Genomic DNA, 72,089 nt, shown 5'->3' with positions numbered 1-72,089 from the left:
CTGTATCCTTGACTTCGATGGGTTTTGGGTTCTTCATCAACCTGTTTGGCTGGGAAAAGACACATTGAAGTGGTCCGTGTTCATCGTAACAGAGTACAAGAATCTCCATGTTGGTCGAATAGCAGTGATTCTCTCTTGAGTACTATTATGCCCTTTAGTTAAGAGCTGATGTTCTCCCTGTGCGAATGTATTTGTAGCAAATGGAGACAATCTATAATTTCTTGTTTTCTCTGAATTCTAGAATAGACATCATAAGAAGTAACTTTAGTTTAGTTGAAATGGAAATTTCATGTTCACCAATATCGTAAACATGTAACAGCATTTAGCTGCCATTATTGCCAAGAATCGCTGATGTTATTGAAAAGTGTAACCGGGCTAGTCATGTAGCCAGGATGAAAGATAATAGATGAAGAGAGAGAGAGAGAGAAGATTCTCTACTAGAAATAGGGAATTATCTGGATCAGGATGGCTCGTAAAAGAGATCGATTTGGGAGAGGCAAAAAATTCTTCACTCAGCAGTGAAATTCCGCAGGACGATATAATCGTGATATCATGAAATGAGGATTTTATAGATAATATAAGTTAAATTTATTAATTTCAAATACTGCGTGTTAACTCGAATTACTTCTATAAAGATTGTCGTGAACTTCTTATTGCTATCAATGGAAGGTAAATTTATTGAATCCAAGAATCCACCCATTTCTCATCCGTTCAAGAGAGGTGTTGAGCCCCCCTGATTAGGGGATTTTAGTATTCTTAGGAGGGATACGTTTAAGTTTCGACAGGTACCTTCTTTCATTCCAAAACAAACAAAAAAAAAGGAAAACCTTCATTAGCTCAAAATTATTACTCGCCATAGACAATAATTTAAAACATTATTCCTTTTAGTTGTTATGCTTTAGTAAATCTTGCACTTTAAAACAGCCCAACTATATACAAACTACGATTATCTTAACAGTAATACAAAAATTTTGTTAGAATTCATTTTTATTTGAAAAAATGTTCTACTTATTGAACATAATGAGAACCTCGTTCTTTTTCTAGATTTTTCCCCTCATAAATCATATACCTTTCCCTTAATATATAAGGCTTAATTGCTTATCATCCAGTTAACTCGCTTCGTATAAACTTAAGTAATGCTATGATAGGAATATTAATCCTGCCTATTTGTATGTCTGTCAATGCGTATATTCCCTTCCGGATGTTTGATTTTGATAAACAACAGGGAGGTTGGATCATATCTCGGTTCAGACTAAGATCTTTCCAGTCATCGATATATATATATATATATATATATATATATATTGAACGTAGCAGTAGGCCATTGTGAATCCACTGCTGGATGAAGGCCTTTCCAAAACTGTCTGTCCATAGTCTCCTTTCCTAATCACTCTTGCAAATCTGATATCATCAATCCACCGTTATTTAGGTCAGTGGGTGGTCGTTTTTCCTCTCGTGGAATCCAATCCAGTACTTCTTTTGTCCATCGTTGATCTTGTCTTCGAGCAATATAACCAGCCCATTGCCACTTCTGATGTTTCACTCTTCCTATGATGTCAGAGACTTTGGTTTGATTTCTTATCCACGTATTCCTTTTGTGATTCAGTCTTGTGATACCAAGCATACTTCTTTCCATACTAAATTGTGTTGTTCTAAATTTTTGAATTTCCTTTGCATTTAGTGTACATGTTTTACAGGCATATGTCAATATAGGAAGAATCCACTGGTTAAAAACTTTTCTCTTCAGGCATAATGGTAGTTGGCTTTTGAATATTGAATGTAATTTTCCAAATGTTTTCCACCCAAGCATCGTGCGTCTTTTAATTACATCCATGATATTTTGTTCCATTGATATCTGTTGTCCTAAGTATATGTAATGATCTACTTGTTTAATTTCTTCATTATTCAGTTTTATTATTTCTGGTTGTACATGGCTATTGAAATAACTTGGGTCTTATTTAGGTTGATCTTTAGTCCAGCTTTTTTGCTAGCAATTTGGAGTTCATGGATACGAGTCCGTAATTCATGTGCAGTTAAAGGAAATATAATTATATCATCTGTAAAGCGTAAATGGCTTAAATACCTTTTATTTATCTTCAGACCTTTCCCTTCCCAATCATGAAGTTTGAATATTTCTTCTAGGCACGCTGTGAATAATTTTGGAGATATTGTGTCACCCTGTCTTATACCTCTCTGTATTTCCACAGTAGAGATGTTTCGTTGAAATGAATTGCTGCTGTGGCATTCGTGTTTGCTAATTTGATGGTTCTGATGTAAGGCTCCTCCACTTGTTGGTTTTGCAATGCTTTAAGTATTGCACAAGTTTTAAGTGAATCAAAAGCTTTCTCATAGTCAATAAAACCAAGACATAGTGATAACTGATATTCATTACACTGTTCGATAATCTGTTGCAGAACTTGAATATGATCCATTGTACTAAAGTCACTTCGAAAGCTTGCTTCGTTTGGTTGTGCTAGGTCTAGAGTCGTACAAAGTCTATGAGCTAAGACTTTTGTAAACACTTTGCAGAACACTGATAGGTCGGTAGTTCGTCAAGTTTCTACCTCAACTTTTTTATGTATCAGAAGTAGGGCAGCCTTCTTCCATGTTCTTGGTATTTTATTTTTCTTCAGACAAGGTAAATAGTTTTGCTAAGATTTTGTAGATCATTTCTCCACCTGTTTTTAGAAAGTTCAGCTATAATTCCATCCTCACCTGCAGCTTTTCCATTTTGCAAGTTTTGGATGCTCCACATAACTTCTTCTGGTAGAATCTGTGGTATTTCAGCTATTTCGTAGTTGTTTTCTTCTTCTTCATTTAATTCATCATCCTGATATAATACTGAGTAAAATTCTTCAATTCCTTTTGCTATAGCATATTTATCTCTGGTTATGGTCTCATTTTGTAGTTTGATTGCAATCATCTGTTTGTTGCTGTTTGGCATTTTTGAGACTACAGTTGTTTTCAATTGTTTGTTGTATGAATTTACAATCGAATTTTTCTTATTTCTTCCTTGATACGTTTTTTGATTGTTTTGCACAATTCAGTATATTGAATTTTAATCTGTATATTATAGGTTATTTGATTGTTTCATTTCTCTAAAATTTCTCTCTTTCTCTCTCTCTCTCTCTTTCTCCACACACACACACACACACACACACACACACACACACACACACACACACACACACACACACACACACACACACAAACGCACGCACGCACGCACACGCACAGTATATTTCTATATATATACATTCTGCATTTCTATAGATAATATTTATATAGCTGAAACCTTTCGTGTGTGAATGTGATTAAAAAAACAAACAAGCTGAAATGCCAACTGGGTAAATGATCCTCGCTGATAGTAAAACGTTTAAGTGTCTTTTTTTATTCGTATCGAATCTCACGTGGTACTAAAAGCTGCAAGGCACGATTACCTGTTTATTGCCGTTCGGTGTAATTACTGATGCAGGAAAAGCCGATTCATGTAGTCATTGCCTTTTATTATAACTATTGATGTGTACAGTGATGTATTTAAAGCTAAAACAAACGAGAAAAATGGGTGAAAAGTTAATTAATAAACAAGGTAATTTATTTGTATTGTATAATGAACATTAAGGTTAAGTAGAAATTGAGTTCTGATGATATTTTCTATGACTTAAAAATATCAGAAAGATGAGCAATTTTTTGAAAGAATATTTTACATAAAATTTTGCTTGTCTGCAAATATTTGATGTAAAAATATTTGAAGAGTATCATAAATATCTAGAAAATTAAACGAAATAAAAAAAAATTAAAATTACATTTAAATTACTAAAATGATTAAACAGCCTTCAGAGAATGTCTTATGTTGAAAAGTATGATATTTGGCTCTTCGATATAATCTATATTCTTCCTTATTAGTGCTGCTTTTTCAACAACCTTTTTTATGTTGATGTGTTTACCGCTTCGGTACAAAAAAAGAAAAAGTGTTTCCACGAAGTGGTTATTTCACTTTGGGAACAGATCGAAGTCTGGAGAACTTGTGTCAGAAACTGTACCTGAGGAGTGAGACACTTGCAGTCTTACATTTTCATATGTGTCCTCTCAGTGTTATGCAAAATACTCTTTATTCAATTATCCAATTCAGTTCAGATTCCTCTTCAGTCCTAGTTCGCTGAACAAGGAGAACCCATCAGAAACAGACACGTTTTTACTTAGAATCCGGCTGATAATTAACGTAAAATTTAAGCGTGTTGCATTATCCCGGTGAGTACGCATGCACCGTAGAGAACTTTCAAGATAACCCTTCTTGGAGTTGTATATATAATCAATAATCAACATAACAGTTTTGATTTCTTCCTTAGTCCTTATAAGGACTGGCTTAAAGGGGCGAAGCAAGAATGCTTTTCATCTTCCCCGTTATCTGTAGAGGACAGTGTATGGATAAGGTGTTATTGAGCAATTAAAGCTCTGATCATGGCAGGAGGGTAACAGCAATAGCCGAGCCTCAGTTAGAACTTCATTGGCTACAGCATTGCCATCCATTACCCTCCAAGGGTATTGGATTGAATGAATCAATCACCGCATCTCACGGTCGATTATTCACAATCCCATAATTCTTTTTATTAAGTTCTTAAAGTTCTTAAAAGAACTGGGCGATGGATTAAGTCCTTGACTCTTTATCCCGTCATCTGAATGAAGAAAATCTGTGTGGATGGGGTGTTACTGAGCTAAAAAGCTCTAGTCATGACTAGGTAACGGCAATAGCGGAGCCTCAGTTAAAACTTCATTAGCAACAGCATTGCCATTTGTTACCCTGGAAGTCCTAAAAAGGACTCTTCCTCTATTCTTTTTATTTCTTCATCAAGTTAAATTTAATGAGGAAATTAAACAAATAAGAAAATGGTGTGTTTTGCATTGACATTTTTCTACAGTGATATTTCGCTTTCATAATCATTACTGTAGTTTATCTTGTTATATCATTTTTTAAATTTAATTTTGCTACTAAATTTTTCAATTAAAATTGAGAGTTAAATGGCACAATAAACTTTATTAGATTTAAATATCAAATGTTATTAGATTCCATCCAGCCAAACTGCGCTTCAAGTACTCAATTTTTATTAAATCACACTTGTCCAGAGCTACATATTTTGCAAAATACAACTAAAATGGGGAAAATGAAATTATAAAATAAAATAAATATTACTAATAAATATAAAATAAAAATATACGAGCTTCAGAGTACCGTAATACAGCATTTTGTCTCAAGTTTTTATTATTATAACAATATCTATTTAAGCTATTTATTTCTATTATATTTATAAATGTTAAGAGTTAGTATTTATAAATATAATAGATGTTTATGTTCGGACCACTGATGGAAAGAATGTTAAAGAGAAGGAAGAAATTGATTAATGATAGATAGAAGATATGCAAATTATACTATAGGATATATGACAAGAGGATGTTTTAAAAGATATCAGAGAGGAAATAAATAAAGGAGAAAAATTTGACAAATTTGTTTTTACGAATTTAGAAGAGAATGGTGGAATTATCGATACGTTTGAGATGAACAGTGAATGGAGGTATGTAGAAAATACGAATAACATAAACTGAGTGTGAAAGTGAACGTAGTGAGTTGCTAATGGTTGTCATCAATAAATCTTTTGCTCTCTTCGTTATTGAGTCAAGTATTTTTATAGAACCATCTAAAATATGAGTACAATGGAGAATGAACATAAGATTTATACATAGTGTTAAGAATTTGTTCGGATGGAAAATAATGCTGCAGAGAAAAAAGAAAAACGATTTCTTCGATGTTTAGGAGGAGATACTGTGATATGTTTATTCAATAAAGATTTGAGGTTATAACTATCCCAAGAAGAGAAAAATCATATCTAGAAATTAGGAAGTTGTTAGAAATAAAACTAGAAGACGGATTTCATTTTTGTGAGAAGTAAGACAAGCATCAAGTTTGGTGGATTGAATGTAATCAGACTGTTAGCACCCCATTGAAAAATAGTTTGAAAATCATAATTGAGACTTTTCGAAATTGATATTATGAACGTATGGTATATGTGTAGAATCATGTTTGTCAAATGAGAAGTAGGAGTACATTGTACTCTTATTAGGAACACTGTGGATTGGATTTACAATCCAGTGGATTGTAAATCCAGCGGAATCAGAGAGTATAAAACGAGTTATGAGGGTTTTGCTTTAGAGGTAACCATGGAGCAAAACTTTCAGAATAACTGAAGATATACCATGAGGACCAGGACATTTTTGGCATTTATACTGGAGAATAATCTTCTGGTTTATTTCTTGCGAAAAAAAAAAGGAGATAGTGAATGTTTACGTTTTTCATATTGTAGGTACCGAGATCGCTAATGCTAGAATTCTAGAAATGTAAAACGTTAACGATCCAAAATAGATGGAAGCAGGGCTAGACAAATACTGCAGTCAAAAAGATTTGGCAAGGAACCAGAAAGCATGATTGTCATTCATTTGGATACAATGTGTTGCCTGGTTTTAGTTCTTACAAAATTGCTTTGGGAGTGTTGATCAATTGCTTGAAACTGCTTTATTATAAGCAGAAAGGTACACATACCGATCCTTTTCTATTCCCTGCACATAATTCGGTGAGATATGGGTTGGAAACATTAAATTCATTAAATTCCATTCATTAAATGCTTCGATCAAATGCTAAACACAGGAAGTTCTGTTTGTCCGTACAAGTCTTCTCACACGAAGGCGAACTCGTTCCTGACAGACCGTCTTAGGACCACAGTTGCGCCTCTTAGACAAGCAATCGATGTTATATTTCCACTGATTAAACACAGGGATCGCTGACTGGGTGTCTCAAAACTAGTCAGCTCTGCTGTTTTCAGAATTGTGGCTCCATCCCGACGGGTCCCCACAATAAACCTTTTATTGTACTCCAAAAGATCCTTTGTTTTTTTTTCCCCATTTTGATCAATATTGTTATTGACGATTACTGATCAGTAATATTCATAAACAGTTTGCTAGAGCACTTGGTGATGCACGCGTTCTAGCATAATAAAAAAATTGAAATTAAAATGAAATTTATTCTGATCTTGATCATACTAAAGTATATTAAATATATATTTCTTCAGATACTGATTGTGTTCCTCAGTGAATTAAAAAAATCAAAAAGAAAACTTCATCTAGGTTGGTCGTACTAGATAGCAGATAGTAAAAAAAAAGTTAAATTTGACAAATGAATTGATGATAAATAAGAAATGATTCTTACTTTCCCTCTTAACCTACTGCCAATACTGGTGTGACGAACAACAATATTTTGAAAATGTAATGGGAGATGTTTACAAATGAATTACAAATACTTTTATTTAATTAATTTATTTTATTATTTTTTAGTGTATATATATATATATATATATATTTATATATTTATATATATATTTTTTTTTTGGTGTATATAAGCATAAGCACAGTAGAATGGGCATGGTTCCCCTTTCCTTCCCACAATTCTTTATCTCAGTATTTAAGTATCACTGTTAAAGAAGAAAGTACAGTAATTTGACTCTGTTGGTCCCATTGAAGTTGTCACTGCATCCTTACATTTTTTTATATATTACATTTATAGAAAAATAAAAGGTGTATTATTTAATCATTTTTTGAAAAAAAACAGTTACCATCTTTAGAGAATAAAAATGTAATAATATAAAAATATTTAGTTTTTATTTTATATTTCATAAATAAAACATTTTTCTTAATAGCATTTATTGTAAAACTAACAGACAGAGACCACAAAAAACAGCCAAAGAAATATCGACAAAGAGACAAATGATAAAAGAATAAGGCATAGGCCATGATACACACCCATATATACACATTATCCAGTGTTGTAGGCAAACGCCGTACAATCTCCACTAAGCAATGCTATAATCCATTTACCCTACCGTCAGTGAACTTAGAAAGCATTGTACGATAGCCGGATGCGAAGATAACTCGATTACCGTACATTAATATAGCATACCTTCAGCGACGATGTAAACCTATCTCCATCTCCGCCACGAGCTTTCAAATTAGTTTACAGCTACCCGCGTGCACGGAATTGGGTAGATGGAATTAGAGGGGGTGCTAGAGAAGCTTCTCACTGAGTGGTTTAAACAAATTTCCAACAGTACAATGACTGTGCAATAACGGTATTAACAGTCGATTTCCATCTCCACTTGCAAATTGTTCCGACAGAGGTCGCTTCAGTAGAGATCTTTATTTTATAGTCTTATTAGGAGGTGTTCAAGCAATTTACTCCCTGTAAAAGGATAAAGAACTCTAACAAATTGAGAATGTACGGTGGATAGGTAGGATAAGGAAACGGAAAGCCACATATAGAGGTCGCTGCTTTCTTAGATTTCACTACTGACTTTTAAATATAAAGTATATGATGACTGATAAAATGTACATTTAAAAATCTACCTTTTTATTGTTTGTTTTTATTTCGGAAAGGAAAAAGTCTATGGATATTCTGAATTTATTGTCGGAACTGCTTCTTTGCATTCCATTCCATTCTGGTCCTTTTGATAATAGGCAACATCAGATTTAAATTGGTTCTTGCTCGATGGAATATCACAAAGAAACTGAAGACATCAAGAAAAAAATGTGATTTATATAATATTCAACCAAACGTCTTTAAAGAAACTTGAGCTATTGAATGGCATATTATTCTTAGATTTAAAATCAATAAGGGGATGTTAAAATCGCAAGAGAAAATAGTATGTGATATTCAAGTTTTTTTTAAATTAATAATTTAATAATCCAAAATAAAATTCCCTTTCTAACAACAACAGAAAAAAAAAAGCCAAGACTAAGATTGACTCCGATGTTTGCTGTGTGTGTGTGTGTGTGTGTGTGTGTGTGTGCACGCCATTTCTAGAAATTTCGGTATCCCTAAGCAAGCCTGAACACAGATTTAACTTCCCCCCCCATAAATATGGGAAAGGACTGTTTTCTATTCAATTTTTGTATTTTTTTTTCCAAGATTTTTTTTTCGAAAATAATTATCTTTGCAGATCACTACTGATCCCAGTTTTAAAGGCATCTTGCTTTTACTTATATAACCTAGCGATAACCAAGCTTCATATAATTAATTTTTGCTTTATCATTTGTATACGATGTTTGGACATCGTATTTCATCACGCAGTCATCACTAAAGTGGAATAAATTACTTCGAAATATACTTTCAACAGTACACGAAGAACTATGAAACAGTATTCCCAATCACTTCTATAGGATTTAATTATTAACTTCGTATTTTATAAATAAATAAATAAATATAAATAATAGATAATAAATTTAAAATAATTTTCTTTTATATAAATTCATAATTAATAGAATTATTTTACAAAAACACCTATGCTGTATTTACTTTCAAAGAATTTTAAATAATTCAAACTAATTCAAAAGTTAAACTGCACATATTTGCATACATTCCTTAGAAAATTGTTTCTACTGTGTTTATTGCTACTAAGCACTGCCACAACCCATGTTAGAGCTTTCCCCTAATCGTTTTATTGACTGCTAGCAATCCTCGGAGTTTTACTGACTTCTGAAACCTATGGTGTCTTCGAGCAAGTTAGTGCAGTCATCGGTTATCGATAGTGTGCAATATATCCTAGATCGAAATCGCGTAAAATGATGAGTCTAGTTTGAAACAACACTGTCTAGCTGACAAGCTTGCATTGTTTGTCACATTTTCCCTTCAATACTATTAATAGAGAGTATTGTGTGCGACAGATATTGAATTCCAATATACTCCTGGATCGCAAAACAGTTGTAGCTTGGAATAAAAGGATTAACTAAATTAGAAACTTATCTACTGATTTCAGATAGAATGCATTATGCATGTTATCTTAATAGGATTAAAACTTTACGGGCATTTATACCTGCAAAATATCGATGACATCACAATACAATCTATCATTTCAGTAACCCAAGATTTTCCATTTTAATTAATTTTTTTTTTAAAATAATATTTACAAAAAAGTCAAATACTTGTGAATTAATTAATTTTAGAAAAGTTTAATTTATTTATATTTGATTTCTAATTTTATTTATTTACTTTTAAATTTTAATTGTAATTAATTGTTTTTTAAAATTATGTTTATGAGGAATTGATATATTTTCTTTAAATAAATGATTGCGTGATACACCAATTTTTAAAATACATAAGCAATGATTAAAATAATTATATATTGATTTGAATTTTTATTTGGAGAGGATTCGTTCAATCCAATACCCTTGGAGGGTAATGGATGGCAATGCTGTAGCCAATGAAGTTATGACTGAGGCTCGGCTATTGCTGTTACCCTTCTGCCATGATCAGAGCTTTAATTGCTCAATAACACCTTATCCCTACACTGTCCTCTACAGATAACGGGGAATATGAAAAGCATTCTTGCTTCGCCCCTTTAAGCCAGTCCTTATAAGGACTTGAATTTTTATTTTCATTTATTTTTATTTTTGATGTGCAAAAGTCATTCAATATTCAATATTTGCAAGAATGGCCAATTTTGCTTAAATGTTTTAATTAAAGTTTACGAATTTTAATTTAAATAAATTAGAAAATTACTAACAAAGCTTGTCAATAGTAGTTATTGTAGTTTAGATTAACAGTGTTTTTGCATCGGTTAAAAGAGTACAATTGTTACTCTTTTTAAATAGAGTAACAATTGTACTTTAATCTGTGGCATTCTCTGCGATTTAAAATGCACGTTAACAACCAATAAATTCGAATATCGGGAAATTATGCGTTATGGTTTTGACGAAAGGGACGTCTAAATACGACAAACTCAGCCAGCAGGCATCGTATATTTACAGAATGACCGGGGTAGTTGCGGGGTGGGGTAGGGAAATTTGTGTGCTTTAGACAGATTTGTAACTCAATGCTTCCATATCATCTGTATTATGTGTACTGTTCACGGTTCTTGTTTGCATTGATCCTTTCTTTCCACACATACCGCTGCTATACGTTATAAAGTAGAATGCAAAACTAAGGCTGAAATTATCATTTTTCCCGAAGTTCTCGCTTCTGCTTCGAAAATGGTGCTTGGATTTTGGCTGCTTTTGCTCTTCCATCGAAAGAAAAATGTGACAGGATGATTCGCCAGCAGAATCCGAGGCCCAGAAAGATTTAGCCCAGTCACTGCAATCAAGTGGTGGGCTGCCTGTCTGGCACTGTTCCAAATTTTAAGACATATTGCTGATGTTTCTTCTGTTCCCTGGTGCAAAGGTAACTTCCTGCCAACGGTAATGTTGTATCAGTACTGCATTCCATTGTGTGGTGTGCGAGTGTGTGTGTCCAGATAAATATCTGACGTGTATTTTGTCTGAAGCAATCTGTGTTCAGATATAGAACTTGTTTAAGAATTCCACTAAGGATAAACTAGCTTTGTTATTGCTGTAGGTGATTTTATCCAGTGGTAACATTGCTACTAATGAAAACCAATCTTGATTGAAAGATTTATGGGGAAAGCAATTGAAACTGATCAGTAGGTTTTACAAGATTTACTAGTTTCCCCTTTACGAAATCTACAGATGTTGAATATTTCGTGTAATGCGATAATTTAAGATTTTTTTTTCACATACTTAATGACCTGCACGCACACTGCTTTCGAGATTTAACAAAAATGTGTTATTAACGCGAGTTTTTTATGACCAGGCGCATAGCGTGTCTGCTACCGTGACCTCTCAAGTGTACTAACTACTGATGGTGTCACGGTGGAATCGCTGCACGTGATGTTGCATGAACGGACAGCTAAATCGTGTCACTAAGAAAGTGACTCTAGTAACCCACTTCTTATATTTCAGCTAACTGAAGAATTTAGAGTTTTTCCATAGTTATGTGAAACATAATTTCATGTTTGTATTCTAAAAGTTGTCTGAGACTTCTTTAAGTTTATTTCTTTCGCATCTATTATTTTTTTTCGACCTTATGTCGAGTTACTTGGATATATTAATGATGAAGTGATAGTTCATGTTAATAAATGTGTATACAATAATTTTCTGTTTTTATTAATTTTTATTTTACGTGGAACTTTTTCAAGCCTTCAAGAAAGAGGGCGGTGGTCTGGTGATGAAAATCTCCGTAGCTCAGTCAGTATAGACGAAGCCCTTTGGTCGCAAAGACCTGGGTTCGATTCCCGTTCATGAGGTGAGGAACCTTTATCTCTGGTCTCTTTCGACTGAAGGTGAGTTAGCCAGTCTTATACGGAGATAGAGGGTTTTTTCTTCCGGAAACGCGGGTTTTTCGTTCCTCAAAACAGACAAATCGACCATTAGAACACACACACACACACAATTTGCAAGTTAACTTGCAAATTAAGGAAACTTGGAAGGCCGTGGCCGCTTAAGTGCCCGTTAAAAGCCACTGATGGTATGGTGAAGAAATTCAACTCCCACCTAAGACAACCACAAACATCCATGCTCACGGACGGGATTGGAGAGCGGATACGCTAACCTCTCGGCCAACCAGGCAGAAATAATGAAGATTCCCCCACCCCTCTTCGAACCATTTTTAAGGGCTGGGAAATGTGTTGTGTGACTGGGAATGGAGGATATATCTAGAACGAAGCAATGTTAGAAGAAAATAAACAGACATTATTTGCTTTAAACATATTACTATATTAATTTTAGAATTATACACTGAATTTATTGCAGATTTTTAAAGGAAAAGAGTCATATTTGCATAAATAACACCTTTTTGGAAACAGACACTATTTGATACGGTAAAGCAGGTGTAAATACCTGTGTGAGAGAAGTGGAAAGAAGACCGAAACAAAAATCATGACAACATTAACGAATAGCCCATGGCGCAAATGGTATTTCCATTTCAGCATCACCAACACATTTAAACATTTGTCAGCGAGTCCATAAGTTATCTTAAAAGCTTTTTTTTTTCTATCTTGAGATTTTATGTATAAGCAGTGAGAGAAAAATAACTCGGTAGATTCCTGAGAATAAATTGATAAACACAGACAGATAGTGGAATAAGCAGCATGAGAGAGAGAGAGAGAGACGCCAGTTTCGATCCATTTCTGTGAGAACAATAACCACCTGTTTAGAAGCTGTTTAAATTGCGTGCTTTCTCACTGTCCTACTCCATCTTCCATAAAGCTCTCTCTCTCTCTCTCGTTCATTACCTTCTAACTTCCAGCGATAAAGCTGTTTGATGGTACAGTACACGAATATCACTCCAGTTTTAAAACTATGCACATTAAATAATAAGTACTCACAGCGAAGAAATCTTTTTTTGTAGAGCAAAAGAAACTTTCTTTATTCATAAGAGAAACTGAGCAATTTCGTACCATTTGCAATATTGAACAGCAATAGCGAACGATATAGCTCAAATACGGTTGAGATATTCATTGCAAAATATTAAAGAACACATGCTTTGCTTTGAGGAAGAACTTTTCCATCCTTACTAGATGAATAAAAGGAATTTGAAGCTCAAGCAATTTGCTTACTTTTAAGCTTACCGTTACGGTTCGCCCTTATATTTTGCGGACATAAGACCGAACCGTGGAGATTTCCTGCAGCATAAAATATTAGAGGATTATTCTTAGGAAATGCTTGAGACTTTCCATAAACATTGAGTTTGTTTATGGCTACATTTCAATGCCTTTTATGGGTTTCGGCGGAGATTATACTCGCGTATGTTCACTTTGGTTTAGTTTCCTTGGGAAAGAGTGACAAATAGGCAAAAATGGCTTATTTTAGCATATAGAAGCTCTTCTATTGGAAAGCATAAACATTCTCTTGATTGTTTGAAAACTATTTCCTTCCGTTGACATAAGTGATCTGTCATCTTGTCTGTTTCCTTTAATGCTGTGTATCAAATACAGAAATAATGATTTATTATCACTCCTATCTTTTGATGGTACATTGGATTATTTCATTCCATTATATATTCCATTATATTCTGTCCTATTTCCTGCCTTGAATTCTGTTTCATGTTCAATTCTGTTTATTATCTTTTATTGTATTTTATCTCCAGCACCTATTTGGAAATATTGTTTGTTATTACTTATCATACGTAGTTTATATTTCTTATTTTTCAAGTTTAGTGCTCCAGCTACAATACGTTATTCTTATGTGTGTGCGCGCGCTTAGTTTCCTCCACTCACCCACTGGAATTATTATTAAATGGAAAACTCTCTTTCAGAAAAAAATCAAATTCTGAAAATTATTTTTCCCGAATGATAGTTTTCTAGTGAAGAATAAAATTTCTCCAATTTTAAATCGTCCAATATTGAAATTTTAAAGCAAAATATTTGAAATATATTTCCTCTTTTTCCTACTTTTTTTTCGCAATTTCGAAACTATATTTGCCAACGTTTTTTGCACTTTAAAATGGATAGTGAAGATCATTGTTCCTTATGACAGGAACTACCCAAATACAATTCTTTGTTCCAGACAGTATTCATGGCTGAATGAATAAGAGGAATGAAAAAGGTAAAAATCGAAATGGGAAGCTCGAGATAGACATGCAGATAAGAGAGGATAAATGAATACGCGGATAGAAAGTGAAAGACAGCTTGGGAGAGAGAATGCAAAAGGAGATGAGAAAAGATGAGATGGAAGGCAGAGAATTATAATATTTATACAAGCACATTTATTATGCAGAATTCATAGTTGAGTGGCCTCCTTTTCGATGAATTGTATGACCTAACAAGAATATTGTCCATTTATATCTACTGTATAAGTAGCTAAAAATTGTAGAACATTCTGAATGCGAATAGCCAGTAGCAGTATGGCTGTTAATAGCAAAGGAAGGAAAAGCAGAACTATTAATATCACATGTATACATAAATTAATATATACAATATTTAACCTTTTTGTCTTTTATTGTATTGTATACATTTTACTTGCTTAACTTTGGATAAATAAGTTTGATTAGTCTTCTTTACCTTTATAGAAAAATAGAAAAAGGAAGTGAATCTGCTGAGCCTCAGTTAGGACTTCATTGGCTACAGCATTGCCATCCATTACCCTTCAAGGGTATTAATCACCGCATCTCGCGGTCGATTCAGTTACCCACAAGTTGAATTTATTTATTTATACTTTATTTTCAGTATTTATATATAAAAATAAAAATGGTGTTTTATCAATTCTAATTAAATTTTGAATCCATGCAATAGCAATATATTTAAGTATAAGCTTTTGTTCGTGATCATCAACAGAATGAATAAAATTCAGACCTGATTATTAATTTCGTATGGTTTCTTAATTGTAATTGTTTTAATCCTATCAATTCTGGAAGTGACCTTTGTTCTAGTAGTACTCGTATACTGCAGATGTGAAAACTTTTTTCAGTGGTAAAGTTTAGAACATTTATTAAACTCAGTGAAAATAGTAATTAACAATAGTTTGTTAATAAACAAATAATGCTCCGAATTCTCGAATTCTTGAAATTAAGTTGATATTTAACAAAAAAAGAAAAAAAAGTATAATTTTTCATTAAACTATGCCTTTTGCCATATTCAGAAGTACAATATTGAAGAATTTGAAATGGAAAATATGAATTGTATTTCAAATAAAGAATATTTGCCTCAAGCGTAATGAACTATACTTATACTTAGCGCCATCTACTATTTACTCTAGTAACAGATATTTACTAGGAAATTATTTCTTGGATACTTTTTATTATTATTATTTTTATTATTTTTTAATGAATGCATGATATATTCGTTAAGCTACGATTATATAAATGATATAGGAATGAAAACGCATCCAATACAATTAGGAAAAGTGGATCTTATCAGTCCAGATGTGAGCATTTATGCACCTGTAGTAGTAACAGTAAAATGTACTGTACTTGGCGATATTTTTAAGCCATAAAACTCCGGAAATAAGACGATAGTGTTAGCCAATGCCAAATAAATACATCCAATAAATAAAATAAAAACTTACCTGCTTCTGGAAACGGACTCTTCAACATTCATCGCATGACCTTGTAAATCTTCAGGGGAAGTTTATTAATAGTGAAAAAAAATCACTAGTGAATAACTCCCCTCAACAGGAATAATTCTCACTTCATTTATATCACCACCCACCTGGTGGTAAATGTCTACAGCACAACTTACGATGTTCCACGAAGTTTTCGGTCTCTAGTCAACAGTAAAAACGAATGGGAACGACTTGAGAAATCACAAAAGAACTATAAGAATGAGCACAAAAGATTCCTTTTTTTTATGGTCGAAATAATCGGACGTTAAACGCTGTCAGTCACATCCCCGGCTTATTCAGGAAGCCGTAGCCATAGTACAGCCAAACAAGGCTACAATTCTGACGCTCTTCTACGCGTCTTTGCGGGTATACGAAACTCTGCCCAACTTTTCAGAGAAGGGCCGAAGGAACTGCAGGAGGTTGTCGGTGAATGAAAACAACCCAGCACACAGCACATGGGCAAACGGTGTTCTGAATAAAACGGATTGCTGGCACGCATCTGCGGCGTGTCTCTTCGTCAGTCCGCAGAGCGCAGCAGCTACAGAAGCATCCACTATGATTCGGGGGGGTTGTGGGGGGGATCAAGTAGGAGTGGGTGGGTGATGTGACGGACTAGCGGTAACGATCTCGACTCCTCGTGAGAAATCCGACCGGGGGGGGGATTAGAACACTAAAGGACTTTATGATGTGTGCTAACTACTCACTGGTCCCTAAACTAGAAGAATTCGATGGTTGTTTTGCGAATGCTGCAACTTAATTGTCTGACATTCGATCTTTGTAGTAATTCAATATGAATTCAGTTATTATACTAGTGATAATTTCATTCGATTTAATTTGTATCATGTTATTATTATTTTTTTTACTTCAAACAAAATCTAGAGGGCGCTTTATGCTAATCACAGTATTCCTGTTAGTCTAAAGCTATGTGAGTCATTTGACAATTCACTCTCTCTCTCTCTCTCTCTCTCTCTCTCTCTCTCTCTCTCTCTCTCTATCTATCTATCTATCTGAGTTAAATAAACTGTTAAGAATATTTATTCATTCTATTTTTACGCATTTTAACAATTTATTGCCTTGAGAGACTACTATTTCTTCAAGAGGACGCTATCATCTATCCGAAGGAGCAAGGGATAAAATGGTAATTGATGGAGATTTATAGGCGATAAAAAATGATCGCTGGAGATTTTTCTTTTTTGTAAATTCGAATAATATAAAATCAGAATTTTGGTTGATCGTTAGAATAAACTATCTGATGAAAAATTAATACGTATAATTAATACATAATACATTATACCCATTTGGCAACTCTGATTAAATCAGTGTTGACAAATTCAAGGATGAAGGAAAACAAGTTATGCCGAAATGTAGGTCATCTTTAAAGTTAAACGAGCAGTAAAATAAATAATAAAAAAATCGAACCAATAGCCTTGAAGTATGAGTATAATGTAAAAGAACTCGAAGATAAGTCTAGACGTAGTGGAGAAGCGAAAAGTAGATCAGGAGAAGCGAAAAGGAGAGAGAAAGAGAGAAATATACTGAGAGTGCAATAAGAATGAAAGAAGGTGAAAAATGATACGAGTGTGAGAAAGAGATTCCGTCCTTGGATTTATCTTTTTGTTTATGTCTTTATTTATTATACTCGGACACTACTTTTCTCTTAGACTTCTCACTACAAGTATAGTGCGAAGGAAAATCAAGAAATAAAAAAAGAAAGGCAATTTGTTAGAATAATACAGGATGTCAAAATGCATTCTTAAGCTCATCATATTTACGATATAGTTATATAACTGTAACCAGTTCTCACCAATTGCCTCTGCCCACAGCATATCTTATATTCAAGGGGCAAACATTTCAGTTGTTCGTTCCTATTGTGAATAACACTCTGAACAGGATATTTGAGATGAAAAAGGACCAATACCTCCCGAGATTTCCATAAAAATGTTACAGAATAGAAAAAATAATATTAATGTAAAAACGTACACTCGAATGAGGAAAAATATTACAAAGTGACATAACTTGTTCTGTTGCTTTGAATCTTTGCGCACATTCATATCCTTTTCTTATATTTATATCCTTTACCCAAATACCTTTTAAAAGTAGAGAAGTAAATTAAAAATTAATACTAAAAGTTTGAACATTTTTACCTTTCCTTTAAATCTACGAAGTCATCTACGAAGACATATAAAAGTACTTTTTGTACTTTTATGTTTTCGTAAATGGCTTTTTTGCCTAATTCTTTTTCAACGAATTGCCTCGAAGCTGATTCAAATCTTGTCTTTAAGGAGAGAAATATTTAGACTTTTTTTTCAAGCTTGATAAAATTATTCAGCCTCAGATAGAGGTGAAAGGGATTTTCCTTCAGACAATTCAGGTTTTCCACTAGAGAAGAAGAAAATAGTACGACTAAAACCCTTTTTTTTCCTTTGTTTAGAGGCTCACACAAAAATGTCCGTGTACATGCTCAGTTTAATATTTGATAATTCAAATATCAAATAATATTTGATGAGTCAAATTGTTAGCTATTCGTTTTCGATTTAGAATGATAATAATTTATATAAAAATGGTTGTTTTCCGTTTGATAACGAATTCTGATCATCAAAATATCCATAACTAGGAGAAACAATCGATGCCTTCATTTTAATAAAACTCAATCCTGGTTTTCCTTTCTAAAGAAAACTTATTTAAATTGTATTTAAAATTCTTGAATCTTCCCTTGATACGTATTTAAATGTAAAATTAAAATTCTAGGTTTAGAATAATATTTAATCTTTGTTTGAACGTACATATTCACTTTCCTCAACTGTTCAACAAATAAAGTGTTTAAAATTCCTGACATGTATCTTCAAGGAGTGTGCGGGATATGATAGTACTACATGAAAAAACTTACATCGTCACTAACTTCCTATATACAAATTTCCTCCAAATTAATTTGTTATCTGGCAAGACTGCATTATCAGATCTTAGATTTCTGTCTTCTAAGATACGTTTCACTGTATCAATCCACCTACATGTCTTCCTGAGGGTCTTTTTCCTGCCAACCTGGCAGAGAACATTTGTTTTGCTAATCTTTCCTCTCCCATTCTGTTTAAGTGACCATACCACCTGAGATTAGTTCTGCTAACACATTCCTTGATGCTAACAATGTCAAGTTCTTTCCTAATATCCTCTTTTTTAATATGATATTGCCATTGATGCCATCTGTTCACGCCTCAAATCTTTCTCAGGACTCTCATATCTGCGGTCTCTAGTCTTTTGTCAAGTGTTTTACTTCTGACTCAGCTCTCATATCTCAGACCACAATAAAATGATGGCGCAACATGACAGAATTTCAGATATTTTGAATTTATAAATTTATTAAATTATGAATTCAAATCGCTCACATGTTATTACTGTTAGTATGAAAGTATTGTCATCAATATAATTTCTTCTGTCTCCCTAGATCATCCAAAAGGTTTAAATTTTCATCTAGCATAACATGCAAAGTAGTCGAACACACACACACACACACACACACACACACACACACACACACACACACACACACACACACACACACACACACACACACACACACACACACACACACACACACACACACACACAGTTATCAAATGTAATATATAATATGCATGACCAATGCTTATTTTGCTTAGGAAAACCAAAAAATAAAATTTCCATATTTTTCTCTCTCTCAGTTTTTTTTTTTTTATCTTCAGAAAACCTCCTCAATTTTATATCTGGAAAACAAATAACCAGTTCTTCCTATCAAAACTGACATTAATAATTTCATTACTTTCTTTTGAAACTAGTTAGAACACGTGAAACAACTAGCAGAGTCCATGAGTGTCTCAGCACAAGAATTTCTCTACCTTCATTTATCCTTGTACTTTTTTTCTAATAAAGTTCTTTCTTTCGCATTGTAGGATGAAAGTTTCAAAAATCAAAACTTAGTCATCAATAAATACATAGAAAAGAAACGAAAAACAAGAGAAACCTTTCGATTGTTTTGTTGGTTTAGTTAGATTACTCAAAACTTAATGCCGTGAAATGAGTGTATTATATCTGCGTGTTGTGAATATTCTCAGCTGAATTATATATTGTATAAGATGAAAAATCCAAGATTCAGGTGAAAACTCATTCGCCTTTGTGTGAGACTAACGAACTCCTATTTAATTATAAATAACTTCTTATGAAGCTTTTTCTAGTAAGACGGAAATCGAAATCCGAGTATTTACGAAGGACATCATCCACACCGACTGTGAGAAACATGTAAATAGAGTAAAATGAATAAGAAAAGAATATAAAGAAACGAGAGAGAGAGAGAGAGAGAGAGAGAGAAGAAAAGATAAAGTTAAAGGAGAGAGAGAGATGCGAGGAAAGCGATAAATGGCAACAAGAAAGAAAAGCAGTGCGTGTGCGAGCGTGCGCGCGCGATCTCTCTAAGACATGACATACTGTATATTGTACATCCAAACTTTCCGTCCGTGGTTCACTTTAAGTTCTGCTAAACGTGTCAGATGACTCCGCCAGTCAGAAAACCCAGTGCAGGTGTGCTGCTAGTTTGAGGACAACACGCAAACACAACTGCGGAGTAAATGTTTGCCGAAGACCTCTTTCTCGACGTTTGCTAATAGGGCATCTTAAACGCGTGCATGGTGAGATGGCGTGAATAAGTAATTCCGACTGCAGGATGAATGTGGGTGTTCTGTAAGGCAAAACTCTGACACAATTTACGCACCAGGGAAAAGAGCGGGCAAGTTGTGAAGATGTCTGGGAATGGCCCCACGTGATGCGTTTTCCTACAGAGAGCACTAGAAATATATAATTAATATCCAGCGTGGAAGCGCGTCATTTATAGAACGGAAAACACGCATTCGTCCTGGAGCACAGACCGCGTGACTCGCAGTAACAATAAGAGAAGTCTTGAACATCAACTTTGCTGGAAAATTTACGTTTCATTCTTGATCCGTATTGTCTTTCGTGTACTGAAATAAGTGCATTTTTCTAATATTTTCTCTCTCTGTCTCTTTTTCTTGTTAGTGGTGTTTATGTCACTTATTCTTTCGTTTCCGTTTTATTTCCTTATTTATTTCTGTGAGCTCATTTAGCTGCGAAACACGTTAATGTAAAACGAACAGAAACACAAATAACTTGTTTCAAAATTGATTCACATTTGAGACCAAGTGAGACCATGTTTATTCATCATCATCATCTATTTAATATCTTATTTTGACAAGCTGTAAGAATAGAAAACGCTGAAGTAATTGTCTTTAGGTGGGAGATGCATTTCATTGCCCGGTGTAAGACCACCTCCTCGCTTAATGGACGAAACGCCTGAAGTGGCTTCAAAAAGTTCAATATGGTGCAGATGACTTTTATCTTGTGTTTGAATAAATAGTGAATACCAACCATTTACACAAAGAAAATAGGCATAAACATTGAATATATTGTCTGCTTGGTATGCTCAACGACTGTTTGGATATCTTTTCCCAATATGTGTTAACAAAGAAAGTTCTGCTGATTAAAATGGTAGATAGTTTGAAGGTACAAGTAATATTACTGCCCATTCAACGTTCTATTCTTTATGCAGCATGCTGAAGATTTATAAACACTGATCAATACTGCACATACGTGGTGTGTGTGTGTGTGTGTGTGTGGCTCTTGCCGGAAGTCAGTTCCAGCCGATAGGACAGATATTATACTTTGCATAATCTGCTTATATGATATCAATCCCAGCAATCGTTGTACTAATTTCGTGAACACGTTTTACATCAATGTTTTGTCGTTCTCTATTTTTATCTAAACACTACACCTGTCACAATTACAAATGTCCGTGTAATATGTCTGATGCAATATGTTTTGCTGCGTCTACATCCCAGAGAATCTTGGATTGTTATTAATCACTAAACAGTCAATTTTGTTTTCTTTGAAGATTTTCTTTGTCTTCGTATATACATGGGCGATATTTTTAAAGCATATTCTTTCAGAAGCGAAGGCCCTGCACTCTTAGTATTTTAATTTTTGGCAGAGAAATAGGAAATATCACATAGCATGAAGGTCAATTGGCTCTCTCTCTCTCTCTCTCTCTCTCTCTCTTATTTATTTTGGTGGTAAAGTTTATTTCTAAAACTTTGAATGCTACGAAAAAGAAATTGGATGCAGGTGAAAGTAAATGTTTTAGTTGCTATGAGAAGAACAAAATGAACATAGCATTCCCGTCTGTACAATGAGATCACGTTCTGTAATAATTCTACTTCTATAAATGGCCTCTAATGAGAATTATTTAATTTTTATAAACCATTTTAAGTTAAAAAGAATTTCCCCTTTTTTTCTATTCTTTGTACATATGTTTACAGGCAAGAGTAAAAAAAAATACACAGAATCAAATGTCTTGTTTGCTCTAAGTTTATGTTCTATAGTGGAAGAAGGCAAGCCTACTCTCTTGTCCATCCATTCAATGAGGAAAAACATATGCGCTTTTAAAACAATTATATGATATATTTTATACCGACCAAAACGCAAATATTATGAACGCGATAAAGAACAAAGCAAAACTGATTACGGTGAACAAATATCTATATTTGCTTGCTTGTTTTTTTTTTTGAAACTGTATGCATCTATCCCCAGACATTCAATCGACAAATTTATTTTCCACAAAAATATAGAAATTCTCAAAAGTTCTGTCCGGAAGTCATAAGAAGATCGTGTCATTCAATATAATGTATTTTTTCCCATAGGAGGGATTTTAGAAATTTAAGTGATCTATTTCCAGAGATCCACCGGACCGATTTTCTTCGTCTATGCTTTAAATGGGAGTTTAAGTAGTGCTGATTTGCAGAAAGTTATTCAGTCTGCAACTGGAAATCTCCTTTGGGTCATTCCTTTATTTCTTTTATATCGTCTTTCTTTTTTTTAAATTTATTTCTCATTCATTTCAATTGCGAGTTCTCCAAAAGATTCATCCGATAGAGAAAGCTCGCAAATGTGTAGCACTAGTTAGTGCGGCTTAGAAATAACAGTGCAAGAGATACTTCAAGATACGGGTATTTTGAACAATTTTCAAATAAAAGGAAGTCCAAGATTATATACTAATTATTTTAATTTTCTACAGGATTCAGTTGGTTTGTTGGCTTTGTTTTAATATTAACAAATGAGTAAGGATCACAACTATGCTCGCTAGAAGGTTCCATGTCCGTTTAAATCTTGTATATATATGTACATTGATCTTATCGGAGATCCTATATATGAAATATTAACACATCGATATTAAAAAAAAACTGTGACTGCTCTCCGAGTTATTTCTTTACCCTTTTTTATTTTTTTATTTCTTTATTCCTCGTTTATTTCCAGTTATAAAATTTTAAATGCTATCATGTCTTCTCGAATACTTTTATTTTTGAATTTTGTATTATTATTATTTTTAATATTGATTTTTATAGGAAACTTTTTATGCGAATCCGAGAGCTTCTTGTGAATAACGGGAGGGTTGGAGTCTCTGCGAGTACTTTGGCGTCTATCCCTTCCCATATATTATCACCCTAATTTCACTTTTGTTAAACAAAGTGATGAAACGCAGCTAATATCATCCAGTAGACCGTTAGTTCAAAAAATCAGTTAATTTTGATCAACAAATATTTATCTTGTTGAAAATAAATTAGATATTCGCTGCTGAGAAAAACCGTAGGTTTACTATTATAAGCTGAAAACAATATTTTATTCCTAAAATAAACTAAATTATATTTAAAATTATAGATAAATCTTTTTAGTTTAACAAGAAGAAATTAAAAGAAATAGTACTTTAAAATTTCTCAGTGAAAAAGTATACTTGATAAATATACCATTATATTTATTGAATACATTCGAATGGTACTTTGAAACAATAACATGTTGAACATAACTACCCATGTGGTGGCTGGGATAAGAATAGTCCCAATAGCTCATGCATGTCGTACGAGGCGACTAAAATGGGTACCCTGGGAGAGTGATGGATGACAATGCTGTAGCCAATTTAGTTCTAACTGAGGCTCGGCTATTGCTGTTACCCTCCTGCCATGGTCAAAGCTTTATATAGCTCATTAACACCTTATCCTTACCCTGTCCTCTACAGATAACGGGGAATATGAAAAGCATTCTTGCTTTTCATATTCCCCGTTTAAGCCAGTCCTTATAAGGATGTTGAACATAATGACGACTTTGTGGTTGTTTATTACATGTTATTACAAATTACGTGTATTACAAATAAGAATGAAGTTATACTTCTAATTATAATATGATATGAATACATGATAATTATATATTATAGTAATGAATATGTGATAATTATGTTATAATAATAAAGCAATGACAAAATACTTAATTACTAGACGAATAAGAGAAAAACACACCTATCTATAGGCAACGAAACAGTGCTAAAGACACCAAGCGTGATCTGTTCAACAGAGTTTCATTTATGGAAGGCCTGTAACTTTTTCAAGCCATTGGCTTCTAACCACATTCACAAAGAACATTTAAATGATAGACACTGCTTTTAAATATATAACTTAATTGCCTTTGGAGTTTAACACCACATCTGAAACAAAAACGTTTCAAAACATGTTACTGAAGATTTCATCAAAAGCTGAAAACCAGGTTCTAATATCAACTAATTTAAAAGCACCCCACATATTCGTATCATCACAACAGTATATTCTTTTATTAGAAATTTTCAGCGCTAAGTCCCTTTCATGAACTTTGAGTTCACATTTGATCTCAGTTGTGTCGAAAGATCGGTGTGATATCTAATCTCTGTCCACAGGCAGCTTAGGACCTCCGAGAAAGAAGGGCAAAGCATCATATGCGATGTATTTGAGAGAGTTCTCAGACATCAAAATATTTAATTACACCATGTTTTGAAGATTTGAATACACATAAATTGCATAGTTTAACGCTAATAATATCGTCATGGATGGGGAAAAGATCTGAAGGAAGCAACCAGCGCCTTTCTTTTTGTTCTCTTTTGTTTAGATCTGGCTGTATGCATTCGTGTTCTTTATAGATCGTTCATCCATAATCAGTACATTATAGTCTACCAGAGTGACGTCATAGGTTGGTGTGTGCGTAAACATATGAAATAACAAAAAAAAAAGTAGACTTGAGTTAACACTTTTTAAAGAATCCTTTAACGCCATGAAAAAAGTGGATGTTTTTATGATATATGTCAATACGATATACTGGTGAGCTATATAATATCCAGGTTTAGATTTCTGGGAAGATAATCAGCATGGTAGGCAGTTTCACTACTGTTTCTCCGAAGGAAACAGTGGACTTTTTGTAACTGAGAGTAAGCGGATACTAAGGTTACACGTCTAAGTAGCCGGGGGCGTAACAATCAAGCTAGCCCGTCTCGGTTCACAGGAGTACAGAACATCACAAGAGACTAGGCCTAAGGACGTTACTTTTTTTTTTTTGTGAGGAAAATATACCAGAATTTCGCTGGGGAGATAAGAGATAAGAACTAGATAGTACAGGAGCACGATATCTGTGCGTAGTTCATTAAATGGAAAAGCAAAAAGGAAACACGGTTGCTAATTCATTCTCTTAAAACTCTTGTTATCATACCAAAAAGACGAATCGTTTTCGTGGATTATGTTGTAATCTATTCATGGATTAAGGCAGTAATTAAATAGTTTGTCTCTTTGACGTTCATACTGGGTACAGTTCTAAAAGTAGAAAGTAATTTTAGTCGACCGTGACTCTCTCCGATGGACTAGACGTTATCAATTAAAATGAGATGTCTAGTCTGCTAATTACGTGTTCCGAGGAACTTTACAGATGCTGTGCAATTTAATACACTGCTAAATTACGATTAACTATTTCTCTAGATCGAAGATAATAATCAGAAACATCTTGATGAAACCTGTTGTCTTATTTTATTATGTTAAAACTTTGTATCTCGTAGCTCGCAAACCCGTAGAATGAGCCGAAAATGTCCTTGTGTATTTATTGCTACAGCCTATATAATATCTTTTACATTGCAATTATAACTTTCCTCTTTTACTGCGCATCTCATTGACGTCATATAATGCATTTTTTAAAATTCAATGTCTCACTGAATTAAAATAATTTGGCACTGACAAGACAAGGATGTTTTTTTTTACAATCTTTTGCTGTGTAACCCGCTGGAACCTCATGGTTACTTTTGTTATATCCGTAGTGCTATTTTTTGTTTTCCAAATAATGTTGGCGAGTATAGTAATGAAATATCTTCTCTTTTGTAACGTCATTTATTTGCAATATATACACAATACTCTGTCATCTAGTGTATATAAGTAGAACTTATCATACTATTTTCGTAGAGACATTGAATCAAAATGTCACAATTATCTTAGTCTGGTGATATCAGTAATATGCACTGGTTCTTCCGCCACCTGGTAGTATACGTAAGCAAAAGTTATTGTTACCATAGAAACGTGGAAGCAAAAAGTCACATCCATGATAGTCAAACAAGCAAAATGATTTTATTATGTAGAGATACACGCGTGCCTGTTCTTGGTTCTCTTTTTGTCTGATTATACGATTAGTAGCTTCCTACAGTTCAACATTGGTGTGATCTTTCGTATTTTACTTGCGTATTCCATACAGTGATTTATGGGAAATTCAGAACTTCTGAAATCCATCGAATACATTTTCAACTTGCTGAATTGTCTTCCATGATATACTGAGTACAAATGCACATAGCATTGCATTTGTACTCAGTAATGATATTTATTTCTGATAATATTATTTCAATATATTATATTTCAATTTTAGTTATAATAACTTAATGTTTTATAAAAAATATATAGTTATATAAAATTGTAAGAATTTAAAAGTTCAAAATTATGAAAAAATGAATACGTTTTACAAATACACCTTTCATTTATATCAATGTAATACTTCTTAATATGGTCATGCTTCTCAAATGTACTGTTTTTTTTATCTTATCGAAACCTGAGGTTTTCTCTATGCCTTAAAATAATTATTGAAATTCGTACCTTCCTGTTTTTATGATCAAAAACTAGTTATTAGTAATATTAGAAAGCTGTTAAAATTATAAGTGTCCTACTAGGAAGGATCTTTTTAGAAGAACGGTACTAGGAAAGACTTCCGAATACTTCAAAATTGGAGATGTCTGTTACACGCATTTTTTTATCTGTCCTTTTGTTGATAAAATTTGGATAAAATTATGTAATGTGAACCGTGAACTCCTCCAATAACACCAGAAATAGTACTCTTCTGGCAATCCCACTATCAACAGTAAGTAAAGGGAATAAAATCATGATATTGATAATCAACGATTATCACTGAAGAATTAACGAAGTATCATATTTGAAAAATAAAAAATATATACATTTGACAACTGGAAATCTGTACATTACAGCAATGTATAACATATTCGTATGAAAATTCTATTTTTCTGTGAGTAGATTTATTTATTTAGAGTGAGAAATATTATGAGGCATTAAATTCCAGTTGAAGTAGTGTACCCCCCCCCCCAAGTGGTATTACATCAATTCCATTTTACAAAAGTTAAAAACAAAACCATTTTTTTATGTCCAATGTCATGTAATCAACCTAAAGGATGGCTAAACAACAAACCTAGACAGCTAAGGTCAACGAGTGTGTTGGTCTACAAAGGATAAATCACCTGGACCACTCGGGATTTCAGTCTTTTTCTAGGAGTAAACAAGAAAACTAAGGAAACAGAAAGTGAAAATAGTCTCTGATAATAGAATGAATACAAAATACAGGTTTTATTCTTTCTCTCCTCCTATTTCTCTATTCCTTTTGGGCTCTTTGGCCCAAAAGTTTAAGAGTAAATATAAAGAAATTACAGTATTTTGTACAGCATTACACCAATTGCACCATCTATTGGCGTAATATTGTACAGTATATGGTCTGCTCCAGTTGCTCTCCTCACAGAAGATGAAAGAAAGCCATGCAACTTTTAAAACATTATATGATTTTAAATGGTCATCAGTGTCATAGTAGTACCGAGTGATTTAAAAATGGTCAAAGTATTCAGCAAGAGCGACAAATGAAAAGGATCCATATTTTATAACGGCACACCAGACAAAATCGTGTCAATAAATTCTTGATCCACGAACTTCATTGAATATCGATTCTAGTAAAGAACAGCAGGGAACACCGTCTCGTTACCATAGAAACTCATGAAAAAATTTGTGAAAAGAGGAGGTGTAGAAGCTTGGAAGTGGGGAGGTAAATTTTTACTCTCTTTTCTTTGCGAAGGCTATATAGTAATTGTACGGTGTTTTCTATAGCAATTCTCCAAGAGGTTTGCGAGGAAAAGATAAATGGACTGGCGTGAACACCAAACACGGAATCATTTTCTGTATTGAACTGTATAGCAGAACTGTCTAGTGTGAGAAGGGAAAAGGCAGAGAAAGAGAAAAGAAAACAGTGATAAATGCACTATAACAAAGCTCGCAATAACAAAAGGCATATTCTTTGATATTGCTAATGGGAAAATAATGACACTTGAATTATAAGTTTCGTTAAGCTAGAAAACGAACTGTTCGAACGATTTTATTTCAAATGAAATCCTCCGGACATTTAGATGATTTTAGTCATGAAATCGTTAAGACTAATGAAAATCTTCGTTTGCCCAAAATCAATTATCTTTCTTTTGTGTACCTCATCGTTCTAGGTCAAAGCATTCCTATTGTACGCCGGAAAGGATAAAGGAACTGTTCGGATGAGTTAAATATGAATATATTACTCGAAGGACCAAGCGGGGAAATCACCTGCTAGATTTTCCTTCTAGGTTAAAAATAAAGCAAATCTGAGGAAAAAAAATAAAAAGAATTAAATAATATTTGATTCATAAATTAGAATTTGGTAGAAAGTTATAGAAATATTCTTTAATATCATGTATGCAGTTCTCTTTTAGCTTTAACATTTTGGAGATCAGTAATCAACAATCTTTATCTTTCAATCATTACTTTATAAGTTAATAAATGTTTTAACAGTTAAGTGCATTTCTAACGAGTGCTGGACAAAAGACAATTTTCCTAATCATAATTAGCATTTCTTTGTATGTCCTCTCGTAAGTATTCTAGCATCGATTGTACTAAGTTCCGGAGTTAAAAACCCTTACTTCCTTTTTTAGATTAAAAAAAAAACGCACTTACCCACACCAAAGATCTCGTAGCTAGGGGATCTGTTGAAAGAGATCTAAATATATTCATTTGATTTCGGTTATATTTAATATTTTAACAGTTTAATAATCATTTTAATACTTTACCATTTGATATTTTAATATTTATAACAATCTTACTAATATTTTAAAGACCAATTCTTTCAAATATTTAAATTAGTATATGAATTAACATGACATGATCTTTATTAATTAATATAAAATTGTTTTGATATTAATATTATATTCATACTAATATCATATTTTTTAACAAATATTAATAACTTTTATAGTGCCGTTGCACTTAATAGAGAAGAATGAACGTCATAGCCTGACAGGACACGACAAAAATGAGAACAACCAGACATAAAATGGTCTGCGAATTTCATTGTAAATCCCAAAAACCAAAACTCAACAAATGTAGGTATTCGTTAATAATATTCACACCGTTGAGCTAGATGGCGCTGTAAGCGTCATTCCTACCTAAGTTGAAACGTGATAAAACGTTGCATCGAATGCATGCGAATTTCCACTTACCTACCTAAATACTCTGTTTTAATCCCTTACAGAGTTTTATGCAATGAGTTGCAAGATTGAGGGAGGTCACTTTTTTCTCCTTCTTCTTCTCCAATTGGAAATAACTCCCTTGAGGACATTTTTGTTACCACCTAATGGTTGTATTTCTTGCTCATATGTATGGAAATAGGCAATTACTGTAAACAGTTCAGTAAAAAAAAAAAGAAACGAATAAGAAAAAAAAACCTGTTTGAGAGAATCATTCCAACTTCTAAATATTCATTAGATTAAATATTCAAATCTTGTCGCCACTTCAACTTATTTAACTCGTGGTAATAAAGAACGTATCTTCATTTCCGTGTAAGGAAAAGTCAGAAACGAAAACAAAATATCAAAAATAAAGACAATTCAATGCAATTTTAAAACCTTGTATTAAAATAAAAACAAGATAATTGAATAGAAAAAATATTTTTTGTATGAGTATAATGTAGTGGAGTTTAGGCTTGGTGATGTTTTCCCGGCATGCAATTGCATCCATTGTTGAATTGACTGTGCAATTGCATGCCGGGAAAACATCTCGAAACTCCATTGATGGGTTAAAAGTGAGTCCTATAAAGGATCGTTAAAATCTAACAAGCTTAACCTACAAACAAGAAAGAAGAATATTACATGGGTTTCTGATTTAGAGGAAAGAGAATTCATAGTTTTGAATGTTCTAATATTGATTTCATTGCACTGTTTCCTTATTGTTTTTCTTTTAATCATATTTTAGCCTTGTGGTAGTGACTATTTAAAGTTTAATAAGAACATGACATCTATACTCGAACTGCTTTCATATTGTGATTAAAATAGTTTTACAAGCATTTAGGATCTGCGAAAATTAGAAAGCGAACAAAGAATAAATGTATGAATTTATTCAAATTAAATGAAAAATAAGTTTATATATATACAAACTTATATAAGGTTTGTAAATAAATAAAATATTTTCATTAATTTTTAATTATTTTAGAATAATTTTTAAAAAATTATAATTTTTTAAAAACACCATTCATTTTTTTGAATAAATAGGATTTAATTATTATCAGAAAGTCCTTTTTAGAACTTGGATTGTGAAGATCCAATACCCTTGGAGGGTAATGGATGGCAATACTGTAGCTAATGAAGTTCTATCTGAGGCTCGGCTATTGCTGTTACCCTCCTGCCATGATCAGAGCTTTAATTGATCAATAACACCTTATCCCTACACTGTCCTCTACAGATAACGGGGAAGATGAAAAGCATTCTTGCTTCGCCCCTTTAAGCCAGTCCTTATAAGGATAAGGACTTCCAGGGTAACAAATGGCAATGCTGTAGCCCATGAAGTTTTAACTGAGGCTCGGCTATTGCCGTTACTCAGCCATGACTAGAGCTTTTTAGCTCAATAACACTCCATCCACACAGATTTTCTTCATTCAGATGACGGGATAAAGAGTCAAGGACTCAGTCCATCGCCCAGTTCTTTTAAGAACTTTAAGAATTCAAAAAAATGAATTGGCTTGAATTAATCGAGCTAATAATGATTTGCTGTTCAAATTACGGTTTAAATTTCAATTTACGTAATTTATAAGTATAAATAATGTGCTGTAAGTGACTTAAAATTACAGTTTACATAATTTTTCTATTGCTCTTTTATGATTTACGTTTCGTTAAGATTTATTCATGAATGTTATTGAAAATATAAATATAAATAATGTGCTGTAAGTGACTTAAAATTACAGTTTACATATTACGTTTCTTTAAGATTTATTCATGAATGCTATTGAAAATAAGAATTTAAGTTAAATTTTATTTTCCTTTTCCCAGAGAATATATATGCGGAATCTGAAACCGTCATTCCCAAACATTATTTTGGAAATAATTTTTAAAGAACAAATTTAGTGAAAACCACTGTTCCATAAATTACCATTGTCATAAAGACGAGTCATTTTTATGACTTCCATTTATCAGTTTGTAAATCTATAGTGCATGAAGAGAGTGAGTGGGCTAAGCATTTTTCCAATTTTTAAGTAAATTTAAAATATTTATATATTTTTTATCTGACCCAGAAATTTAAATATAAATTTCATGTAATTTTTTTTTCTACACTAAGCTAAACTTCTAATAAATGTGGCTATGATTTTACACCAAACAATAAAATTCATATACTTCATCTATTTCTTTTGTCCTTAGTATTTAGCACTTACTGGGAATAAGTGGTTGGACTTCTACGAGAACGGACGCATTTTAGATTGATCCTGATTAGATTGCATATAAGGTTTTTCTGGAATCTTGCATTGCACTGGCGCTGATACAGTTTGATTCCTACTGTCTCCCCTTCTGCATGAAACATTCAAGAGGCCTAATGACCAGCAGGCCTCCACCCGCTATGAGGACGAGTGGTGGATTTATGGTATTATAGGGAGGTAGGATCTCAATCTGTAGCCAAGTAGATTCTTGACACTCCTTTTCCCTATTTTAGGGCAGTTATGTAGCCAAGTAGATTCTTGACACTCCTTTTCCCTATTTTAGGGCAGTTATCTATAATATTTTGTTGTTGTTAGACACCTCTGTCTACGGAATTTGCTAGTGGACTCTCAAAAGTCCACAGTAATCTGTAACCTGCTCGGGACATCTGAGCAATCTCAATTCTTTCTCTATCTGTGCCTTTATACATTTTTCACCTATTGTTGTCATGCAAAACCACTGAATGAGGCCATATTTGAGGAGGTGTACAAGAAATTCCTCAGATTAGGAAAGCTGCTAAGTGACAACTGGCCGGGGAAAGTTAAGCGTTTTGATACACCCCCCCCCCTCAGTAGTCACAGAAGACAAAATGGATGTTTATAGTGACGAACACACTACTCAGACGCAATCAAACTTTGTACACTCCCCAAATTTAGAAGAAGATAGATCCCAAACACAGCATCTATCAGACCTTGGAAACAAATACAGAATTCCAAACAGTCAAGAAGAAGAGGAAAATCTCCACCAACACCAAAGAACCCGAAACATCAGGGATGGAAGCACCCAATGTGCCTAAAGAAAAGGTACCACCAGTTTATCCTTATCTTAAGGGATAAGGATAAATGGATTCCTGTCTCATCAGCCCTGAGGGAACAAAACATCAAATTCTCATCGGCCAAAAATTCTGATGAGGGAGTTAAAATTCAACCTGCTACAGTCATGGATTACAGACGGATGACCGGATTTATGGACAATACCAATCTTCCATACCACACCTTCACTTTACCCAGCGAAAAGAACCTGAAGGTGGTTCTTCGTCGGGTAGCCGAAGGTATCACTCCTGAAGAAGTGATCACTGACCTCACAAGACTGTCCCCGGTTAAAGTCAGCAAGATGCTCAGTCGGATAAAAGACCAATGCCTTTGGTGCTGGCGGAAATCAGCAATACACAAAAGCAGATCTATGAACTGACAGTAGTATGCGGACTCAAAATATCAACTGAGCCGCTTAGGAAAAGAGCATCTGCAAGACAGTATCATAGATACCAAAGGTTTGGGCATGCCCAAAAATTATGTAAGGCAGCCTTCAGGTAATTGAAGTGCTGCGAGGGACATCAGACCATCACATGCACCAAGCCATGCTCAACTCCGGCCTGTTGTGCAAACTGCAGAGGAGCTCACCACGCCAATTACAAGGGATTCCTTTCCAATCCAAAAATTGAGGATCAGCAAAAGTCAATCTTACTCCTACACGTAACAACGTTTTAAGCAATCAAGTAGGTCGTTCCCCAGTCCGAAACACCTCACCTTCAACCTCACAGGAAGGAACAACCGTGACCAAAACATATGCTGAGGCTGCAAGAACTAAGCCTCCTACATCTATCGAGCTAGAAAGTTCCAGCATAACATCAGTTTTAACAGCCTCGCTTGACACTATGCTGCAGGAATTCAGCAAGACATGCCCCTCATCATCTTCCAGAAAGAGATTCCTGCAAGGCACTTAAACCATTATAACAGTCATCTGTCATGAGTAAAAAATTCAAACCAAAAGCTCTTAAGATAATGGCATGGAATGCAAATGGATTGATGAACAAGGTCTTGGAACTTCAAGAATTCGCGACTCGTCTTAGTGCTGATATCATCTTGATTGATGAAACCACCTAAGACCAGCTAATAACCCAAAAATCCGTGGATATACTATGTACAAAAACGACAGAATTGGCTCAAGAGGTGGAGGCACAGCCATATATATATTAAGAGTTATTTGAATCATAATACAATAGCCAAGCCCCAAATAGTAAACCTGGAGGTGACCGATGTGGAGGTACATACCTGTAATGCTGGGAGTCTCAAGATCTATGCTGCTTATAATCCTCCAAGCATTCCTCTGCTGACAACAGATCTTGACTCCATAATAATAGCAGGAGTTCTCAACTCAAAACACACAAAACACACAAAGGTCACACGCTTTTCAACTATACAATGCTCAACTCTGTTGTTGTGGCCGAAGACATCCAAAGTCTTAGCACAGCTCTACCCTATGATCAACAGACAAAGTAAACTGGATACACAAACAAAATTAACAATTTACAAGATGGTAATTCGACCGGTCATCACTTACGCATCCCCAGCGTGGAGCCACACCGCGAATACAAACATTCTGAAACTTCAGAGATTGCAGAATAAGTGCCTGAGGATGATTTTGGATGCCCCTTGGTTTATTAGAAACTCCCAGATCCATAGAGAAGTTAATATCCCTTATATCTCTTCCCTTCTCCTAGATCTAGCTGAGAAGTTCTTTACCAAGACAAGAAACCATCCAAACCCGCTGATCAAGGAAGCTTCGGAATATAATGAAGGGGAAAGTTACAAATATAAAAGGCCTAAGTCAATCTTAAGTTCAGCTGAACACAGCTAATTTCACTGCCCTCACTGGGCGAGCTTATAGCTCACAAACACTCCATTCAAAGTTAAATCATTGTTACTTACCATCTGCCATTTTTAGAAGAGACAAATGATAATGGCTTCAAGGAAGAGCTACAAGAATCTTTGTAAATAAAAAAAGTTGTGGATTCGTTAGTAAATGCGAATAACACAGATATATACTTAAAAGAAGCTAAGTCATATAATTCAGCGAGCATAGTATCTCTACTTGTCGTTAGCATCCATTTGGATTTAAAACATTAGCGTTTCCCATTTAGGGTTTTTAACCCCAAGGTAGGATTTTTTAACTTAAATTTCGATTTGTTTTTTTTTTCCAAAACGAAACACCAAGAATACAGGTATTAACAGACATAATATACGAATTCTCGTAGCTTTTGTTACTAGTTTGGCTTTGGCCAGGATTAGATTCAAAGTAAACCAACATCAACCTTGTTTCGGCACCTTCAAATTCAATTAATCAGTCATTTGTTGAAGATAAATAATATTTAAAATCGTGTCGTGTTTTATACGTGGTTATCTTACAATGGTAGTACTATTTTAGCATCAAAGAAAACATGATGCAGTAAGAAAAGTAAAATAATTATGGTCACCGATATCTTGGTCATATTCGATTTATCTAAAGCTATTAACTTCTTTTTTTTCCCCCGTTATTATTTTGTATTCTAGAAATGAAACATAATTTATAGAATAATTTCATACTTATCCGTTTTTCTTTAAATTATTGCGTAGAATGGAACTGTCCGCAAGGATTCATATACTTTATTGAGCGTCTAATTATTTCAAGCGGAAACTACTGCCCATGTTTCCGTGAAGTTCGAATCACCCTTAAGGCTAGTGATTTACGAATTTCAAACTTCTCAGACAGAGAGAGAGAGAGAGAGAGAGAGAGACTACATAAGCAACATCTTCATTTTTGCAAAATCCACCGTTATTTCCGATAAACATACACGCACACACAGACGCAAAATGCACATACTCACGTGTCAGAACATACACAAAAAGAGAGAGATAGGTACATTTGAGAGAGAGATTTCAAATCGCTAAGTCTCGTAAAAGCCTAGCGCGAGCAGGTTTTGTGAGGCCCTAGTGCATAATCTGCATAAAGCGTTGACACATTGTGAATGTCGTTGCTAAGGTTACCAACTGAAGTGCTTGTCTAAAAGGAGAGCAAGAAACATGCTCTTCAAGCATCCATGAAAATGTCTCGTATAGTTGGTTTGAAGTGTTCAAGAGAAGCAAGTGGAACAACCACTAGTCCCATACGTGTCTGCGTGCGTGTTTTCTTGGACAAAAAAAAAAGAATTGATGGAAGTAGCTTAAGGCATACGTAAGGTTAAAAACCAGCAAAGAGAAGCATTAAAAAAGGCTGACAAAATTCTCTCTAAAAGAGGGTAGGTAGTTAGTTGAAATAGGAACATAAAGTGGTTCTTTGTGGTTACACTGTAGCAGTTTTCTTCTCTTGCACAGTATTCTTATAAGGGATGTAGCGCTATTTTTGCCGTCAGCTTTAGAAGCGCCAGTTTCCTTGACAAAAGGGACGTCTGCTACCAATTACAATCTAAACCCGAAATTCAAGACGAGTATCAAAAATATTAGAGAATGCTAAGCCGCTATTTTTTAAGCGATGTATTAAAACCGATTTAAGATTAAAAAAAACATAATTTTTAAAAGATAAAGATTTTTAAAGTTTTTATCATTAAAAAAAACATAATTTTTAAAAGATAAAGATTTTTAAAGTTTTTATCATTAAAAAAATCAGAAACATTAAAAATGTAAGATTTAAATATCTCTAAAATATTTTTAAAGATTATAAACTTTAAAGACAATCTTAAAATTTTTATATTTAGAATTTTAAACAGGTCTAGCTTTTTCAAAATGTTAGATTCTGAAAAAAAAAAAACATCAAAATATATTTCTTTAAAAATGTAAACATATAAATGGTATTAACATGTTAAAACAAAATTAAACTGAGTATTTTGGTGTATACAATTTTCAACTGAAATATTTTTTTAAAAAAGTTATAAAAAAGTAAGAAACTAGCCTCCAAAATTAGTTATTTTGAGCAGCACATTGTTACTTAAAATAAGTATAGACAGGGAAAAATCAATAAAGCAGAGAGACGGACGGAAAGACAAAGTGATTGTAATAGGCGTTTATCCAAATTCAAAACGCAACTAAAAATGAGAAACAAACAGCCACAAAGAGGATATTATTGCAAATACAACAATCCCAGAGTGAAATAAATATTTTCACTTTCATTTCTCCTTATTTCCACCAGAGCGGCGTTAGTTGTCATATATCATACCACACATTTCTAAACAATTAGTAAGAACAGATTGAGAACCAAATAATAAAATTAGATGCGTGGTTACTATTTGCATGCTAGAATGCCTTCATTACGTTTTCCTACTCTTCCGACAATTACTGAAATTTTCGTATGCACTCTTAAGAGAAAACTACGGAGATGCAAGCCTAAAGTTGAAACAAAAAAAAATTGACTAGATAGAGAGAAAGTATTGTAGATAATTTAACTACACGTCATTAAGTCTTTGTTTTCATCTTCTTGATGAATAATATCTGAGCGATTCCATTGAGAAAGCCTCCCCCTAATCGCTTTGCGTTTCTCATTTTCCTCAGAAACGGAGATACCACCGTTTTATTTATAAATCCTCATTAGTAAACTGTACAAGATATTGCATTAAGCGTAAATTGTCTTAGCAGATTTGAAAATTTTCTAGCGCTCAGGCTTCAAAAGAATGTAAATTATTCCACCCCCTTAAAATAGATTAGGCGAGTTAAAGAGATAAGAACAAAATGAATGTTTAACATCGGAAGAAGCGAAGATATTAAAAATGCCCAGAAATGGAAACTCTTAGAAATTTCGTGCTAATAGTATCGGGAATTACTCAAGTTCTTTCAATATTAAGGAATGATAATGACTTGTCTATAGCCGAGAAGTTTTTTCTTTCTATTCAGAACCGATCATGCAATAGATAAGGAATATTTGGTGGGAATTTTTTTTAATATATGAAAATTCATTGATTACATAAAACTTGTTTCTAAGTAGTAATAAAAATAAGTTTGGTTGATAATTTATTATGGGTTTAAAATAAATACGAAAAAAACAATGCATTGTTTTAAACAGAACATGATGGCCTAGCAAGTGAATGAATATTGTATCCATTCAATCAACAGGCTGCTGGTTGGATTGGAAGAGTTTATTGAGGTGAGAACCACCATACCCTTGGAGGGTAATGGATGGCAATACTGTAGCCAATGAAGTTCTAACTGAGGCTCGCCCATTGCTGTTACCCTCCTGCCATGATCAGAGCTTTAATAGCTCAATAACACCTTATCCCTACGCTGTCCTCTACAGATAACGGGGAAGATGAAAAGCATTCTTGCTTCGCCCCTTTAAGCCAGTCCTTATAAGGACTATAAGGCTGCTGGTTTTCAAATCCCGATATGGGCATGGATATCTGCGAATGACTTCGGGTTGTTAAATGAATTTCATTGTTTATTATGAGTGTCTCGCTCTATTTATTGTAGAAATGGCTTGAAAGTTCCATCTGTGGTCTGTGGAGTAGTTCAAGATTAACCAACACGTAATCCAACTGTATTAATGTACGATTGGGTTTACAAACGTTTGTGAGTGAGAAACACTTTTTAAGATTTCGATGTAGTTTATTTATGTGTTTTTATCTATGAATAAAACGTATTTATCATATATTAATAACATATCTTTTATTGTAGTATAATCTTAAGGATTTCTTACTTTAAAAATATGATTAAGATTTAAATATCTGTTAGACATGAAATGAGTTTTATAATTCTGAAAATATGTGAATTCGTTTTAAATTCACTTGATATTTTAAAATTTCTATGCTTACAAAATGGAGTCTAGATTCCTTGCATCTTCTGCCTATATTTCCTTTGTTCAACTCCGCTTGTAATTAATCCAACTAAGAAAAATTAATCCAACTAAAAAACAAAAATACATACAAATCTCCACGAAGATCACATTCTTTGATAATGACTTTATCCATGATAATATTATTATCAAAAATGCTTTAATACACTTGGACTACGTCAAACAGGATACTAAAATTATACCCAAAATAGACCAAAATATACTTCACACAGAATTCATGGGACAGTTTTAACACAAGCAGCTGCATTATCACAAGATGGATAGTAATTAAAGCAAGACCATACACACGCAACAAGAAGAAAAATGAGTCTGAGCTGCTGCATGAAATTTCTAATTACAGTCTTCGCAGGGCAAAGTTGGTTGTCACTTCATATAAGTCAACGACACACAACACGGTCAAGCCAGACTTGATAAAGAGCTTCTCTTTCTCTCTCTCTCTCTCTCTCTCTCTTGCACTGCCCACCGAAACGCATCAGAAAACACAGTCCTTAACTGCTCTAGACCTATCTTGTATGGGGGTTATCGGTAGACGAAGCCTCTACTAAGAGATATGATGAACAACCACATGACGATATATCGTGAAGATGACATCATCGGTGCAAATCTTGTGTGACGTTGTCACTTTCGTAAGTGTTTCCGGAAAACCAGATCTGTTTGACAGATTTCCGTTTCTACTACACATTCGTTGCGTTGTGCTGGTGTTCTGTCATGCGAAACTCGACCTTCAGCACCGATATCCAGCCGTATAATTACCGAGTCCCTCGCTTGGCGTATCTCCTTGATTACAAGAACAGCGTGTTTCTGGCTACACACACGGGGAAGGCTGCCCGATAGTATTAAAGCTGAGATTAACGCAGAATAACCAATAAAGAGTGAAACAAAAGCATGTCCCTCCTGCTGTTCTTTGATTAAGTTCTTGACATGAAGACTGGATGATATTTACGGATGAAAAAATCTTTAAAAAGTTTGCAATAGAAGCAGACATTATGAGCTGTAATAACTCACTCGCATTCACGCGTTTCCTTTACCCCCACACTCTTTAGTTTAAGTTTTTAATCATCTGGCTTTTGAAATGGTTGAGTTGCTTGAAAGCTTTCCACTGTTTGTTTTTTTACTATGTGTCATGTTTTTCAATCGTTGTTTATGCTTTAAGATTTAAATTTTATTCGAGTATTTAGTGGAGAAAAATCACGGAGCAGCAATTTTAGGACAGCGAAAGTAAATTAATTATATTTAATTATATGGATTTGTGATAAACAAACTCTTTTTTAAAATATCTGCAGCACTTATCAATTTATAGGTTCGATTCCACTCGTCCGGTAGAATTTTTGTTTTTTTTTACGTTTTAACTAGTTCCCGAATTACTTGATCTCTGACACAGGCAAATAGGGATTTTTGTTCTTCTTCAAATTAAGATTTGTAACGCATAAAATCAATATAAAACTCATCTTATTTTAAAGAACGATATAAGTACTAAACTGAACATCACAAGGCTTCTCTTGCCCCCATTGCCTTAAAATCATCGAAGTTCAATTGCTGATGAAACTAAGGATGCAGACCAACTGTCCACCTATTTCTAAAAGTTTGTTAAAGGATTTCTGCCTATTTCTATTGGGAAATAAAAATGTGTTAAACGATTTTTTGAATTTATTAGTATGTTATATCGAACAATCCAGCGCATCTTTTGAAAGCTGTGTATATATTTCAATAAACATATTTTTAGATCCAAGAAGAACTTCATTTTACTATGTATTCTATCCCCCATATGCTAGATCAGCTTATGCAGTGCCTCTTTGTATATTAGATCTTCCATAACTCTATGCAAGTATGAATGACCACTTAATCACATATCATATAAATAAATTATTGCTTACAAAAAATTCACATATGAAAGACTGTTTACAGAGGTTGATGACTTCCTGAAACCTCCCAGTAGTAGGGTAGGTTTCAATAAGAAAAGACCGTAAACAAATACAATAAGAGAAAATTACCAAAAATACAGTAGTTAGGGGTAATAAAGTTATAAACTGCCATTCAAAGTCACTTTTCCAAAACGTTTCCAGAAATAGGCGGTAGATGGCGCTAATCACAGAGCAATAATTTCTTTTTTGGAAAAGTGACTTTGTATGGCAGTTTATAACTTTATTACCCATAACTACTATATTTTTGGTAATTTTCTCCTGTTGTATTTGTATATATATATATATATATATATATATATATATATATATATATATATATATATATATATATATATATATACACACACACTCTTGATAATGCTTGTATAAAATATAGCGAACCGTCGAATTCTGTACTGTTTTGATTTAATAATTATTACCAGAGGATTAGAAAACAGATGTTTTATTATAACTATAGCTATAATTACAACTATTACTGTAGATAGAAAAAAGGCTAGAGTAATTTTCTCAGGGGTATGCACCATTACATTAATACATACATTAATATCGTTCTAAACTTCATCGGACACCACAGAAGAAAATATAAATACTTCAAACATTACTGAAAATGAATAAATATTATTTTTACTGGAATACTGTTTTTTAATAAATCTCCTTTATTTTAATTGATTTTTAGTCGCAAGCGTCTCCCGTGTCACTAATTATGCAAACTTTGTCTTGCTAAGCTATTCAAAAAAAATTTAAAAGACAGTTTTTCTCAACTTGTTTGTCCACTCTCAGTTGACTGAAAGAAATAAAAAAAAATCCAAAATTTCAAAAGAATCTTATTTTTAAAAACTTATCTTTAAAAACGAACTTTTTTTAAACGCAATCTTAAGTTTCAATTAGAAAATGAAAAATGCTCTTTTGGAGAATCTCCGTGTACTGCAGAGAAGTGGGATTTACCCACCTCTCGACTTGCGTATACATGTATATTCATCACATTCTTCCTCAAGCAGAATTTCTTTAAGCTTTAAATCCAAATAAAGCAAGGTGAATATTTGTTCATTTAAATACAGTGTGACCTTTATTAAAGCTCATTCAATATTATGTATGTAGTTGCGAAGATGTACGAGTTCCTATGAATACACATTTTATTACTAAAACTATTATTGTTTTTAAATATTAAACCATTACTATTATGAAAATTATTACTGTTAGTTTAGTTTTTCTCTATTAATTTGACAGCATGTAAATGTGCCGACCTCATTGGCTGAGTGGTCAGCGTATCTGCTTTCCAGCCAAAAGGCTGTAGTTGGTGGATTGAGTGGTGGAGACAGAGAGTTGTAGAATAGGTGCCCTCCCTCGATGAGTCTTTGGAACTCCCTTGAGGTGTTACGTGATAATAATAAATAGGTAGATCATTTTCAGTGTTCTACCATCAACATGAGTTGCACTTTATTCTCTTCCCCCCAGTAAATAAAGTGGTAGACGGTCGCCTGATGTGAAACTATTACTTTACTTATAGCTTAAAAGATTCATATTTGATCTCTAGAATGGGTTCCTTATAAAAGTAGTTTTGATACACATTAATTATTATACTACCTTTCATAGTATATGTATCGCTATCATCACGTTTAACACTATGACTATAATAAAATTCTCTTATCGCTCTATTAACAAGACGCCCCCCCCCGAATAAAAACCATACGCTATTTTGTCCATCAGGTACAAAGTCATCATATGCAATCAAGTAAGTAAAAAAATTAATATATATATATAATACCATGTCTAATGATTTGAAGATTTCGAAAGAGGTAACGAGACAGAAGACTATCCCTAGTTAAAAAGAAGTTCAATAGTGTTTGTTTATACTGTAAAATATTTCACATTTTTATTTTCTTCACCTTGAGATAAAACGTTTTTATAGAAAACCAAACTAATGATAATCAATTGAGCATGAGATCCAGATGACGTTAGGTGAGAAAAAAAATTAGATTCAAGTTCTTGAATTGTTTACATCATGTCTTTTTACTCTGTCGAGCATTTCTCGACTTTTATTGCGAATAGTAGGTTTCCAATTTTTTTAAATCTTTTTACCCATTCGTACACTTTTCTCCATACCGAATCGTTATAAATCCTGGAATTTTTTGATCTTTCCACCTATACAAATCTGACGACAGCAACGTTTTTCAACTAACAACGCAGGAAAATATAACTGGCATGTTTATCTCTCAATGGCACACACACACACACACACACACACACACACACACACACACACACACACACACACACACACACACACACACACACACACACACACACACACACACACACACACACACACACACACACACACACACACACACACACACACACACACACACACACACACACACACACACACACACAATAAGCACTTCCAACTAGGAAGATGCATTTAGATTTAACTACGTACCAAGTAGAGTGATATTGGAAGCATTCGCTGACATGCTATATTACTCTTTTGAATTCTGAAATATTCTCCTGATTTCCCTTGTGAATACTTTAGTCCTCGTTGTTTAAGTCAGTTAAAAAAATACGAGACTGTATATACAAGTAGCGCCGTCTAGGTAATAAGGCAAATAATAGTTTCTGTTATTTGTACTACTTCTTGTTGCGTAACAAGAACGAATTGTGTTATCAGGATGTAAAAAATAATAATAGGTATCATACCTGCAGTCGTAATAAATGAAGGAAGATAAATTTATCCTGTTCCCGAAAGATATATTATTTGACATAAGTGACCTTCTCTACTTTCTTTAGCGTAACAATTGTTAACGATTTGCAGCTGATAAAGTCTAAGCGACCTCATTAATTGTTATCAAAACGCAAAGAAAGCGAAAAACACAAAGAAAGTTAAAATTGTCTAAAGGAAAATAATGATTTCATATTTGTTTACCAAACTATTCGATAAAAGAAAACTAAAAATAATAAAACTCCTGACATTGTTCTATTCATACTCTCACAACGGAGTGGTCAGTTTTTTTAACAAACCAGTGAAGAAATAAATGGTTGTATTGGAATGCCCTTGTAAAACTTAGCCTGCTAACATTCAGGCAAACTTAATCAACAAAAAAAAAGTAAACATATTTGTCGATCATCCATCCAGCAGGCAAGGTCAGACCTCAGAGAAAGTTATTTGAGTTTCTTTTTTTTTTGTTCCTAATCTATAGACGGAGCCAGATGTGTGACACAATCCAGAAAGGCAAGCGTCTATTGTAATGAAATATCGATTTGGTTTGCTTCTGTCTCGTTGCCACTTGGTCGCAAAAGAGCTGGGTTTTGTCATAAATAACTTCCACATCCAAACATCACTCGTCCTAGGAATATATTTCAACTTTTACGTAACTACCAACTTCATTTTCAGTTTTATTGAGGGTTCCCATGGCGAGATGTATCACCGCTGCATATATGGCGCAAATATCATCATCTCAAGTGAAGATATCAATGACCTTCGGGATGTATGATTTTTATTAGGTTTTGGTGAATAGCTAGTGCGTTGGAGAACTCACTGCTATTGATTCTGATAAACCTTTTGAAAGTTAGCAATAAAGTTTTTTCAAATATTGATCAATATTTTGCTGTTGTTTTTTCAGCCAACCTCCAAATGAGAACTTGCTTCTTACAGTTTACATCGGCTTTGTAATTTTTTTTACTTTTGTTTTGAAAAAAAAAAGTTTTGATTTACGTAACTCCTGAAGACTGCTCTTTGTTGTGCAAAACTAATCATCAGGTTTTTTTTAAAAAAAGTTAGATGCTACGTACGACGTAGCATTGCATGCATGTTTGCTATATTGTATCTTAATGCTCAAGCTCTTTTACAACTGTTCGTTGGTGTTTCTTAATAATATATGAAACAGCAGGAACCAAATAAACACACATAAACGCTTATAGGGTTTTTTGATTGGGTAGTCGTTAATGTCAAAGTTCCGTTTGTTAAGACAAAGTTCACCAGTTGAAGATAATGTTGACTGAAATAGTAGAGGTCAATGAAGATGGGTTACTCTTCAATGACGTTTGCAAAAAAAAAAAAAAAAGTTCGTTCTCTAAGGTAACTTCACTGTTTGTGTTACAGTTCATGTTCAGTGACCGTTATTGTCCGATTTTAATTAAAATTAAAATTGTTCCGCAATTTTTCTTGAAAGACGTAAATGTTAATTTAATCAAAATTGGTTTATTCGTTCTTGACACTGCGTTAGCTGTTTGAAATTAAGGCCAAAGCACCCCAGGATAAGAGGCCATTGTGTTATGTCAGTGCACTATGCGTATGTTACCAACTGAGGTTCGGAGAGTAGGTGTCTTCATCTGAATGAGGAAGACCATAGACATAGTTATGATCTAATAAGTGCTGTTTACTTGAGAATGCTCCTGATATCTTAAGATCTTAAATGTAAACAATGAATATTTATTTACTCTTCACAAGAGAATGTAAATCTCACTAAAGGTTTAAATAATTTCCTTCATCTATTGTTCCTGAAGTCTGGTCTGTTTCTCAAAATTTTAATTTATATATCCCAATATATAAATGAAATATATATAAATTTATATATCAAAATTTTAATATATCCTAATCTAGTTTTTTTTTTTCATGTCTAAAGTGATCCCAAACATAAATTGCGATTAACTATATATTTATCAGCAAAGGTAAAAAAAGAAATAACACATATATAACACATTCTGCATGAATTTCATTAGTATCGATCAATTTTTTCCCTTAATCCTTCCGCTATGGTTATACTTTTTGATGCCTTTGGCGGGATAATTTTTATTTATTTATTTATTATTATTTTTAAATATATCAGTCATTGCTGCTTCGATCTACTGGAAATAAATTAAACCACAGGCGCGAAACATAAATTTTGTTATTCAAGTGTTTTTGATTTCGATGTTTAAAGCAATCCTGGAAGTATGTTTTTTCCATGTTATAGGAGGCCTTACAAATTTCAAGGATGGATATTACTATAAGGCATATTCCAGTAATTGGACTACATTTTTGTATTAAGCTAAAAACACAATAAAGAAATAAAACTTGACAAGTTTCGTAAGTCGTTTGACTTACATCTTCAGGGGTAAAAGGTAACTTTTACCTCTGAAGATGTAAGTAGAAAGGTAAGATGTAAGATGTAAGATGTAAGTAGAAAGGTGAGATTTAAGTCAAAAGACTTACGAAACTTGTCGGGTTTTATTTATTTATTGTGTGTTTAGCTTAATACAAAAATGTGGTCCAACTACCGGAATATGCCTTATGAACTTCTAAACTACAGAAACCTCCACTTACAAAATGAATATTACTATCTGAAATCAAGAATTCACAGAGCATAACTCGTAAATATGACTTCTTAAAACTTGAAAAACACGATCATCTCGTTCTTCATTCATTGAGATCATGGTGATCTTGATCCGCAAATTTTTCACTCAAGTACAATTGGCACACAACTAGAGATTAGGATTGGATTTGCAGCTCAAATTGGACCGTTAAAGAATTAGAAAATTTGGAACCTCTGCTTTTGATATCAAATATGGATCTTTAAAAGCCACTTCAATAACCAGTAGTGGTAGCAGTCTCACACTGGACGATGACAATCGTCTGTCACCTAAAGAAATTCAGAAAACATCCATACCCATCCTGGGTTGAAATACTACAGATACGTGGGATTGAATCCTAGAGTCATTCTTGTTCGGAGAATGTCGAATTGGAGAACAGATATGCTCTCAGCCAACAAGACTGGAAAGATGGCCATGGTTTCAGTTATAGTATGATCATGGTGATCATAAACTCGAGAAAGATATGCAGATCAAGTTGAGCATACTCTTAGTAAGAAGGATCTACAGATCCTCCATAATGATCACATTTCCATGGAAACGATCCGTACATCAAGATGACCATACGCCCAATGCTGCTTCTCTATGAATAAATTTTACGTTGGATCATGCAGGATGGTTCACATTGATCAATCACCTGTTATCACTCAACACGGCTGTTGCTGCGCAGTGAATGGCGTTGGATTAACTTATAGTTTGTCTCGTTCTGCTCCGGGTTTGTCATTCAATATAGCACCAATTAGGCTTAGCTCTCCATCCTCTTCCATTTTATAGAAGAGACAAATAGCAAACTGCTGTGTCAGAAGTGGTCTATTTGGTAGAGAAGAGAAAGCATCAACTTCAGGACATTTGGGATCATCACGATAAACATTTTTAGAAACAACAAATAAAGAAGCAAAACATTTGGAATTCAGCTAACAAATACAGATCAGGATACTGTGATATCTAGTTTGAAAGGAGGTTGTTGTATTATGCAAGATAACTAAGTCCAACAGACGTTCGTATGGATTTCTGACAACTGCATGCTTTCATCAGTCGATCGACTATTCGCTAACAAACTGAACTGATGAAAACAAAGAGGGAATGCATTTGCCAGTTTAAACGTCCTGGTGCTTCGATTTGAATTTGGTTTAATAAATTCTTAAAAATTGTAATAAATACGCCTTGAATCCTCAGGTCTTTCCAACTAAAGCTGATATAAAAACAAAAATAAAATAATAAACGATACCAATGCTTTTCTGTGATTTTCTGGGATGCTGTCTCATCCTTTCCTTTTGTTGCCTAAAAGTTATATTTATTTCCTTGATTTTTTTTTTTTTTTTTTTGTAGAAACAAACATGAACTCGAAGAAAAAGTTCTCCAGATACTCCCAATGTAATAAAGAATGACAGAAAATCAATCACAAATAATGGCATTCCGTTCCCAACTGTGACCTAAATAAATATTCCTTTCTGCTATCGTTTAAATTATTGCGCCATGTATCAACGAATTCGAAAATTTATATTGATTGGCACATAGAAGAAGTTTCAAGAAAAGTTCCTTTTACTGTTTTGTTCTAAAGGATAAAGACTTGCCAAATGATAATAATTTAAGGATAATATTAAAGGATAAAGATTAGATGACATAGTTAAAGGACGAATATTGGTTAAATGATATATTTGATTGATTGGCTAATAGATGAACTTAAATAAATGATATTATTTATTTATATATTATACAAATGATCATGAGTTTGATATTTGTGATTTTTTTTTAAAAAATAAAAAAACCAACCAATTTATTTTTAAAAATCCAAATAGAAAATATCCTATATAAGCAAAATGATTTTTATCGTCCGATGGGATACTACTACCATATTTATTGGAGACCTGAGGTGATATCTAACAGTATTTGGCCTTAACATTCTTGGGGGAGGGCGGAAATGGGGAGCGGAGAAAAAGAGAATAGTTTCTTGAACCTCTCCTATAACATTGCGGAAAAATATAAAATACATACTTTTACTTGCAATAAATGGAAGTACACGGCACTGGAGATGCTGCGAAATATACAAGTTTTTCTCATCGATTGCACAGATATTCGCACAATAGCTGTAGGAAATTGAGACGAATGGGGATCTGTGCTTCCAAGCGCAACAAGGTTCTTTTTAATACTAGAACCAAGTAACACTGGCTGGGTTCCCTCAACTGATAAAAGGGGCATTCTTGATCTCCCCCCTTTCATCCTTGAATAACTGGTTTAATGGAGAGGTGCATATGGATGAGTCTCAAAATCCCCCGTGATGCAGAATTTATGAGATGCTCCAGTTGAGGGTAGACCTAATAGACGGATGTGTTTTCGTGTTATGCTGGCTTACAAGTCGAACAATAGCATTTTCTAAACCATGTATATTGTATAGAGAAAGCGATAGAAAGAGAGAGAGAAAGAGAGAGAGAGAGAGAGAGAGAGAGAGAGAATGCCAAGACTACCAGAAAGTGTGCAACTCTGCGAAATGTGATAGACCAGTAAAATGGATTGCCAATCCGCGCACTCACTTTTGATCTCAACGCGAGTGTATAGAGTGGAGCCTTTTTAGCGGAGTGTAGGGAGGAAATTTTATCGCTGACGATTGATGTCTACAGTACGCATCTCCTCATCGAAAACAAGCAAAAAGAAAGAAAGAAACTATAGCTATAATCTTTAAATTCCACACAGCGGAAACTATCACAACAAACAATATTTTTCTTTCCATAAAAGATATTTTTGTCTTAGTTTTTTTTTTTGTGTGTGTGTGTGTGTGTGTGTGTGGCGCTTGCGTGCATGTCCGTATGTGTGTTTCTTTATACTAATAATTCATCGTATTGACGGAATTGGAAGACTTGGTTTCCATGGTTTCAACACGCAGTGTGATCCGCATCCCAAAAAATAGACCGAAAGTAAGATTGTTTTTTTGCATAACAAGAAATGGAACGTGCACATCAACCACAGATGCATCTTAATAGGCTTTAGTGTATGAAATATTTATCTAATCCTCGCATTACGATCGCAGATCACTTCAATCTCAAACGAGCTTTGCACGTAATAGATAGTTTTACGTGTAGGAATTGGTTTGCCTATAAGGAGATTTCGTATAATTTCTTAAAAGCAATTCAGTACGTACAAAATCGTTCCGAGTAATCTCACAGGCTACGTAACAATCATAACTTGGTTTCAAACATCGCATTCATATATATCATCATTTTTACTATCTTATGAGTGAAAAGAAGAAACTGGTTCAAGTGTTTAATCGGAAATTATTGTATACTAGTCAATAAACTGTAAAAGTTCTACATTTATGTTTACATATTATTCGATTATTATTCTAATGACAACTGGTTTCGTTGCTTTTTTTCTGCGAAACTAATAATGTTTTTGATAGGGAATATTCTCCATTGTCACTGCATATTTATCGCGTTTCAATGTGATAAATTTGCTTACTCACCGATCAGCATTGTATGTTAATTGTGCCATGTAGTAACTTGAAGTGATACTACGTTACATTTAGAAACAACAGTCCTTATAGTCCTTATAAGGACTGGCTTAAAGGGGCGAAGCAAGAATGCTTTTCATCTTCCCCGTTATCTGTAGAGGACAGCGTAGGTATAAGGTGTTATTGATCTATTAAAGCTCTGATCATGGCAGGAGGGTAACAGCAATAGCCGAGCCTCAGTTAGAACTTCATTGGCTACGGCGTTGTCATCCATTATCCACCAAGGGTATTAATCACCGCATTGCACGGTCGATTCTCACGTCATTTCCATCCAGAAACAATAGTGACAATTGACAATTGACATTTATGTCTTTAGGGGTGAAACAAGATGCTTTTCATATTCCCCGCTATCTGTTGTGGTTATAGTGAGGGTAAAATTTACGAGCGGTTTGCTCGCCCTGAATGGGCATGGAGATTATGCATCGCTATAGGAGGCTAATATTTGAATATGTCCGTTGGCTCGTATGCTGCAGCTTGCTGAACCAAATCGTTAGGATGTGTGGACGTCTTGAGGAAAAACTTGGATGCTAAGGATTGTAGAAAAGAGAAAATATAGGGAATATTTGTGTCTCTATGAAGTTCATTGTTTCTAGCATACCACGGGGCGTTCAGAATCATTCTCAAGCACTTGTTCTGCACTCGTTGTATCTTGATAATGTTAGCATTAGAGGTGTGGCTCCAGGCCGGAGAGGCATAGGTGATTATAGGACGAATCGTCATCTGGTATAATTGCAATTTGATTCTGTTGCTGAGCTTGCTATTTCTATTAATTAGTGGATAGATCTGAGCTATGGCTTTAGACGCCTTTGCGCACGCAGACTTGATGTGTTGGTTGAAAGATGGCTTTTTGTCGAGAATTACACCCATGTAATTTGTTTCTGTCTGCCAGGGAATTTTAGTATTGAATAGTAATACATCTCCTGCAGGAGATATTGGCCTTTTTGAGAAAAGAACGGCTGAGCTTTTCAGGGGGTTGACTTCCAATCTCCACTTGGAGAACCAACCCTCCAGTTTTAGAAAGTTTTCTTGAAGCTTTCTGGCAATGAAATGGGGTCTGAGAGATCTGGATAGTATTGCCGTATTATCGTCAGCATACAGGGCCAAACATGGAAGCCATCGGATTGTGTGGGGTGTCTGACTTGCATACAAAAAACAGCAATGGAGCCAATAGAGATCCTTGCGGCACTCCAGCAAAGATATGGCGCTGGGACGATGCAAAACCGTTGATTTTAACTTGCATTGATCTATTCTGAAGATATGAATGGATTAGATGAACCATTTTTAGTGAGGTACCGGCTAAGATAAGTTTTTGCAGGAGTCCAAAATGCCAGATTTTGTCAAATGCTTTGGATAGGTCTAGGAAAACAGCTCCTGTGCACTGGCGCCAGTTGTAACTGGTGGTGATGTATTTGACAATTCTGTGGATTTGCTGGGTAGTATTATGGTGTTGCCGAAAACCAAACTGTTCTTTAGGGAGGATGTTTAGGTCATTTACTGAGGTTTGGAGTCGTGAGAAGATGACCTTCTCCGCAACCTTACCCAAGTTGGAGATGAGGCTGATAGGACGATAACTGTGGGGAAGGTGCGGGTCCTTGCCTGGCTTATGTATAGGAATTACATCAGCCAGTTTCCAGGTGGAAGGAAAATAGTGAAATCTTAAAATTGCATTTATTATACTGGTCTGGTTCACTACAGCTTTTCGAGGCAGCAACTTGATCACCCTGTTTGAGATGCCGTCTGGTCCAGGAGCTTTATTGTTCTAAAGTTTTTTTAATAATATCATATAATTCAACAGGTGCAATATGAACAGCACTGGTATCTGGGAGATTTAATGCATGCCTGACCTGTCTCTGGATTTTGTACAAGTGATTAAAATCTAAGTTGTTACAAGAAGGTTTGCACTGCTCCTCAAGATTCTTTAGTATGGCTTCTGCCTTATCTGCATCTGTGTGGACTAGGCCCTGGTTTGAGATTATGGGAGGGAGGGATCTGTTTTTATTTTTGATGTTTCTCAGTAACCCTCAGATAGCGTGATCAATAGGTGAGATAGAGGCTAACTTTTTATCCCAAACTTGGTTTCAATGAGTTTTAAGTGCATCTCTTTCTGTACCATTCAATCTATTAAGCACTGTCTTGTCCTGAGGAGCGCGAGTGTTACGAAATCTCTTCCTAGTTCTGTTCTTCTCTCTGATCAGGTCCATAATATCCTCAGGCAAACGATCAGGCTTGGGAACAGGTTTATGGAAGGATACAACCGTTATAGCGGACTTAATCTGTTGGGTGAGGCTAGTCACTGCAGATTCCACATCCTCTGGTGTGCATATATAAAGGACGGGTCCAATTTGATCCCTAAGTGCTTTAGACAATCTTCCCCACGATATGCCTGAATGAGAGGGAGGAGACAGGCATTCTTGTTCTCCCAATTGCAATAGAATTGGGTTGTGTTCCGACGAGATCTCGTTTAGTGATTTAAGGCTGTACTGAAGCTTAATGTCTTGAAGGATAGCTATATCCAAGATGTCAGCAGTGCCAAACGTACTGAGATGAGTTGGTTCGGTAGGTCCAGCCACAACAGCATAGTTTGATCCTGCGTAGGTGGAAAGGATGCTGCCATTTTTATTGGTAGATTTACTGATCTACCAATAAAATGTAAGTTAATCTGGATGCCATCCTTTTACTCCAAGGATGGCATCCAGATCTGAGGTCAACAATGTCTTTAATGGAGGGTTGTAAGCAGAAAAAACTTTAAGGTTTCCAATTGAGTTTGTGAGAACATTAATTCCTGTGATTTCGAGGTCGGTGGTTGAGGGTTGGTTATTGAATGATGGTTGATATAGTTTTTTGATAAGGGTGTCTGTACCTCCACCTCTATACCCAAGTCTGTCGTTTCTGTAAATCTGATACCCTCTGATTTTTCGGTTGTTAGCAGGCCTCAGGTGAGTTTCATTGATTAGAAATATATCTGGGTTGTATCTATTATTGAATTCCTGGATTTCTAACAGTTTATTTTTGATACCGTTGGCATTCCAAGCAATACTCCTAAGAGAATTTGGGGTTATTTTTTCCCTATGCATGAGAGAGTGCAGATAATATGGATTAGGTTTGCTGTAAGAATCTTTTTGTAACACTTAGTGATGGATTTGAGTTGCTGAAATCCTGCAGCATGTTTGCAAGAGAAGAGGTGATAATAGCTGATAGATTTCAATGTGGATTATTCAGGTTCTTGGTTTCTACTATATGTTTGGAACAGGCCACATCAGCATATGTTCTCGCTTGATGTTGAAGATTCATTTTCTTAAGGGGCTCAGTTAATGATGAGCGAGCACCTGTTGTCATGATCTCACCCTTGGAGGACTGAGGAGCCTGAGCTTCAGGAACTCTCGCACTAGATGACGAGGTAGATTGATGATTTGGATCGTTCCATCTGTTTTTGGGGTGATGTATACATCCTCTATAATTAGCGGGGTGAGGACCCCCACAATTAGCGCACTTACCCGGGGTGGATTTTGGCTTGGCACAGGTGTTTGTGGGGTGATTCTTGCCACATTTTAGGCATCTGAACTGAGCTTTGCATAGCTTCTGAGTATGGCCAAATTTTGGCATCTGTGGTACTGCCCAGAAGACGCTTTCTTTCGCAATGGTTCTGGGGTGATTTGGGGTCCACAGATTGATTTTAGATTATAGATGTCTTTGTAAATGTTATGAATTTCTACTAAGACTAGAGGCATAGGTGTCTTATTTGATCTAAACATTCTAATGACCTTTATGGGAGGTAGATCCTGTAAGTTAAGGTCAGTAACTATTTCATCCGTGTCAATATCCTCGGAGACTCCTCGTAGGACCACTTTCAGATTTTTTTCGGAGGCAAGTGAAAATGTGTGATATTGAGTTCCTCTTGCGTCCAGTTCCTTTGTAAGATTTGTAAGATCGTTTTAACTGCGTATGAGCGTTAATAAAAATCCCGCAGAAATTTTTGTAGAATATCCCGCAGCCGCAAAGGACTGCCAGCAATACCAAGCGTAGGCCAAAGGAAGCAATAACAATTAAATTGCATCTAATTAAAGTCTTACCTTGATATTTCACAAAATGAAGAACGCTTCGAATTCATTCATTCATTCACAATCCTTATGCGACAACTGCTATCGTCCATTTTTGTATTCTTATTATATATATATATATATATTAAAGGTGTGGATGTTGAAATAAAAATAAAACAAAAATACCGAGAAAGTTTCGTATATTCTGAAAGAAATCGTGGAAATAGATATATAAAAGTTTATTATACATAAATTATATGGATTTTTTTTTTAAATTGAGAGAGAGAGAGAGAGAGAGAGAGAGAGAGAGAGAGAGAGAGAGAAGAAGTGGAAAAAGACAGAAAGAGTAGATAGAAATAAATAAAAATGCAATTATGAGAAGTAAGAAAAATGAAAAAACACTGTGATTTCTTGATTAAGTAAACAAATATTTTGTTTTCAGTTTTTGTCAAAAAAAAAAAAGAAAGAAAGAAAAGCATAATTATTATTCTATTGAGCTTACGTATTAAAGATATAGTACGTGCTGCCATCTTGCGGAAAACATAAAAAGGTTGAATACAAAACACTGTTGTATGAGCATCTTATTCACAGTTATGACTGTTGGGTATTCTTCTCCTTGTGATACGACATTCGTTCTGGTAAACAAATGGAAAAGCTGATATTGGGATGTAGAACATCATTTACACTGCGATATTAGGAACGAACGTCATGTGTATCCCCTACGAAACATCATGCGAATAATTGGTTGTCAGGAAATAGTTGTTTAGCGTTACTAAACAAGAGATAGTTACCGAGAGTCCATTTAGTAACCTTTTAACACAATAAACCACGTTGGCGATAATTAACCACACCATTCAATTGTGTCTGTTTGATGTGTCCGTCTACGAACCACCATTACCAATATGACTTGTGCAATATCGTGATGACCGCTTCACTAAATGCCGTGGGCTCTTCGTGGCTATCGGTCAAATTAAAGGCCAAGCGAGTTTGGGCTGCCGATGGTTTACATCAGCTTCAGTGCTGCACAAACACCCTCTGGTGGTGATGGAAGAGTAATATCAGCCTTGGAAACCAAGCAGATGGCATGAGACTACCGCGTTTGTATATACACTATCAGTTTCCACCGGCTGTCTTTCTGTTGGCCGTTAGCATTGGGTAAGCCAACAGTATATTGAGCAAACACTGCCCTCAGGTGAACTGCGAAATGGCATGCCAGTCCGATATAACTAATCTCTGTCCTTTTGTTTAGATAATACGAAATTCCGGTATAGTATTTGGTATTGGGAGCTGTCAGAAGGCACCAATACATTCAAATTTACTTTGACAATATACAAAAAACAGAAAATAAAATAAAAATAAAATAAGAGGGCAAGGAATGAGAGAGAAAGAGAGAGAGAGAGAGAGAGAGAGAGAGTACAGATGTATCTAAGAATCCATTTATAGTGTGGGAAGAAGATGGGAAAATACAAAGATAAAGGGAAGAATAAAACAATGAGATACACAAATGAATAGCTAGAAAGATAGATAATATTAACTTTATTCTATAAAAAAAAAACAAATGCATTCGATAGCCCTTTGCTTGGAATAGAACCTGGGTTCGATTTCCGTCTAAGATGTAAGCGATATTTAGAAAGATCCTTCGAAAAAACTTCCCACACTGAACCAAACACAACCACCAGAGAACACAAAATTCACAGAACGATAAATACGTAGTAGGATTTAATTCCTCATTCATTGCATTTATTCGATTTATGAAATGCCAGAAGAAAAAAAAAAGAAACTCGAATGAAATGAATCATTTCATGCAGTTAAACGTAATGAGATTCAATGTTGACTTTCTTAGATTTTTTTTTTATATTGCAAATTTGTTTCTTATGACGTTGTTACATATGAATACTTTAGCAGTGCCTGCATTATTATATGGCGGTAAATTTGGGCAAACAAACAAGATAAACAAAGAGTATAAACAAGTGAAATGAGATTTATGAGAACTGCAAAATATACATTATTAGACCAAAAGAAGGAACGAAGACATTTTAAAAGAACTAAAAACAAAATCAATAGAAGAAAAACTAAATAATTATAAACAAAAATGGATAGAGCATGTAAATCGAATGGCCAACACCGGATATCCTAAACAAATAATAAAATACAAACCAATTGGAAAGAGAAGGAGGGGCAGACCCCACAAAAGGATATTAGGAGGATAATGAGCCAGGAACAGACAAATATGGTCATCCGTAATTATCGTTATGATGATGATTTCACTTTCACTCAACCACTTCTATCTCTCTTTCATTCACTCCCGCATTCAGTCTAATATCTTCTCTCTCTTTCTCTCTCTCTCTCTCTCTCTCTCTCACTCACTCTCTCTCTCTTTCACTCAATCACTTCTATCTCTCTTTCACTCACTAATTCATTCAGTCTATCTCTCTCACACATGCGCTCTTAGTCAATGTCTCCTCTATTTCTCTCTTTCACTCACTCATTTAGTCTCTCTCAGACATTTACTGAATGTCTTCTTTCTTTCCCTTTCTCTCTTGTTCTCTCCCCTCTCTCTCTTTCTCGTTCATTCACTTAGTCACGCCTCTTTCTTTCATTCATTCACCCCTTTAGTCTCTCTCTTACACGCTTACTCAATGTCTTCTCTCTTTTACTCAGTCACTCACAATCTGTCTCCATTTTTCTGACTCACTCTTTCACTCTCTCTCTCTCTCTCTCTCTCTCTCTCTCTCTCTCTCTCTCTCTCTCTCTCTCTCTCTCTTTCTATCGTCCTCTTTCTGTCTTTTATATAATGCAGTATTGTACTATAGGCCATGCCTTGGAGCAATCCAAATAATGCAAAATCGTATTCATTCATTCATTCAGTTGTGAAATGACAACATTGGCAAACGACAAGCTCGACTAGATCGAATCCTTCCCATCCACCACTTTATTATAATGTACTCAGGCATCGGTGTGGCGTGCTAATTAATGTCGCATTCAGATTATAGCGATGAGTGTAAATATCTCCGGCACTGCTGAACAACCCTTTGTGTAATTTTTTCCCCTCACAAAACCCATCTGTTTTAAGTACTGTGTCGACAACTCTTTCTCAGTTTCCAATTGTTGTTAATCTCTGGATAGAAGCAGGTACTTGTAATTTCCACCATGTTTACCCGTTCTGATAAAGGTCTTTCTACCTTATGATAAGGACACTTGATTAAGTATTCTGAATGCAAGTCGGGGGAAGCTATCGTAATTGACGAGTAGACCTTCATTGTGACGAGTACGAAAGGCAAACACGTCATGTACTAGGCGAATACACTCTTTTCAACGAGAACAAAACATTGTAATCCCATCACGAAAGACAGCTTTCCTCAGCACAGTTGCATAGGAAAAGTGTGAGGGTGAAGAATACGCAGTCCTTTGTCTTCCGAAAGAGGGAAGTGTACACTTCCTGGAAAAAAGTAATGGGAGCCTCTTAAAATATGAACACGAGTTTTCCAACTTTTTTTTTAAATTATTTTCTGACAAATTAAGAGCGTTACTTTGTTCAGCATCGGTTGACCTTTCACCCAGGCAACCTGTAATCTGTCTTCGTTGCCCCGGTCATATTCATATTCGAGGATCATCGTCGTTTTGAGCCTTTTAAAATTAGCGTTAACTAATTTTTGCAAAAGAAATCGGTGTTTGGTGTTAGAGTGACGTAGGCCGGGGGGTGGCGTGCAGTTAACTGTGACTTAAACGCAGTAAACAGTATCATTAAAAAGCACTTAAGTGTTGCACGTGCAACCTCCCCCTTAAGTCGTTTATAATCGACTAAGAGTGTCATTAATATATGTACATCGTTTGCTGCTTGTGCGTGTTTCGGTATTTTTGGCTGTTCGTGACTTAACTGTGTAAGCGTTTTTGTTTTCTCTTCTTTCTTTTTTTAATGCACTCACGTGTGAAAAATGGAGGATCTTCTAGAAGACGGAGATTTCCGCTGGTAAGTGATCATCCATCGTGCACGTGGTATTAGTCTGTCTGATGAATGCATAATAACCGTCTTTCTCCTCAACATTTAAACATCCCTGTTTAAACCCTTTCTGTCAGTCTTTATCTTTTTCATTTTCTTTTGACCTACTTTCTTTCTTTCTTTTTATCACTCCTTCACTTTTGTTCTTTCCTTCTATCTTCTGTGTTTTCTTTTCTTTTCCTACTACTCCTTCTGTTTCACTACTTCTATCTATCTTTCTCCAATACATACACATTCTCTCACTCTAATTTATCTCTTTCTTCTCTTTCACCATCTGTTCGATTTTGTTTTGATAACCGTTCTTCCTTTTTTTTGTGTAGTCTCTTCTTTCACTCTTTCATTCTCTCTCTTTCTTTAATTGTCTTTGTCTTTCTTCTTTGTATTTTTCATTCCTTTCTTCTTCTTCTCTTTATTTTACCCATTCTTTCTTCCTTTTTCAATCTCTCTCTCTCTCTATTTTCTTCTTCCATTTTTCCTTCGGTCGTCTATTATGCTTCGTATTTCCATCAAATTCATTCTTCTCATTCTGCAATCTTCTCTCTTTGTAGCTTCTTCCTCATCTTTATTCATTATTCCCTCTTTATTTCTCTCTCTCTCTCTCTCTTTCTCTCCCTGTTTCGCTTTAGTTTTTTTTTTCATATATTTATTCTCATTGTTTTTCTGACTTCTTTTGGTCTGAATACATTTTTCCAATTTTCCTTGTTCTTGATTTATTGCTTTATTATCTTCTTATTATTTCTCTCTCTCTCTCTCTCTCTCTCTCTCTCTCTCTCTCTTTATATCCCTCTCTCAACCACTCTTATACTATCTACCTATCTTCTCTTTATTTTTGATTGGTTTCTTTCTTGTCTCAGTTTCATGTATTTTTTCATTCTCTTTTTCTTTCTCTCTCTTCCTTATCGATGTTTGCTATCATACGTCTCCCCACTGTCTTTCATTTCAGTCTTTCATCATCAATTTCTCTCTCTTTAATTCTTTCATTATTCCTCTCGCATGTTCCTTTCTTTTTCTTCAGTTTTATTCATTCATATTGTTTTACTCTTATAGCTTTTGTTCTCATTAGTTTTTTCTTTCTTCCTCTTGCTATTTCTTGCTATTCTTCCTTTTAGGATTTCCCCATTTCTATAGTTCTTTCATCTCTTTGACTATCTTTCTTTGCTATCCTATCTTCGTTCTTCTTCGTCTTCTTTTTTGTGTTTTCCATTTTCCTTATTATGTCTATTTTACGCGCGTTTCCTTATTTGTGATGTTTATTTCTTTATATCCATTCCTCTCTCTTTCTATCTATCTTATCTAGTTCAGTTTGTTTTTGTGTTTCATATCTTGCATTCTTTATTTCTTGTTATTTTTCCTTTGACAGTTTTTGAAATTTCTTACTTCCGCTTTGTCGCTTTCATCGTTTCTCTCTCTCTCTCTCTCCCTTTTCGGCTTTCCTTCACTCTTCTTTCCTACTTATCTTTATCTTTTTCTTTCATCCTTTCTATTTCCTCTTTTGCATATGTACCCTGCTAGTTTCCTTTATCTAACAGAGAAATTTATTTGGTGTCTATTCTGTTTTCTCGATTTATTTTTTATTATTGCGATTATCTTTCTCAAGCATCAAACCCTGTTTCGAAAACGTAACGTTGTCTAATGAACCCTCTCTTGCCTGACAGATCCAAATACCCGACGAGCCTATTAGCTTAAAAGTTTACATAATTCGTACGAAGACGACGCATGACACGCTAGTCTTATTTTCAAATTTTTGCACACAAAGTATTCTCTCTTAAGTGTACTTATATAACTTTAAGACGCAATGTCCATTTTTAATTAATCGCTAAATGATCACTTCGATGATGTTCCGTCGCATAAAACCAATTATCCGGTCTCTAAGGGATACGATGTTCCAGAGGCAAGCTACGCTTCGGTTGATATGACAACGACAGCTCATTAATAAGGCATCTCCAATCTTTTTCCATCATCTCGTAGCATGTAAAAATAAGTGCATGTAAGTGTTGTGCGTACAGTGATCCCCTGCCATGTTACACTTGAGGATGACAAATGATAGAAATATATGCTACCTTGCACTCTTCAATGAGGTCTTTCCACTCCTACGTTATTTATGTAAAATTGGATTCCGACATATAAATCTTCAGCTACCTTAACAAATGTTCGATGTCACCCTTCATCCGGGACTTAAAAATTGACATCATTCATAAAGGTGACAAAGAGTTTTGTTATTTTCTTCATCCCATGACCACTCGTTCAGCGAACAGTTCAAATTCTTTAGACATTGATGAATCAGGGATCGATGCCATCCCATCCCATCCTATCCTATCTTGTACGAGGCTGAAGAAAGAGAACACAATGAGAAAAATATGAGAAACGAAAGAGGATCTGGGTGCTAACGTGAAAGAGAAATGAAAATCGGAAAACTGAAAATATCTGTAAGGAAGACAGAAACAGTTGAGTGGGTTAGTGAGAGACAAATAGGAATAGAAGATAACAGAGATAGATAGATAGATAAATAGATACATAGATAGATAGAGAGAGAGAGAGAGAAAAAAAATAAAAGAGAGAAATAAAAGGTAAAGAAAAATAAAGAATAAAGATAGAAATAATGGATAAAGAAAAGAAAGAGATAAAGAAGGAGAAAGGAAAGATAAAAGAGAGAAACACAACGTGAAAAGATGGAAATGGGAGATTAAAGATAAAGAAAACAAGAGAGAAAATATAAACATGTTGAAAGAGATAAGGGAAGAGAAAAAGAATGGAATATGAAGTAAAGGAAAGAGAGAGAGAAAAAAACGAACGAAGGAAAGACTGTTAACGAAGAAGAAAGAAAGGATGAAAGGTGAAAAAGAATAGATAGAGAGAGAGAGACAGAGAGAGAGAACAAATGGAAGGGAAACCTGAAAACGGAAACATTACAAAGAACGAAATTAAATATAAAAGAGAATAGAGACACTCGCATGCATTCAAGAGAGAGAGAGAGAGAGAGAGAGAGAGAGAGAGAGGGAGAGAAATACGAGGAGCGAAAGAGAAGGAGGAATCTCCCTTCCTCCCTCTCTACCCCCACTCTCTATCCATTATCGATACACGAGGAAAATCGAAGAAAGAAGTAAAATTCTATCCTCCTAAGAGAACTCACTTCAAATTTTGGCTTCAGCAGAAATATGAGTAGGTTTTTGAAGTAGATTTCTGCGTCTCGAATACTAGTGGAAATTGACTTATTTGACCTTTAGGCCGTAGTGTGTGTGTGTTCTTCGCATCGACCACATCAGAGAAGGAACAGAAAATATTGATTGCATACCCGTTCTGCAAGAGCTTTCCCCAGCAGACATTTTTGTATGACAAGATATAGATTACTTGGATTGTTTCCCTAACTTCTCCAATTTATTACACACACACACACTGGGGGGAACATCGCTGCCAGCGCTTTTGCATCATTCATTTCATTCTCGAAATTAAAATTTTTTCCAGGGTCGTTAATTTTTTAGAACATCCTGTATTCCATACTACAGCATGATTAAAATATGCATGCTCGTAAATATTTTTCATTCTGAATCCATACATAAACATGATTTGCGCCAATGCAAGCCATTGATGTTTCTAATCGCTGCAACAGGGAAATGATATTGTTGTAAAGGACCATACCATCAAGATGGATGAGATTTTTATGATGGCGATTTAAAGTGTAAATTTAGTTGTGGAACATGGCATAAATATTGAATGTTTCTCAACAAGTAAAAAAGCTATTTATGTCTTTGGTAGCAGCAGTAGCAGTAATAGTAGTGGAGAGAGAGAGAGAGAGAGAGAGAGAGAGAGAGAGAGATAACGTGTTATAGAAAAAATGAACAGCATGAGAAGAAGAAGGGCAAAGAAATGCATTTATGTGACTCTGACAGCAAACAAGGAATTCGTGCGTGTAAAGTTGGAGCAAATGAATCCTCCTTTTCTCTCTGGTTGACAATTAACACGAAGTTCAGAGAGCAACCATTAATATAATGATCACCAGTTGAAACTAATGAATCATTGCCGAATATAAGCGTTATCTAATCAAGATTTTGGCTTTATTAAAATGCACTTATCTACGTTTGTCAAGTCTATTGCAACGCTGTGCTCTTGTCTATCACACAGCAAGCACACTCCATTAAACCGTACGTCCCAAATATGCCACTTCATTCACAAGATAAACAATGTTTACTCGACTTTGTGTTTGCCGTCACAGCAGATATAATTAATTAATGGGAATCGTGTGAGATCACAAGTGTTTTAATTTGGTGTGCGGTTGGGCTTTATAATGCCTGCGAGCATTAACAAAGATTCCAGCAAATGTAGCATAAAGCGATAAGGAAAAGAGAGTTGGATGTTTAGAGAACACGCAAATGCAATGTTTGACAAGCTGCAAGCTAATGATGAGGAACAAACAAATGACCCATTCTCTGTCTTTCAGATAGGAGCTCTTTATTTTTGCCCTCATGATTACTCTCATTCACTGTCTATCGAACATTTCGAACCATTGAGGGTGCTTGTTAGAAAAAGACAAATGATAATGTTCTTAGATTTACCAGAAATGGATAGAAAACGGCAATTTAGCAGATTTCCCCCTATTTTCTTGCTTGTCATAATGAGCTACTTTCCCTATTCTTTATGACTGAATTATTGGTTTTAGGTAAGCATTTAGGAATGACGGCAATAGATTAAAACAGACCAGAAGTTGCTGATTATCTTGCTCTTTTAGTAATGCAGCGTGGCATAGGAAACGAACAGATCGTCTTGCAACAGTTGCGTATTATTGCTTCAGTAGAGTTCTTGTACTATAGAAGCAGCATTGTTTTCTTGAAGTAAACTATAATTTCATTTCTTAGTGTAGTAAATGCAATTTTAGAAACCGGTTGAGAATTACAGATGAAAAGGAGCTTCCATAACTGAGTCTGTATAGACCAACCACTTTGTTGGAAAGATCTGTGTTCAAAGTCCATCTAGGATGTTAAAAACCTTTATCAGGGCTTTTCAAGAAAAGGTGAGTTAGCCGGTATCATACGAAGGTGGACGGGTTTTTTCTCGCGAAATTTCGGGTTTTCCAACCCTCGAAATAGGCAAACTAACCCTGTGAACATAGTCTTACATACATAAAATGCTTACACTTAAAGGGATTCAGATGGCCGCATTAAATTGATTGAAACCCTTAATTAGGGGACTCAACCCTTCTTGGACGGACATCTTATTTTTCTCACTAGAGACTTTGAACTTAGTAAATGGAAAGCCATGAATTCAAATTCCGTTTGCATGAAAGAACATTTATGAGGATTTTTTTTTCATTGAGAATAAGGGATGAATTAGCCAGTCTCATGCTGATGGTTTTCCTGCCGGAAACAGATTCTCTTTTCCTAAAACATACCGAGATAAGAATGCAGCTAACAGATATAATCACCGCCTCATAGCCTTACTTTCGTTTTGCAGAACCACATCAAATGTTCCTCAGAATTATAGAATGAGAAAACGAGTCAACTGTGGTAGTGGGTGTGGGCGGTGGGAAGTGAAGAGCGCTCAGATAGATACGGAATTAGAATAATGTTAGGATTCAAGCTGCGTAGAATGAAAGAGCTGGTGAAATTGGAAGGGAATATCAATGCCTGATGATTATTAATAGTCGGTGATCAAGTAGATTCGAGTTTTTAACAGAAAAGGAATGAATACAAGGATGATCGCTTATTTTATGTCTTCTCTCTTTTAATTATTACATCTTTCTCTTGCCCTCATTCTGTCTTTTATCGCTCTTTGTCCCCCCCCCCTTTCAGGTAACCTCAACTTATATTTGTTTTTCTCGTTCTTCGCTTTTTTCTTCGATTTTTCTTTTTATTTCTTCTCTTATTTTTCTCACTTTATTTTAATTTTATTTCTCAATGTTTCTCTCATTTTCCTCCATATTTCGTTCTCGTATTTCTTATTCTCTCTCTCTCTCTCTCTCTCTCTCTCTCTTGTCCCTCTTTTCTCTTTTTTTTTCACCATCTCGTGCACTGCATTTTCTTTAATTCTAAATACATTTCTCTCTCTGATTTTTTCCCCTCCTTATAAAAATAATGTGTACTGAGTTCTTTATTCACAGTTTACGTCGACTCATCGAAGTTCTACAGTATTCCTAAGATTTCTGTTAACTTCAACATTCAAGCAATTGACGTACATGGTTAAGAGTTATCAATCAAGTGACATGTCTTTAAGCACCGAGAGAAATTGCATGATGCTCTGATGACATTTTAATGATGAGTCGAACATAAACGGTTCTAAATTTCTTTTTATTAAACTGTAATGCTCCGATAATCTTCATTTCATTTCTAACCTCTTGCTAGCTTTTAAGTCTGTTTCAGAGACTTTGCAAGGCTACAAAATATGTTTTTAGAAATATTACAAGATCATATAATGATATAACTGCTCTGTTTCAATTAAACCAAATTATTGCAACTGATTACATTGAAATGTTCGGCGAATAAGACCTTAAGAGACCTGAATTTGTTTTGCTTTCACACCCCCGAGGATATCTCTTAAACCCTTCAAAATGAAACCTTCTTTTGTTTGTTATAAGAGACATTAGGGTTGCTAAAGCTTGTTAAACCCAATCGCCTTTCAGCCTCTTCACTGCAGTGTGCTACAAAGATCCATAAACTATTACGAAGCACTCTCATGTCCAAAGGCATCATTATCGGCAACTTTCTGGAAAGATGAGCATGTATGTCATAAAAGTACTTATCTGAAGGAGGAAGGAGATTAAGGGAGTTTGTTCTTTAGTAGTTTGGGTGCCCATTAGCTCTTCTGCAGGGTTATAATGTATTGGAAAGAATTAGGGAACCAGCTTGGGACAATTATTCTTAACTGATCATTATCCCCGTAGCAATCAGACCCCACTGGTTAATACTTTACAACAGTTTCACTTACAACGCAATTTCACCTTATTATAGAGAGAAATTAGAACAACCGGAGTGAGACTAAGCTCTCAACAGGTGAAAATGTTTAATCATATAGGAAAATGAATCGATTTGGCTGTCTGTAATTATGACTCAAGTCGATGAGACTATGAGGCCAAATCATTATATCTGTTAATTGAGGGTGTTCCCCAGCCAGTTGTGCAATTTTACAGAAGTACTAAACCCATATGAGACAGGCTACCTCACTTTCAATTGAAAATATTTTAAAAGATTTCTCCAGTTTTAGTATTCGATAGCCGCGATCCTCGTATCTGAGCTGTGGAGGCATTCCATAGGAAAAGAAAAATATGCAGCGAATTATAATGAACTGTATATGTTATAATTCTGTTTAAATATAATGAAAAATTCTATGGCAATATTTACAAAAACCTGCTAAGAATATGAATACACCTTCTTTTTTGTGGAATAAAAAAAGATTATATTGGCGCTGCCATGATCAGAGCTTTATTTATTTATATAGCTCCATAACATCTTATCCTTACACTGTCCTCGACAGATAATGGGGAAGATAAAAAGCATTCTTGCTTCGCCCATCTAGAGAGTCCTTTTAAGGACTTAAAATGTTGGATGTTATGAAAAGATGATTCCAATGATGCTATATCTAAATTCATTCCTCGAGTTCGAAAATCACATATCTCGAGAGAAAAGTCAATGTACAACCTTATAAAGCTCGAGATCCATAAGATGAAGATGACGTGTATAATTAATTTAGCACACTGGTGATGTTAATAACTGATTCAGAACACAGGGGATCGAACATGATTCATTGTACAGGTGCTAAAACAAGTTTAGCATGTATATTTACGAGAAAGTGTAACGTGCATCTTGTAAATATACATGCTAAACAAGTTTAGCATGTATATTTACAAGATGCACGTTAGAAGTCCATACATTTTTTTTTTAACTTACTTCAAAAAATGAGTATCGAAATATATATGGCAGAAATGAATTTCACACGATATTCAAGCTACTGGAGAAAAATTCAATGCAATTATCTTATATCAGGAATCACAATCAATAATATTCTTTTTATGTATTTTACATTATCAAGGAGAAGTCACGGACACGTTTTAGCTTTGTTATCGGAGTTATATGGTTTTCAAAAAAGTAACTCTTCATGCAATATGTAAAGGAATATCTACCATTACAACACAGTAATGGTAGATATTCCTGGCTGAAAAGACCAATTGTCATCACAAAAATTCATGAAATTATTTATAGGCATATAAAATACAGATTTGAAAATATTAGCAATTGAAATTTGTAAAAACGTTCCGACGTTCACTTATCGTATGTCTGTTAAAACTTTTAATAGAATTCTCCAGTGGTACAGTGATTGTGAATTAAAAAAAGATGACAGCTTAAATGTCTAAGAATGGTAAAGATATTTATCCAGTAGTAAGTAGAAACTAATTAGATCCTAGAACCATGATTAAAAAATACGAATAAAATAGATTAAGAACCGCATTCCCGGCCATAACATATTGAGCACGTGTAGTAACTGCATCCTGGTTTGGATAATATTGACAAGAACATCTTTAGTATGGTAGACTTCACAGTCTACCATACTAAAGTTATGATACAGAAATTTTGTCCTTCGTTCCATTTCGTTTATGCTAGATAAAAAGCTATACAAGCAATTAGGAGCATAAATATTCTCTTATAGATAGAAAGATTGTCACAGAACATCCTGAAGCACGATTTTGAAGAAGGTGGATTTACGAGTAAAATACTAGATATACGAACAACGGAATTGTCTAGTCACGTGTCCACAAGTATTATACACTCTGAAGATTACCCAAATCGCAACCATATTGATCATATACTTGAACAAATTCTGGTTTATACTTCCATACTTCACTGAAGGAAGTTTTGTAGTTCTTCAAGGATTTAATTACCTTGTAACGAATACATTGCAGAGGCGTAACAGAATTTTCTTCCTCAGAAGATGCACAAGATTTGTGTTCCCCCACCTTAAATCTTCTATTCTTATACACTATTTTATAAGAATTGAGTTTGGAGAAATGGTTACCTACGGGAGATATGACAACTCAGAATACAGAACTAAATTTTCAAATTCGCCACGATTTACCACCATTCTTGGTACATGTGGCAAAACTGAATATGGATGTGATTTAATGGTACTGTGCCCAACAGTACTTGCGGTTCCTTGTTATTTTTAATCAAAATAACCAAGTATATCTTAAGATCTAATCTTCTTCATAAAGTATGTTTCAGAGCTCGCATGGAGATTTGATAGCTGAACTAAGTAAGAATAATTTTATGCGATATGGTTCACCATTCACGTATAGTTGACGATCAACTGTGTCTGAAAACGCACACTGTTGATCATGGACTATAGCTAAGTTATATGTCGATTATTGCTACACACACACACACACACACACACACACACACACACACACACACACACACACACACACACACTATAAAAGTTCTTCCATATCACAACCATCATAGTGATCATACACATGCAAAAATGGTGGCTGTTGCTCGTACTAATTAGTACTAATAAGTACTTCATTGGAAAAAAGATTTGCAGTGTCCAGGCATTTATTCAATTTTCCTTGAAGATATATATTTTAGAGAGAACTTGTCTGACAGTCAGTTTATAAATTTATCTTTAGGACAATTAGTAGTGAACATAAGTTGGGATTATCAGAAATAATGCCAACATGACTACAGTTATGAGTTTATTATTAATTCACATTGCGCAGTTGAATGCTATTAATATTACAAAAATCGTTTCCAAGAACCATCTTCGGTATACGAAGATTTGTGGATAATAGGGATAAGTAAATAGAATTTGTATTTATATATTCTAGAATATAATACGTAGCTTGTCAGAATGCGAAATTTTCTTCCGGGAATCCTTAACCCATGAAATATTTAGAGAGAAAGAAGGAGAAACCCTTCATTTCGAGAATATGTGATAATTTTAAACAGTAACGTACCAAAATGTTGATCGTTAACATCTCTCTCTCTCTCTCTCTCTCTCTCTCTCTCTCTCTCTCTCTCTCTCTTCTCTCTGCTCGTTTCTCTTTCTACATGCCAAATTAAACGCCAAAAGAAACGAGCATCCATCCTCTCTCTCTCTCTCTCTCTCTCTCTTTCTTTCTCTCCCCCTCCCTCCCTACAAAATCCTATGCTGTTGATCCAAGTGCCGTGTTTCAAATAACTGCTTCAACTTCCTTCCTAAACCGGAAGTACAACAGCACTTTCTCATGTATTTTTCTGTAACTAATTCATCAGCTTGATAGAATTATGTTGTAACGGAGATATTCTGCAAGCAGGTCTTCCATAAAACATGCCCCCCTCTACAGAGACGCCGAATTCATGATTAAAGCATCGTCCTCCAAGGCACAGGTAATCGAACTGCAATCCCCCCCCCCTCCATCATATCCTCCCCCGCGCACCCTGCTACGGCTGGTCTATCTCGCTACAACCATTCGGTTCGGTGTTATGTCACGGCTGAAGCTGGTCAAAAGATGACGCGACATCCGTCATCTCTGAATGTGCTCTCAGAGGTATTTCCGGCTCTGGAAACATTCTGCGTTCAGGCATCAGTAATCCTCTTTAATCCTTTACTTTTGGATGCAGTAACCGGCACGTCTCGCTGCAATGTTCAGTAAATATTTCATAGATGAGCAAGTGGTAGAAAAATCCCGTGAGGAAACTGTTCTAATGTGGATATTATTTATCATAGAAGCCTTTGGTTGATGCATTATAGCAATGAGAAAGCTAACATCGCTGATGCCCATTATAGCCTTGTAGGATTGACTCTCGAGGCATGTCTCAGTACATTGAGTAAGCTACGTTATGGGCTTTTGTAAGCAGAAATCACCACTGCCGTTTGGTAGTATTTAGCAACAAGAATATCTCAGTTAAAGGGGAAGAAATAATCCACAGTATCATTTTGACATACACGAAAGGCGATGCAGTTTCTTATCTGAAATTACTTGATATTTGTTATATATTTTATATTTCGGAAGCGAACTTTCGTTTTTTTTTTTCTCTCTTTATTTTTATTTTTAGATATTAACGGAGTGTATCCTCTTCTGAACACACTCCTTTATTATTTAAAGTGTCTGCATTAACTATATAAGTTTTATTGTTATTATTATTATATGGGGAAACGGATATTTTATGTCACTCCCATGAACAAAAGATCGTAAACCTATAGAACCTCCGTACCATGCCAGGACTAAGAATGTCTTCGCATTTTCATTTTTTTTTTTTTTTTTTTTTTTTTTTTTCATAATTGGGAAACTTCCATGTGGAGATGAAAACGTGAACTTTTTCAACCCACTTCGGACCTCCAATAAGCACAGCAAATGACGTTACGCTATATACCAACGTATATATAACGGATAATGTAATACGAGCAGTGTTCAAAAAAAAGACCGAACTTTTTGAATAGCACGCAAACCGGAACAGACATCGCGCTGCGGCTACTGAGCACACCTAGCGGCAGGTTTTAACAACAAGCTGCCCTTTGGCCCGTTCTGCTATGAACATTAGTCGTCGAGTTACATCCGCTGAAGTGAGCATGTGCACAAGCTAATGGTCGGATTAGTGACAAAGTGACAATGAAAGAGCTCGAAGGACAATGCGCGCGCGTGCGTGTGTGTGTGTGTGTGGTGTGTGAAATTTTGCTGCATACTTGGTAAAAATTAAGACGTGGGTTTATGGCTGTGATGTTGATCAAGGTTATGTTGGTTGTGTTTTTTTTTATTGGAAAGGCATTGTCCATTATGAATTTGTATCATGTGGTCAGATGGTAAACAAAAAGTTGTACCAGGAAGTTTTATCGCGTTTGAGGCCTGAGTTATTGGTAAACCAGACTTGGATGTTGCACCACGACAATACGTCGCTCCTCATCCGCAGTTGTATGGCAAAACATCAGACATCCGGTTGTGCCTCATCCACCCTACTCTCCAGACTTAGCCTCAACAGACTTTTTCCTGTTTCCCAAACTTAAAACCACTTTAAAAGGACGTCGTTTCCAAACCATTGAGGAGATTCAGGAAAATGCGATCAGAGAACTGCGCGCCATCACAGAAAGTGCGTTCCAGGAAGCATTCCAACAATGGAAGAAACTTTGGGAAGAGTGTATCGCCAAGAGGGCGGACGACTTTGAAGAGGCTTAAAATGTTGTAAAATGAGCAATAAAGTCTTTATATCAAAAGTTCTGTCTTTTTTTGAACACGTCTTTTATATAATATATACGTTACCAGGTATTTTAACCACAATTAGATTTTATCAACTACCAGAACAACATTCATCCTTGAATTAAATTCACTGTTGAATTACAGTAGAAACAAACGAATGGGTCTTTTTTTTTTGGATACCCTAGTTGAGGCATCCAAACAAAATACTTAACTTTTCAGTCTATAGGAAACCAGCCAACACAGTACTTTATGTACATCCAATTTCTCATCACCGCCCATCGCAAAAAACAGACATCATCGGCTCCTTACGAGATAGAGCCTACAGAATTTACACCCGCATAGACAAAAGAAATTAAAAGCTACAGTGTCTTATTTCAATTCTCCAAAAAATGACTATAACAGAGCGTTAGTCAAGACAAAATTCTATTTCAACCTCCAAAACAATCAGACGAACAAACAAACAAAGTCTATAATGGAGCAGTGAATCTCCCATATATATAATCAGTCACAGATAAATTAGCAAGGTTACTTCACCAACAAAACTTAATGGCCGCCTTCTATCCAATCAACAAAATCTCTAATCATCTGAATAGTCCTAAACCTGTACATCCGCTACTTAAAAACTAGGTATCTACCAGATCACCTGTAGTTATGCTCTACAACTATATAGGATAGATAAACAGGTCTCGTGAGGTACACCGATCAGAACACTTTAAGGACGTGGAGAATGAAAGAAAGCACAAATCAGGGCTGGCAGCACATACAACAGGAAACAAAACATCAAGTAGCATGACAGCAAACTAAACTGCTCCACGCAGATTACCGTTTTTACTCTAGAGCGTTCAAAGAATCAGCTGAAATGATGAAATATCCTCTACAGTGCAACAACAACAAAAAAAGATGATTTTACATCAAGTTTGGTCTTCATTAATCAATCACGACACACTCGTATCTACATGTAGTATACAGCAATCCACGAACCAGCAGCCAGCATAACGGTGAATGCACGCTTTGCATTGTTTAATCTTGTTCAAATATTTTCACTAGAGATGTTAACTGTTATTATTCGAGTTCTAGTTTTGCAGTTTATTCATGTTTATTTACTGATGAAGTGAAACAAAGCAACTTAACGAAATCAATCGAAATTAAAAAAAGTTTCTATTAAGCATCTTTGTTTGTGGCTAAATAAAGAATAAAATATTTCTAGAATATCCTATCTCTACAAAAGCTTACGCAAGCAGTGCTAAAGTTAGATATCACTAAATAAATGCATTAATATACTCATTCATATCTAAACTTCCAAATATTTTTAAACGTGGAAGTATTCATGAATTATCGTTAATTTTCACACATCGAAACCTTTCAACAATCGGCAAAGAGAATACCGCTGTTTATGACGGGTCATAAAAATTGCCTGAAAGCCGATTACAACAATGGGCGGCGTATCCTCTGTTCTCAAAACTGAAAGAAATAACATCTGTGTTGCAAATATCAGTGATCAATCAGCACGGAAATATAAAGAACATTTTCCCACTGAAATTGAAGATCAAGGCAGTCTGCACCTGGTTCTCAAATCTAGTAATACTGAATACTTTCTTCGCAAGTTCGCATTGCAGTGTGTAAGTGTTTGATTCGAAATCCGAGTGCCGTGATTTTTTAAAAGTAATAAGTCTACAGATTTAAAGTTTAATATGAATAAGAGACAAGGGATTTTGTTTAATTTTGGCGTTAAGAAATCATTGAAGTTGTTTGTGACGCAAGAATAGTGATTCATCACCTCAAGCCTACAGAGCGATCTCCAGAATGTACAAAAGGAGGGGAAAACTACCAGCACACAGGAGAAAAAGCCTGCATTCACTCGTAAGTACATAGACAGCTATTTAAATTTTGGTTTCATAGAATGCCACGACCTCAATGTGTCATTTGTACCACTGTTCTGGTTAATGAAGCTATGAAGCCATCGCGACTTACTCGATATCTCAACATAAAACATTCCGATCTAGTTAAGAAACGCATTGAATTCTTTATGCATATAAAAGATGCACTTAAAATAGAAAAGAATATTATTTCGCAAGCTTCAACCAGTGACACTTCACTTCTTACGTTATCCTATTTGATATCATTAGAGATAGCTAAATGTAAAAAACCGTATACCATTGGCGAAGAACTCATTAAGCCTTCTTTGATTGCTGCTTGTAATAAAGTATTAAGCCAGTCTGCGGCAAATAAAATGAAAGACATCCCATGATACAGTTGAAAGCGGATATCTGATAGGGCAGAAGATAAAGAAACGCAACTCACTGAAAAAATTAAAAAATCGAAATTGTTTGCATTACAAATAGACGAATCTACAGATATTCCGAACAACAGAATTTTACTTACGTATGTACGATATATTCACGTGATGAAAGGAACATGAAGGAAGATATTTTATTTTCTGAATTACCTATTCACACTGCCAGCAGTGAAATTTTCAACGTTCGTTTTAAATGGTTTCATTGAAGAGAGCGTTCTCGAATGAAAAAATTATGTTAAAGTTTGTACTGACGGTGCTGCCTGTCTTAGAAGTATCCTTAATTTTAGTGACTAAAATTAAGGATATGG

Source organism: Typopeltis vanoorti, chromosome 1 (assembly GCF_054136105.1).
Source record: "Typopeltis vanoorti isolate ZY-2024b chromosome 1, IOZ_Tvanoo_1.0, whole genome shotgun sequence".
In the NCBI taxonomy this organism is placed as follows: Eukaryota; Metazoa; Arthropoda; class Arachnida; order Uropygi; family Thelyphonidae; genus Typopeltis; species Typopeltis vanoorti.
This window is presented reverse-complemented; position numbering follows the sequence as displayed.